At 35.7% G+C, this 72,089-nt stretch overlaps 1 protein-coding gene across 1 annotated transcript; it reads right to left on the minus strand.

Moving 5' to 3' along the window:
- Nucleotides 1-38,386: 38,386 nt before the first annotated feature.
- On the minus strand, nucleotides 38,387-41,533 carry LOC126672427 (uncharacterized). Its single transcript, XM_050366377.1, has 4 exons — nucleotides 40,935-41,533; nucleotides 38,856-39,232; nucleotides 38,690-38,745; nucleotides 38,387-38,593 (listed from the first exon to the last, which is right to left on the minus strand). Exons 1-4 carry the CDS (start codon nucleotides 41,531-41,533, stop codon nucleotides 38,387-38,389), a joined length of 1,239 nt encoding a protein of 412 aa, XP_050222334.1.
- Between the last annotated feature and the right edge of the window lie 30,556 nt (nucleotides 41,534-72,089).

The following is a 72,089-nucleotide window of genomic DNA, read 5'->3' on the forward strand; positions in this document are numbered from 1 at the left end:
GCTCAATTCCCGCCTTCTCCGGTTCATACTCCGGTCCTTGAGGAAGAAGATTTTGATGACATTGATGAAGAGGATTGACCATTTGCATCTCATTCATTTCATGCATTCTCTTTTATTTGTTTTATGCTTTATTTTTCTTGCATTTTTCATTTTGTCAAAAATGCCTTGTAATTCCTACCATTATTTGGATTGCATTACTTATGTGTTTTTATTATTCCTAGCCCTTGTCTTGTCTTGTCAATTGAATAAAATTGTGTTTTGTGCTTATTTTGTTATGTATTGAACTTTTTATCTATCGCACTTAATGTTTCTATTTTTTAATTCCGCAATTAAGTTCCTATGATCTCTAGGTTTTTACTCTTTTTGTTTTTGACAAAAGGGGAGAGATACTTGCATATTTTTTCATATCTCTCTAAATTGCAAATTTTACGAAAATGACTAAGTTTTAAAAATCGCATTTATTTTATGCTTGTCTCAAATTCATTTAAATTTTGAGTGCATAAAGTGAGGGGGAGCCAAAGTTCTTTTGAACTCCCACAAACTTAGCCATTTGAGTAAATTGATTGTCAAAATCAAAAAGGGGGAGATTGTTGGACCAAGTCCCATTTGAACCCTAAAATTGAGTTTGACAATCAATTTTAAGAGGCTAATCATGTTTATTAGTGTGTAGGAACATATAGAAACCATTAAGGGTCGAATAGGAGCTTTCTAGCGAGAATCGAAAAATCGAAATTCCCACTAGTTAGCTTAAATCGCTAAAAATGTAAAACGTTACGAAACAAAACCAAACGTTTCACCTTTTTGGCGATTTAAGCCAAACGATTAAAATGTTACGAAATAAATCCAAACGTTTCACCTTTTTAGCAAAACCAATCCAAATGTTTAAAACGTTACAAAAAAATCCAAACATTTACAAACGTTACGAAACAAAACCAAACGTTTCAACTTTTTATCAATTTAAGCAAAAAGTTTATAATTGTTACGAAACAAATCCAAACGTTTAATATTTTTAGCGATATAAGCCAAACGTTTACAAATGTTACGAAACAAATCCAAACGATTCATCTTTTTAGCGATTTAAGCCAAACGTTTACAAATGTTACGAAACAAATCCAAACGTTTCACGTTTTTAGTGATTTAAGACAAAAGTTTAAAACGTTACAAAACCGATCAAAACGTTTAAAATGTTACGAAACTAATCCAAATGTTTAAAAAGTTGCGATTAAAGCCAAACGTTTTAAACGTTAAGAAATAAAGCCAAACGTTTACAAACATTACGAAACCAATCCATACGTTTCACCTTTTTAGCAATTTCAGCCAAACATTTATAAACTTTACGAAATAAATCCAAACGTTTCACCTTTTTAGTGATTTAAGACAAACGTTTACAAACGTTACGAAGAAAATCCTAAGGTTTCACCTTTTTAACGATTTAAGACAAACGTTTAAAACGTTACAAAACCAATAAAAAAAATTAAAATGTTACTAAACAAATCTTAACGTTTCACCTTTTTAGCGATTTAAGCCAAATGTTTAAAACTTTCTGAAACCAATACAAATCTTACATAACAAAACCAAACGTTTCACCTTTTTAGCAATTTAAACCTAACGTTTAAAACGTTACGAAACGAATCCAAACATTTACAAACGTTACGAAACCAATCCAAACGTTTCTCCTTTTTAACAATTTAAGCCAAACGTTTACAAAAGTTATGAAACAAATCCAAACCTTTCACCTTTTTAGCGATTTAAGCTAAACGTTTAGAAACGTTACGAAACAAATCCAAATGTTTCCCCTTTTTAGCGATTTAAGCCAAACATTTACAAATGTTACGAAACAAATCCAAACGTTTCAGCTTTTTAGCAATTTAATACAAAAATTTAAAACGTTACGAAACAAAACCAAACGTTTTACATTTTTAGCGATTTAAGCCAAACGTTTACAAACATACAAAACAAAACCAAATGTTTCACCTTTTTAGCGATTTAAGCCAAACGATTACAAATGTTACGAAACAAAACCAAACGTTTCACCTTTTTAGCAATTTAGGCCAAACGTTTACAAAAGATACGAAACAAATCCAAACGTTATGAAGCAAATCCAAACATTATGAAGCAAAGCCAAAAATTTCACATTTTTAGCGATTTAAACAAAACGTTTACAAACGTTATGAAGAAAATCCAAACGTTTCACTTTTTTATTGGTTTAAACCAAACGTTTACAAATGTTACAAAACAAATCCAAACGTTTCACCTTTTTATCGATTTAAGCCAAACGTTAACAAATTTTACGAAACAAATCCAAACGTTTCACCTTTTTAAAAAGCAATTTAAGTGAAACGTTTACAAACGTTACGAAACAAATCCAAACGTTTCACCTTTTTAAAAAGCAATTTAAGTGAAACGTTTACAAACGTTACGAAACAAATCCAAACGTTTCGAACGTTACAAAAAAAATCCAAACGTTTGACCTTTTTAGCAATTTAAGCCAAACGTTTAAAACTTTACAAAACCAATCCAAACGTTTAAAACGTTATGAAATAAATCCAAACATTTCCCCTTTTTAGCGATTTAAGCCAAACATTTAAAACGTTACGAAAAAAATCCTAACGATTCACCTTTATAGCGATTCTAGCCAACATTGAAAACGTTATGAAACAAATCCAAACGTTTCACCTTTTTAGCGATTTAAGCCAAACGTTTACAAACGTTACCAAAAAAATCCTAACGTTTTACATTTTTAACGATTTAAGCCAAACATTTAAGACTTTATAAAACAAATCCAAACGTTTAAGACGTTACGAAAAAAATCCAAACGTTTCACCTTTTTAGCAATTTAAGCCAAACATTTAAAACGTTATGAAACCAATCCAAACGTTTAAAACATTACGAAACAAATCCAAATGTTTCACTTTTTTAGCGATTTAAGCCAAACATTTAAAACGAAATAAAACAAATCCAAACATTTCACATTTTTTGCAATTTAAGCCAAGCGTTTACAAACGTTATGAAACGTTTCCCCGTTTGTGCAATTTAAGCCAAATGTTTACAAACGTTACGAAACAAAACCAAATGTTTCCCCTTTTTTGTGATTTAAACCAAACGTTTACAAACGTTACGACAAATCCAAACGTTTTACATTTTTAAGCCAAACGTTACAAACAAATCCAAACGTTTGTAAACGTTTTACTTAAATTACTAAAAAGGGGAAACGTTTCGATTTTTTTCGTAATGTTTGTAAACGTTTGGCTTACATCACTAAAAAGGTGTAACGTTTGGATTTTTTTGTAACGTTATAAATATTTGGATTGGTTTTGTAACGTTTGAAGCGTTTGGCTTAAATCGCTAAAAAGGGGAAACGTTCGGATTTGTTCGTAACGTTTGTTAACGTTTGGCTTAAATCGCTAAAAATATGAAACGTTTAGATTTGTTTTCTAACGTTTTAAAAGTTTCGCTTAAATCGCTAAAAAGGTGAAATGGTTGGATTTGTTTTGTAACGTTTAGTTTAAATCGCTAAAAAGGTGAAACATTTGGATTTATTTCGTAACGTTTTAAACGTTTGGATTTGTTTCGTAACGTTTTAAATGTTTGAATTAGTTTTTTAAGGTTTTAAACTTTTGGCTTAAATAGCTATAAAGGTGAAACATTTAGATTTTTTTCGTAACGTTTGTAAATATTTTAGCTTAACTCGCTAAAAATGTGAAACGTTTGGATTTCTTTTGTAACGTTTGTAAATGTATTGCTTAAATCGTTAAAAATAAGAAACGTTTGGATTTATTTCGTAACGTTTGTAAACGTTTGGCTCAAATCACTACAAAGGTGAAACATTTGGATTGGTTTCGTAACTTTTGAAATGTTTGGCTTAAATCGCTAAAAAGTTGAAAAGTTTGGTTTTGTTTCGTAATATTTTAAACATTTGGATTTGTTTTGTAACGTTTTAAGCGTTTGTCTTGAATCACTAAAAAGGTGAAACGTTTGGATTTATTTTGTAACATTTGTAACGTTTTAAACATTTGGCTTAAATCGCTAAAAAGGTGAAACGCTAAAATGGTGAAACGTTTGGTTTTATTTCGTAATGTTTCTAAACGTTTGGCATAAATCGCTAAAAAGGTGAAACATTAGGATTTCTATCGTAAAGTTTTAAATGTTTGGATTTGTTTTGTAATGTTTTAAACTTTTGGCTTAAACTGCTAAAAAGGTAAAACATTTGGTTTTGTTTCGTAAAGTTTGTAAACGTTTGGAAAATAAATCCAATTGTTTTAGACGTTATGAAATAAATCCAAACGGTTAAAATGTTACGAAACAAATACATTTGGCTTAAATTGCTAAAAAGGTGAAATGTTTGGATCTGCATCGTAACGTTTTAAACGTTTGAATTTGTTTCGTAACATTTTAAACGTTAGGATTTGTATCATAACATTTTAAACGTTTGGATTAAAACGCTAAAAAGGTAAAACGTTAGGATTTTTTTCGTAACGTTTTAAACGTTTGGATTGGTTTCGCAACGTTTTAAATGTTTGGCTTAAATCGCTAAAAAGGGGAAACGTTTTGATTTCTTTCGTAACGTTTGTAAACGTTTGGCTTAAATCGTTAAAAGGGGGAAATGTTTGGATTTGTTTCGTAACGTTTGTAAACGTTTGGCTTAAATCGCTAACAATGTGAAACATTTGGATTTGTTTCGTAAAGTTTGTAAACGTTTACCTTAAATCGCTAAAAAGTGAAACGTTTGGATTTGTTTCGTAATGTTTGTAAAAGTTTGGATTGGTTTCGTAACATTTCAAACGTTTGGCTTTAATCGCTAAGAATGTGAAACGTTTGGATTTGTTTCGTAACGTTTAGCTTAAATCGCTAAAAAGGTAAAACGTTTGGATTTGTTTCGTAACATTTTAAACGTTTGTATTGGCTTTGTAACGTAATAAACTTTTGGCTTAAATCGCTAAAAAGGTGAAACGTTTGGATTTATTTCGTAACATTTGTAAACGTTTGGCTTAAATTGCTAAAAAGGTGAAACGCTTGGATTTGTTTCGTAACGTTTGTAAACGTTTAGCTTAAATTACTAAAAAGATGAAACGTTTGGATTTGTTTCGTAACGTTTGTAAACGTTTGGCTTAACTCGCTAAATATTTGAAACGTTTTCATTTGATTCGTAATGTTTTAAAGTTTGGATTGGTTTTGTAACGTTATAAACGTTTGACTTAAATCGCTAAAAATGTGAAACGTTGTGTTTTGTTTCGTAACGTTTTAAACGTTTGGATTGGCTTTGTAACATTTTAAACTTTTGTCTTAAATCGCTAAAATGGTGAAACGTTTAAATTTGTTTCGTAATGTTTGTAAAAGTTTGGCTTATATCGCTAAAAAGGTGAAACGTGAAACGTTTGGATTTATTTCATAATGTTTTAAATGTTTGGATTGGTTTCGTAACGTTTTAAATGTTTGGCTTAAATCGCTAAAAAGGTGACACGTTTAGGTTTGTTTCGTAATGTTCTAAACGTTCGGATTGGTTTCGTAACGTTTTAAACGTTTGGATTTGTTTCGTAACATTTGTAAACGTTTGGCTTAAATCGCTAAATAGGTGAAACGTTTTGTTTCGTTTCTTAACATTTGTATACGTTTGGGTTATTTCGCTAAAAAGGTAAAACGTTTGGTTTTGTTTCGTAATATTTTCAACGTTTGTCTTAAATTGCTAAAAAGGTGAAACGTTTGATTTGTTTCGTAACGTTTTAAATGTTTGGCTTAAATCGCTAACAATGTGAATAGTTTGTATTTGTTTTTTAACATTTTAAACGTTAGGATTTGTTTCGCAACGTTTGTAAACGTTTGGCTTAAATTGCTAAAAAGGTGAAACGGTTGGATTTGTTTCGTAATGTTTGTAAACGTTTTGCTTAAATCGCCGTTTAGAAATGTTACGAAACACATCCAAATGTTTCACCTCTTTAGCGATTTAGTCCCAACATTTAAAACGTTACGAAACTACTCCAAACGTTTAAAACGTAGCGATTTAAGCTAAACACAAATAACGTTACGAAACAAATCCAAACGTTTAAAAGTTACGAAACAAAATAAAATGTTTCGTAACGTTTGTAAACGTTTGGCTTAAAGTGCTAAAAAGGTGAAACGTCTAGTTTTGTTTCGTAACGTTTGAAACGTTTGGATTGGTTTCGTAACGTTTTAAACGTTGATTTGTTTCGTAACGTTTTAAACATTTGGCTTAAATCGCTAAAAAGGTGAAATGTTAGGATTTTTTTTTTAACATTTTAAACATTTGGATTCCTTTCGTAACGTTTGTAAACATTTGGTTTAAATTGCTAAAAAGGGGAAACATGTGGCTTTTTTTCGTAGCGTTTGTAAACCTTTGGCTTAAATCGCTAAAAGGTGAAACGTTTGGATTTGTTTCGTATCCTTTACAAACGTTTGGATTGGTTTCTTTATGTTTTAAACGTTGATTTCTTTCGTAACATTTTAAACGTTTGGCTTAAATTGCTGAAAAGGTGAAACGTTACAAATTGTTTTTTTAACATTTGAAACGTTTGGATTTGTTTTGTACCGTTTGAAAATGTTTGGCTTAAATTGCTAAAAAGGTGAAATGCTTGGATTTGTTTGTTAAAATTTATACGTTTGGATTCGTTTCTTTGTAAAGGTTTGGCTTAAATAGCTAAAAGGGTGAAACGTTTGGATTTGTTTCATAATGTTTTAAACTTTTGGATTTGTTTCATAATGTTTTAAATGTTTGGATGTGTTTCGTAGCGTTTAAACGCTAGGATTGATTTCTAACGTTTTAAACGTTTGGATTTGTTTCATAACATTTATAAATGTTTGGCTTAAAAGGTGTAACGTTTAGTTTTGTTTTGTAACATTTATAAACCTTTGGATTTATTTTGTAACGTTTGTAATGTTTTCTTAAATGGTAAAAAAGGTGAGATGTCTGAATTTGTATCGTAACGTTTGTAAACTTTTGGATTGGTTTCGTAACGTTTTAAATGTCTGGCTTAAATTGCTAAAAAGGTGAAACGCTTGGATTTGTTTCGTAACGTTTAGTTTTATTTCGTAATGTTTGTAAACCTTTGGCTTAAATCGCTAAAAAGTTTTAAACGTTTGGCTTAAACGTTATGTTTCGTAACATTTGTAAACGTTTGGATTGGTTTCATAACATTTGTAAATGTTTGGATTTGTTTCGTAATGTTTTAAACGTTTGGATTGGTTTCGAAACGTTTTAAACATTTGGATTTGTTTTGTAACGCTTTAAACGTTTGGATTAAATCGCTAAAAAGGTGAAACGTTTCGATTTGTTTTGTAACTTTTGTAAACGTTTGGCTTAAATCGCTATAAATGTCAAATGTTTTAATTTGTTTCATAACGTTTTAAACGTTTGGATTGGTTTCATAACGTTTTAAACGTTTGGATTGGTTTCATAAAGTTTTAAACGTTTGGATTGGTTTCGTAACGTTTAAACGTTTGCCTTAAATAGCTAAAAAGGTGAAACGTTTGGATTTGTTTCATAACGTTTTAAACGTTTGGCTTAAATGGCTAAAAAGGTGAAACGTTTGGATTTGTTTTGTAATGTTTGTAAACGTTTGGCTTAAATCGCTAAAAAGGGGAAACGTTTGGATTTGTTTCGTAATGTTTTAAACGTTTGGATTGGTTTTGTAACTTTTGTAAACGTTTGGCTTAAATTGCTAAAAAGGTGAAACATTTAGATTTTTCCGTAACGTTTAAACGTTCCAAACGTATACAAGCATTTAAAACGTTACAAAACCAATCCAAACGTTTACAAACGTTACGAAACAAATCCAAATGTTTCACATTTGTTGGGATTTAAGAAAAACGTTTACAAACGTAACAAAACAAATCCAAACATTTCACATTTTTAGCGATTTAAGCCAAACAAACGTTACGAAACAAATCCAAACGTTTCACCTTATAGCGTTTAAGCCAAACCTTTGGCTTAATTTGCTTCGTAACATTTACAAACGTCACAAAAAAAAATTAAACGTTCCACCTTTTTAGCGATTTAAGCCAAATGTTTACAAACGTTACAAAACAAAACCATTTTTAGAGATTTAAGCCAAACGTTTAAAACGTTACGAAACCAATGCAAACGTTAAAAACGATACAAAAAAAATCCTAACGTTTCACCTTTTAGCTATTTAAGCCAAACGTTTAAAACGTTTTGAAACCAATCTAAACGTTTAAAAAATTACGAAACAAATCCAAATGTTTCACATTTTTAGCAATTGAAGCCAAACGTTTACAAACGTTACGAAACTAAGCCAAACGTTTAAAACGTCACGAAAAAAACCAAACGTTTCACCTTTTTAGCGATTTAAGCCAAACATTTACATACATTACAAAACAAATCCAAACGTTACGAAACCCAAAACGTTACGAAACAAAACCAAACGTTTAAAACGTTATGAAACAAATCCAAACGTTTCACCTTTTTAGCGATTTAACCAGACGTTTCACCTTTTCACCTTTTTAGTGATCTATCCAAACGTTTCACCTTTTTTAACAAAGCCAAAAGTGTTACGAAACAAATCCAAACATTTCACCTTTTTAACGATTTAAGTCAAAAGTTTAAAACGTTACAAAATCTATCAAAAAATTTAAAATGTTACGAAACAAATCCAAATGTTTAAAATATTACGAAACAAATCCAAATGTTTCACCTTTTTAGCAATTTAAGCCAGACGTTTACAAACGTTACAAAATAAATCCAAACGTTTTCCCTTTTTAGCGGTTTAGGCCAAACGTTTAATACGTTACGAAACCAATCCAAACGTTTAAAGTGTTACGAAACAAATCGTAACGTTTCACTTTTTTTGCTATTTAAGCCAAACATTTACAAATGTTACGAAATCAATCGAAATGTTTAAAACTTTACGAAATAAATCCAGACGTGTAATACCTCGTATTGTTCTCTTTATTATTTGTATTTTAATTTTAATTTTATTTGAGTCGTTCGTTGATTCGATCATGTTTCGATTCGTGTTTGGTTTGTGTTATTAATATTTTTTTTAAAAGGAAAAAGGAAAAAGAAAAGGAAGAAAGTGAACATATTAGCCATGCATGCACTTATTCATTCATTCCCACGTAAAAGCCCATTTTTGAAACAGAAGCAAAAAGTGAAGTTGGTTATAGTAGCAGCGCAACCACTGTTACGTTTGTTTTCCTTATTTATTTCACGTTCTAAAACCTAATTTGTCTTCCACTCAATTCCTTCTAACCCTAGCCATCATTAATAGCTTAAAACCTCTGGAGATCATCGTCCATATCATCCTCAAAGTTCTTGTGAAATTGGTAAGAAACTATCATTCATATTTTTTAGTTTGCTTATAAATCGATACCTTCGTTCCTAAGCTCGTTCTCATTCGTTTTAGCGTCGTTTGGAGATCCGTTATCTCAGCGATAGTGGACTCAACCGTCTTCGAGTCCGAGCTTCATTTTCGTAAAACGATACGTTATTCATTCCGTTATAGCCGCCGCCGTTTTACCGCGTTGGAGTTTTTTTAGTTTATAGTTTATAATCGATACCTTCGTTTTTCAATTCGTTCTCCGTCGTTTTAGGATCAAATTTGGATCCGTCTCGTCCACATGAAAGTAGACTCATTCCTCTACGTTTCTACTTTTTGTTTTCCGTCAAACGCTACGTAAACTAATCTGCTATATCCGCCGCTGTTTCTTCGTTTTCATGCGTTCTATTCTTTTCTTTTAGCTATATTTCTTTCTCGCATATACAAGTTGATTGCTGTGTTTGATTTTTTGCCTTCAAATGATTGATTAACTTATGTTTTCTTGTTCTTGATGGTTAAACTATGATGGCTTTGTTATTAAGTTCCCAAGCTAGTTGTTCTTTTGATTATTTGATGCTTTATCACAAAAATCTATACTGTTAGTTTGAAGTTCATAATATGGCTTCTATTTGTCTTTAATTTCTTCAGTTTTGATTTGATTATTTGGCTTTGTCATTCATTAGACTTCGTTGTGTGTTTTGGTCTCTCAGTGTTGATTTTACAAATTAATTTGAGTTATGTTAAATTAGCTGTATTGAATTTGATATACAAATTAATTTGAGTTATGTTAAGTTGGTCCTCATAAAATGATTATGTTAGTGATGTGTGAGTATAGAATATGGCGGTAATTTTTGATTCAAATAGTAATATGATTTGATATCTTCTGGTTGGTTTGCAATGGTTAATGCAATTATATGATTGCTTCATTTTAATGGGTTATGGAATGATTGATATGTTGGCCTATGACTAATCATGTTTTTGCCACTAAAATTACTCATAAATGGTGTTTAAATCTTAGGTAATAAATTATTATTCTTAAATTATTTTAATTATTATAATTTAAAAACGATATTTATAATTTATAATTACTCAGGTAATTATTATATTTTTGGAAATATTGACTCGACGTGCCAATTTGATGTTTTAGATTTTGAACGTTTTCTGAACTTATTTTAGTTAAATAATTTACGATAACTATTAGTTACTTGTATTATAAGATATTGAATTCCATTTTTATTATGATTCTTTATTTTATTAAAATTATTATTCTTGGAATTATAAATTATGGTTTATATTTTATATAAAATATTTGGATCGGGTTAGACTTGGGTTACCCGACATGTGAGGTAGCTTGGTAGTTATCGGTAATTCGGCTAACCCACTATTTGGAAATTGATTTAATTTATTATTTAAATTATATTTGAATAATATTTTCCGAAGCGGATTTTAAAGCTAGAACTCAATAAACTTATATTATTTGGGCATTATAATTTATTTTAGTATTGTATTACTCTGACTTTGCTTTACATTGAATTGTCGTTTGTGCTAGTCCTATGTGGTGTCTAGTACTCTCTAGAGTTAGAGTCTGTTTACCTTGTCTAGACCCGTCGATTGTTCGTACTTCAGAGGCAAACTAGAGTTAGATTGCTTGTCAGGTTTCACGTGGAATAGCAAGCGGTGAGTTTATATCTCTATTTACCTCTTTATTAAGCAAATATTATATTTTGTATATGTATATGTATAAATAGCTTTTCGAACTGTTTTTCGGTATTGTGGATTTAATTTGGAACTTGCTACTCGATGGGCATTGCCGGGACTGCGTGCGCACCGGTAATGATTATTATGGTATTGAGGTAGGTTTGAGACACATCTCACATTAGTGAGGGCACCGGTGGAAGACACGTCTCCTGGGCTCACTATTTATTAAGTTTTCGTCGGGGATCAGTTATTGAGATACGTCACACCAACACGACAATGGATTTAGAATTGTGGTTTACTGTTTCATTGATAATCCATAATGAATAAATGATTTATTATACGTTTTAATGGTTTTTCACTTAATAAATGTAAATGGTTATATAAACTCTACTCAGTACATCTGACCCCGTTGTTTTCACAAATTTTCCAGGTTTATGATTTGAGCATTGGTCGATCTCCGTTTCTTCATTTCTCGGAGGTTCTTTAAAAGACTCGAACTATTTTAAACTCTTAGACCGCAGTAGTAGTATCAGATTGTTATGTCTTAGTCTTACATTTATGTTTTAGACTATTGTTTATTGGAATGGTCCAACTATTACTTTATTGCTTTTGGCATGATTATAGTGTTTTATGGTATTTATATATATTGCCATGCTATTGCAGTTTATTTGAATTTAAGCATACTCTGAATATATGTTACTTATATGTACTGCTAGACTAGGCTGAAGTCTCCGTTGCCCCCGACCATGTGATTTTATGCAGGTACATAGTTGTTAATGATATTTAAATGTTATCCGCAAGGCTTGCTACGGGTTTTGATACAACCATACCCATACCCTAGCGCCAGTCACTATTCATGAAAATGGGTCGTGACAAAATGTTTCAACTTTTTAGCGATTTAAGACAGACGTTTACAAACGTTACGAAAACAATCCTTTTTAGCGGATTAAGCCAAACGTTTATAAGCATTACGAAACAAATCCAAACGTTTCCCCTTTTTAGCGATTTAAGACAAACATTTAAAACGTTAAGAAACTAATCTAAACGTTTAAAACGTTACAAACATTACGAAACAAATCGAAATGTTTCACCTCTTTAGCGATTTAAGCCAAACGTTACGAAACAAATCCAAATGTTTTATATTTTTAGCGATTGAAGCCAAACGTTTACAACCGTTACGAAACAAATCCAAACGTTTCACCTTTTTTAGCGATTTAAGCCAAACGTTTACAGACGTTACAAAACAAATTCAAACATTTCACCTTTTTAGCATTCGAAGCCAAATGTTTAAAACATTACGAAATAAATCCAAATATTTCCCATTTTTAGCAATTTAAGCCAAACGTTTACACACGTTATGAAACAAAACCAAACGTTTCACCGATCTAGCGATTTAAGCCAAACGTTTACAAATGTTACGAAACAAAACCAAACGTTTCAACTTTTTAGCAATTTACGCCAAATGTTTACAAACTTTACGAAAGAAAATCAAAATGTTTCACCTTTTCAGCGATTTAAGACAAACGTTTAAAACGTCTCGAAAGAAATCCAAGCATTTCACCTTATTAGCGATTTAAACCAAACAATTAAAACGTAGGAAACAAATCCAAACATTCAAAATGTTAAGAAAAAAATTCAAACGTTTAAAACGTTATGAAAGAAATCCAAACGTTTAACATTTTTAGCGATTTAAGCCAACCGTTTACAAACGTTACGAAACAAATCCAAACGTTTGGATTTGTTTCGTAACGTTATAAAAGTTTGGATTGGCTTCATAACGCTTTAAACGTTTGGCTTAAATCCCTAAAAAGGGGAAACATTTGGATTTGTTCGTAACATTTGTAAACGTTTGGATTAAATCGCTAAAAATGTGAAACGTTTGGTTTTGCTTCGTAACATATGTAAACGTTTGGCTTAAATAGCTACAAATCCAAATGTTTGGGTTTGTTTCATAACGTTTTATACATTTGGATTAGTTTCGCTACATTTTACACATTTGTCTTAAATAGCTAAAAAGGTGAAAAGTTTGGATTTGTTTCGTAATGTTTTAAATGTTTGGCATAAATCGCTAAAAAGGGGAAACGTTTGGATTTCTTTTGTAATGTTTTAAACATTTGGATTTGTTTTGTAACATTTTTAACGTTTGGCTTAAATCGCTAAAAAGGTGAAACGTTTGGTTTTGTTTCGTAACATTTGTAAATGTTTGGCTTAAATCGCTAAAAATGTGAAACTTTTGGATTTGTTTCATAACGTGTTGAATGTTTTGCTAAAATCACTAAAAAGGTAAAACGTTTGGATTTCTTTCGTAACGTTTTAAACGTTTGGTTTGGTTTTTTAACGTTTTTATTAGTTTTGTAACATTTTTAACGTTTGGTTTAAATCGCTAGAAAGGTGAAACGTTTGAGTTTGTTTCGTAAGGTTTTAAACGTTTGGCTTCAATCGCTAAAAAGGTGACACGTTTAATCGTTTGGCTTCAATCGCTAAAAAGGTGAAATGTTTCGTTTTGTTTCGTAACATTTGTTTACAAACGTTACGAAACAAATCCAAATGTTTAAAACGTTACAAAACCAATCCAAACATTTCACCTTTTTAGTAATTTAAGCCAAATGTTTACAAATGTTATAAAACAAATCCAAACGTTTAAAATATTACAAAACCAATCCAAACGTTTCACCTTTTTAGCCATTTAAGCCAAACATTTACAAACATTACGAAACAAATCCAAATGTTTCACCTTTTTATCGATTTCAGCCAAACATTTAAAACGTTACGAAACCAATCCAAACATTTAAAACGTTACGAAACCAATCCATACGTTTATAAATGTTACGAAACAAATGCAAATGTTTGGATAGTTTTTTTAACGTTTGTAATTGTTTGGATTAAAAATGTGAAACGCTTGGATCTGTTTCGTAACGTTTGTAAATGATTGCCTTAAATCGCTAAAATGGTGAAACGTTTGGTTTTTCTTCGTTACTTTTTATACATTTGGCTTAAATTGCAAAAAAGGTGAAACATTTGGATTTGTTTTGTAACGTTTGTAAATGTTTGGATTTGTTTCGTAACGTTATAAACGTTTAGATATTTTTCCTAACGTTTGTAAACGTTTCGCTTAAATCGCTAAAAAGGTGAAATGTTTGGATTTGTTTCGTAACATTTTAAACGTTTAGATTGGTTTCGTAACGTTTTAAACGTTTGGCTTAAATCACTAAAAAGGGGAAACGTTTGGATTTGTTCCGTAACATTTGTAAACGTTTGGCTTAAATCGCTAAAATGGTGAAACGTTTGGATTGATTTCGTAATGTTTTAAATGTTTGGATTGGTTTTGTAACGATTTAAATGTTTGGCTTAAATTTCTAAAAAGGTGAAACGTTTAGATTAGTTTCTTAACGTTTTAAACATTTGGATTCGTTTCGTAACGTTTTAAACATTTTGCTTAAATTGCTAAAAAGGTGAAACGTTTGGTTTTATTTCGTAATGTTTATTAACGTTAGGCTTCAATCGCTAAAAAGGTGCAACGTTTGGTTTTGTTTCGTAACGTTTTAAACTTTTAGCTTCAATCGCCAAAAAGGAGAAACGTTTAGATTTGTTTCGTAATGTTTTAAACCTTTGGATTGGTTTCGTAACATTTTAAACGTTTGGCTTAAATCGCTAAAAAGGTGAAATGTTTGGATTTGTTTCGTAAAGTTTTCAACGTTTGGATTGGTTTTGAAACGTCTTAAACTTTTGGCTTAAATAACTAAAGAGGTGAAACAAAACGTTTGGATTTGTTTCGTAACGTTTTAAACATTTGGATTTGTTTCGTAACATTTTAAATGTTTGGATTTGTTTCGTAACGTTTTAAACGTTTGTATTTGCTTCGTAACGTTTTAAATATTTGGATTGGTTTTGTTACGTTTTAAATGGTTGGTTTAAATCGCTAAAGAGGTGAAACATTTTGATTTGTTTCGTAACTTTTGTAAACGTTTGGCTTAAATCGCTAAAAAGGTGAAAAATTTAGATTTGTTTCGCAACGTTTTATACGTTTGGATTGGTTTCGTAATGTTTTAAACATGTGGCTTAAATAGCTAAAAAAGGGGCAACGTTTGGTTTTGTTTCGTAGCGTTTGTAAACGTTTGGCTTAATCGATAAAAAGGTGTACGAAACAAATACAAACGTTTGAAAATGTTTGGCTTAAATCGCTAAAAATGGGAAATGTTTGGATGTGTTTCGTAACATTTTAAACGTTTGGCTTAAATCGCTTAAAAGGTGAAACATTTGGCTTAAATCGCTAAAAAGTTGAAACGTTTGGTTTTGTTTTGTAACGTTTGCAAACATTTGGATTAAATTTCTCAAAAGGTGAAATGTTTGGATTTGTTTCGTAACGTTTGTAAACGTTTTACATAAATCGATAAAAAGATGAAATGTTTGGATTTGTATTGTAACGTTCGTAAATGTTTGGCTTAAATCGCAAAAAAGATGAAAAGTTTTGATTGGTTCGTAACGTTTTAAACGTTTGGCTTAAATCGCTAAAAAGGTGAAACGTTTGGATTTGTTTTGTAACGTTTGTATATGTTTGGCTTAAATCGCTAAAAAGGTGAAACGTTTGGATTTGTTTCGTAACGTTTGTAAACGTTTGGCTTAAATCGCTAAAAATATGAAACGTTTGGATTAAATAGCTAAAAAGGTAAAACGTTAGGATTTGTTTTGTAATGTTTTAAACGTTTGGATAGGTTTCGTAACATTTTAATCGTTTGGTTTAAATAGATAAAAATATGAAACGTTTGGTTTTTTTCGTAACATTTTAAAAGTGTGGATTTGTTTCGTAATGTTTTGAACATTGGGCTTAAATAACTAAAAAGGTGAAACATTTGGCTTTCTTTTGTAACGTTTGTAAACGTTTAGATTTGTTTCGTAACGTTTTAAACGTTTGGATTTGTTTCACAATTTTAGCGATTTAATCCAAACGTTTGGATTTTTTCGTAACGTTTTAAACGTTTTGATTTGTTTTGTAATGTTTGTAAAGGTTAGGCTTAAATCGCTAAAAAGGTGAAACGTTTGGATTTGTTTCGTAACGTTTTAAACGTTTGGATTGGTTTCGTAGCATTTCAATTGTTTGGCTTCAATCGCTAAAAAGGTGAAACGTTTGGATTTGTTTCCAAACGTTTGTAAACATTTGACTTAAATCGCTAAGAAGGTGAAACGTTTGGTTTTGTTTCGTAATGTTTGTAAATGTTTGGCTTAAATTGCTAAGAAGGTGAAACACTTGGATTTGTTTCGTAATGTTTGTAAATGCTTGGATTTGTTCCGGAAACGTTTGGTTTTATTTCGTAACATTTGTAAACGTTTGGCTTAAATTGCTAAAAAGGTGAAAGGCTTGAATTTATTTCGTAAACATTGGCTTATATTTCTAAAAAGGTGAAACGTTTTAAACATTTTTAGCGATTTAAGCCAAATCATAACGTTTAAAACGTTATGAAACAAATCCAAACGTTTCACATTTTTAGCGATTTAAGCCAAATGTTTACAAATGTTACGAAACAAATCCAAACATTTCACATTTTTAGGGATATAAGCCAGAAGTTTAAAACGTTACGAAATAAATCTAAACGTTTTGCCTTTTTAGCGATTTAAGCCAATATGTGTACAAAGTTACGAAACAAATCCAAAAGTTTCACCTTTTTAAAGATTTAAGACAAAGATTTAAAACTTTACGAAACCAATGAATACGTTTAAAATTTAACGAAACAAATCCAAACGTTTAAAAATGTTTAAAACGAATCCATATGTTTAAAACGATCTGAAACAAATCCAAATGTTTCCCCTTTTTAGCAATTTAAGAAAAACGTTTAGAAACGTTGCGAAACAAATCCGTAAGTTTCACATTTTTAGCGATATAAGCCAAATATTTACGAACGTTACGAAACAAATCCATACGTTTCACCTTTTTAGCGATATAAGCCAAACGTTTACAACCCTTACGAAACAAATCAAACGTTTCACCTTTTTAGCGATTTAAGCCAAATGTTTACAATCATTACAAAACAAATCCAAACGTTTCACCTTTTTAGCGATTTAAGCCAAACATTTAAAATGTTATAAAACCAATACAAACGTTTCACCTTTTTAGCGATTTAAGACAAATGTTACAAAACAAAACCAAACGTTTCACCTTTTTAGCGATATAAGCCAAACGTTTGGATTTGTTCAGTAATATTTTAAACGATTGGCTTATATCGCTAAAAGGGTGAAAACGTTTGGCTTAAATTGCTAAAAAGTTAAATCGTTTGGTTTTGTTTCGTAACGTTTGTTAATGTTTGACTTAAATCGCTAAAAATGTGAAATGATTGGATTGGTTTTGTAACGTTTGGCTTAAATCGCTAAAAATGTGAAATGTTTGGATTTTTTTCATAATATTTTTAATGTTTGGATTGGTTTTGTAACGTTTTAAACTTTTGGCTTAAATTACTAAAAATGTGAAACGTTTGGATTGGTTTCGTAATATAAATGACTTAAATCGCTAAAAAGGTGAAACGTTTGGATTTGTTTCGTAACGTTTGTAAATATTTGGCTTAAATTCCCTAAAAAGGTGAAATATTTGGATTTGTTTTGTATCTTTTGTAAACGTTTGGCTTAAATCGCTAAAAATGTGAAACGTTCGGATTTGCTTCGTAAGGTTTGTTAATGTTTGGCTTAAATCTCTAAAAAGGGGAAGCGTTTGGATTTGTTACGTAACGTTTGTAAATGTTCGGCTTAAATTACTAAAAAGGTGAAACGTTTGGTTTTGTTTCGAAACGTTTGTAAACATTTGGACGTTTGGATTGCTTTCTTAACGTTCTGAACCTTTGGCTTATATCACTAAAAAGGTGAAAAACGTTTGGATTTGTTTCGCATCGTTTGTAAATGTTTGGCTTAATTCGCAAAAAAGGTGAAATGTTTGACTTAAATCGCTAAAAAGGTGAAACGTTTTGTTTTGTTTCGTTACGTTTTAAATGTTTGGATTGGTTTCGTAACGTTTGTAAACGTTTGGCTTAAATTTTTAAAAAGGTGAAACGTCCTCTTTAGCAATTGAAGCCAAACGTTTGGATTCGTTTCGTAACGTTTGTAAACGTTTGGCTAAAATAGCTAGAAGGGTGAATTATTTGGATTTGTTTCGTACGTTTAAAACGTTACGAAACAAATTTAAATGTTTCCCCTTTTTAGCTATTGAAGCCAAACGTTTACAAACATTACGAAACTAATCCAAACGTTTCACCTTTTTAGCGATTTAAGCCAAACGTTACGAAACAAAACAAAACGTTTCACCCTTTTAGCGATTTAAGCTAAACGTTTACAAATGTTACGAAACAAATCCAAACGTTTCACCATTTTAGCGATATAACCAAAACGTTTAAAATGTTACGAAACAATTCCAAACGTCCAAATGTTTACAAACGTTACGAAATAAAACCACACGTTTCACCTTTTTAGCCATTTAAGTCAAACGTTTACAAATGTTACGAAACAAATCCAAATGTTTCCCATTTTTAGCGATCGAAGCCAAACATTTAAAACATTAAAAAACCAATCCAAACGTTTAAAACGTTACGAAACAAATCCAAACGTTTCATGTTTCATCTTTTTAGCGATTTAAGCCAAACGTTTACAAACGTTATGAAACCAATCCGAACGTTTCACATTTTTAGTGATTTAAGCCAAACGTTTATAACTGTTACGAAAAAAATTCAAATGTTTCACCTTTTTAGCAATTTAAGCCACACATTTACAAACGTTACGAAACAAATCCAAAAGTTTCACCTTTTTAGCGATTTAAGCCAAACGTTTAAAACGTTATGAAACAAAACCAAACATTTCACCTTTTTAGCGATTTAAGCCAAATGTTTACAAACGTTATGAAACAAATCTAAATGTTTCACCTTTTTAGCGATTTAAGTGAAACGTTTAAAACGTTACAAAACAAAACCAAATGTTTCACCTTTTTAGCGATTTAAGCCAAACGTTTCACTCTTTTAGCAATTTAAGCACAAATTTTACTAACGTTGCAAAACCAATCCAAACGTTTAAAACTTTACGAAACAAATTCAAATGTTTCACCTTTTTAATGATTTAACCCAAGCATTTACCGTAATACCCCGTAAATTTTTATTTATTTTATCATTGGGTTTCCGGTTTTATCGGGTCCTTTTTATTTTTGTGATTTGGTCGTGGTTCGCTTAGACCCCAAAATTTATTTGTTCTTGTATGGGCCTTAATTGGCGTGACCGATGCATTATATCTTTACGGTTAATTTTGCTTTTTTTTTACATGGGCCTTGATTAGCATGGCCCATGCATTGTTTTTCTTTACAATGTTTCTTTTGGAACCTTATCAATTTGCTGCAAGTGTTTAAACGTTTGTTTTCATTCTTCATATATATAACATATTAACAAACCCTAATCCCTTTTCTCACAATCATTAAAACCTAGCCGACCTATCTAGATAAAACTCTTTGAAACATCACACTATCCATTCCTCTCATTGCTTGAAGTTTGGTAAGTTTATCACGTCCCTTTTCTTTGTTTCGTTCAATATCGTCACGTTCCGTTTCTTAGCTCGTTCTAATTGTTTATAGCATCAAATTGGGACCCGTCTCGTCTCAATTGTGCTAGACACAATCCTCTTCGATTCTAGACTTTGAAATCGTTAAACGGTACGTAAATCTTTCCGTTTTAAGCGCCGTTCGGTTCGTCGTTTTATTAAATGTGGACTGTGACTTCTTATGTTATTGTTGCCGATCCCTTAGCCATGGTTTCTGATATTGTTCAAGTGTATTGGAGATCATAATCTCAAGTGTTAGTATTGGATTACTGTTCTTTTTGTTTTGTTTGTTTAGGTTATGATTATTTCCATTGTTCACGTTGTTGGGCTCATTTTCTTCGTTTAAAACCAATGTGCAGAAATTGTTTATTTTCATAGGTATTTAATCATTCTCTTTTATTGGTTTGATATTAATGGAGATTTTCGTAAAAAAAAATGAAGGTTGAATATTGTTTATGCTTACTGTCAATTTGATGTGCACTGAGCTATTCACGTTGGTTTTGGTTCATTATTGATATGGTTGTTCATGTTTTCTCCTTTGGCCAAACCTCATGCTTGATTAAGGCTTGTAACTGTTCATCTTCTTGAATTATGGTTGAAGTTTATTCCATGATTAATAATTGGCTTTTTTTTTAGTTACTGTTGGCGTGATGAATTGCTTTTCAAAATGTGTTGGATATCTTATTATTGCATGGAATTGTATGGGTATTGGTTTCTTTATTTTCATTGGTTGTTTTATCTATATTAAAAAAAGGTTTTGATTTGATTAAATTCCAATTTAAAAACGAACCTTCGATTATCGTTGTGATTTCTGAATTACTAATTGTTCTTATTATTTTTTTAATATGAAAATTAAGTTAGTTGCGATTTTAATTTTAATTATTTTTTATAATTATAACCGGAGAACGATATTTATATTATTTTCCTATAATTATATAATTATTCAGGTAATTATTATTATTTTAAAAATATTGGCTAGATGTGCCAATTTGGCTAATTTACGTTAGCTTTTAATTATTTTCTTAATTTATTTTTGTTAAATAAATTATCTGTAACTATTGGTTACTTGTGTTTTAAGCTATTGAGTTCTATTTTAATATCGATTAATATTTTATTAAATATTAAATTATAAACTGTGGTTTATAACTCTGGTTTTATGCTTGGATCGAATTTGACTTGGGTCGCCCGACATGTGGGAATAACTTGGTAGTTTTAAGAAACTCGGCTACCCCACTATTTGAGGAAATGATTTTATTTATTAATTAAATATTATTTAATTAATATTTTCGGATAATTTTTAAATATGAACTCAATAGGCTTGATTTATTTACGGCATTATAATTTATTTGAGACTGTGTTTCTCTGTGACTTATATGCCTTATTATTTGTGCTAGTCCTACGTGGTGTCTAGTATTCTTAGAGTTAGGGGTTGGAGCAATTTTAACGTATGATTTATTTTAGACCCGTCGACTGCTCGTGCTCCGGAGTCTACGCAGGGTTAGCTGTTTGCCAAGATCACGTGGATAAGCAAGCAGTGAGTTTGTAGTGCTATTTACCGCTTTATTAAGTACCGCATCGTATTTTAATATTATAAATGTTTGTGAACTGTTTTTACGGATTATGGATCTGGATTGAAACGAGCTACTCGATAGGCTTGTATCGAGACTGTGTGCACCGGTGAGTACTCTGGGAAACGGCAGACTAAAGTTTTGCTTACGCTGGTATATATTTATGACGAGGATTTGTTCCCGTCCACTCTGGGTTTATCGGTATGCTATGTCATACTTACGCTGGGATCATTTCAATACTGTTTTCCATAATCATATTATATTAGTATAAAAAATGTTTTGATTTAAGGATTTTAAACTTAATAAATGTAAATAGTATTGCAAACTCATCTCAGTATATCTGACCCCGTTGCTTTCCCAAATTCTCCAGGTTTATGATTTGAAAGTTGGTCCACTCCGATTCTTTTGATTCCTCGGAGGTTTTTATGTTATTAAACTAGTTTCTGTTTTCGAACTCTTAGACCGCAGTAGAACTAGTTTATTTATTTCATTTGATATTACACTTCGGAATTGCCGATATATTCGATTATTTATATTTGGCATGATTACTCTGGATTACGACATTGTTATATTTAAGGCATGTAGTGAAATATTTAAGATATTTAAGTTATTTATATTAGAATTGTAATATAAATTGCTAGACCTAAGTTGGAGTCTCGGTTGCCCCCGAGCAGCTTTTTTTGCAAGTTTAAATGGTTAATTGATTTCCGTAAGGCTTGCTACGGGTTTTGGTACAACCATACCCATACCCTAGCGCCGGTCACGATTCATGAAAAAGTTGGTATCAAGCTTTAGTTTCGAACTAAGGCCAAATTTTTGCATATTACGTGTTTATTGCTTTAAGGCATGTTAAGTGTTACTGTTGTATCATAGGATCTACTGCGGAATTAGAATTCAAGTTTTGTCTTTTGAAACGACATCATTTGTTTTCAAAACTTTCTACCTTAACCTTTAGGGATGTTTGAGTCGGTCTTATGTGTTACTAATGTTTTATTTGCGAAATTTTTGCTTTACTCTGGAATGTTAGTGTTATTACTCTGGATAAATTGTTAATTTTTGAGCTATTTAAATTTACTCTGGGTGTTTCCATGTGGGCATTGTTTGAGATCTATCTATTTCATTCTTAGGAATGAATACTCGTAGGCGTGCTGCAGCTCAGGCTGAGGCTGAAGCTGATGACGCTATGTCGATTGAGGTTGACCAGCATGAACCAGAGGTTCAAGTTGGCAGGGGACGTGCAGGTGGAGTTCCGGCTGGTAGAGGCCGAGCTGGCAGAGGTCGGGGTGGCAGAAGTCAGGCTGCTGGAGGCAGAGGCAGGGGACGTGGTTGTGCAGGTGTTCAGGCACCAGGTGTACCACAAGCTCCTATTGATCCGTTTGACTTCACGACATTTCTGGCTGGGATCATTGCACTCCAAAATAATCAAGTGCAACTGCAGGCGGGACAGATCGCCATGCAGAACCAGTATGCTATGCTGGGACATATTGTGCAGCAGCAGGTACCACAGGCTGGTGGTGTTGCGGTTGGTGGTGCTGGAATCACTGACAAAGACTTGGTGTTGGCTTATTTAAGGCTGAAGCCGACTGAGTTTGCGGGCGACGGCGACGCCCTAGACTTTCTGGAGGAGGTTGAGCGGAATGCTCAGAGACTACAGGCTTCTGAGTGACAGACCATTATGTTAGTGGAGATGTCCTTGAAGGGTGCTGCAAATGACTGGTTTCGCAGGGAGATTCGAGCAGTTATGGCTACTATTACATGGGCGGACTTTGTGACACAATTCAGGGAATTTTATCTACCTTTCTCAGTGAGAGAAGGTTTCAGAGAAAGACTGCTGGTTCTGAGGAGAGGAGACAGATTGGTACATGAGTACACTACTGAGTTTGTAAGACTGAGTCGCTTTGCCCCAGATCTGCAGACTGAACAGCAGAGGGTGAACGACAGATACGTGAAGGGTCTGGGTGCTGACTTTATTAGCCTTCTGACTGAGACGACCAAGGAATTTTCTGCTGTAGTGGACAGTGCCCGTCGGATAGAGGCAAATTTACTGAACTTTGGGAAAATGAATGAGACGAAGAAGGCGAGCGGTGTTGTTCAGAGTAGTGGGCAGCAGGGTGGTAGCAGCAGCTATCAGCACAAGCCTTCCCAGTACAAGAGTCAGAAAGGGGGTGTTCGAAAAGGGTATCAGCCGTATTCTCACAGTTCTGGTTACAGTGGGAGTAGCCGTGGATCTGGTCGCGGTCACAGTGGTACTTCTAGCGTCCTGTTTTGTCAGAACTGCAGGCGCAGACATTCGGAACAGTGCACAGTAGCACCAAGTAGTTGTTATGCTTGTGGCCAGCAGAGTCACTTTGCTAGGGAGTGCCCGTCATCTGGACACCAGATGTCATCGGCTAGTGTTGCTCAGCCGTTCTTTCAGCAGCAGAGACCTGTTTTCACTCCTTCGGCAGGGTATTCACAACCTGCCGCTTCGTTTGGTGGCCAACGGGGCCGTGGTTCAGTAGGGCGTGGTTTTGGTGGCCGTGGGAACGGTGGTAGAGGCTCAGGTAGTTACAGTTCTTCTCATGCACCGCAGCAGGGACAGGGTCAGGCCAGAGTATTTTCTCTGACTCCTCAGGATGCTCGTGCATCAAACGTCGTGGTGCAAGGTACTATTCCCATTTCATTTGTAGATGCCTTGGTCTTATTTGATGCGGGTGCAACACACTCTTTTGTTTCTTCGAGTTTTGCTGCTAAGTTGGGTGTGACACCATCTAGTTTGTTAGAGCCTTTATTTGTATCTACGCCTTTGTCTGATAGTGTTGTGGTGGACGTGGTCTTTCCGTCTTGTTCTGTGGTTATACATGGTAGGGATCTTAGAGCTGATTTGATTATGCTTGACGTGTTATCTTTTGATGTCATCTTGGGGATGGATTGGCTTTCACGCCATTTTGCTTCTATCGACTGTCGAGGGAAGTCGGTATTGTTTGGGATTCCTGGTGATATGCCTTTTTCCTTCCAAGGGGAAAAGACAGAAGCACCTAAGAATCTAATTTCGGCGATCAAGGCCAAGCGTATGATGGGAAAGGGTTGCCAGGCTTTCTTAGCAGTGGTTCGTGATTTAGAGGGTGACAGTGGTCATGTGCATAGTGTTCCGATAGTGAATGAGTTCACTGATGTATTTCCAGAGGAGTTGCCTGGATTACCACCTGATCGTGACATTGAGTTCTGTATCGATGTTGCTCCGGGAACAGCTCCTATTTCGATACCTCCGTATCGGATGGCTCCTGCAGAGCTGAAAGAGCTGAAGGAACAGTTACAGGAATTGCTTGATAGTGGTTTTATCAGACCGAGTACTTCTCCGTGGGGTGCTCCTGTGTTGTTTGTCAAGAAGAAGGATGGGTCATTTCGGCTGTGTATTGACTATAGACAGCTGAACAAGGTTACGATCAAGAACCGGTATCCTCTTCCTCGTATTGATGATTTGTTCGACCAGTTGGAGGGTGCTAAGTGCTTTTCGAAGATTGACTTGAGATCCGGTTATCATCAACTACGGATTTGAGACGTCGATGTGCCTAAGACTTCTTTCAGAATGCGGTATGGGCATTTCGAGTTTCTGGTCATGTCTTTTGGGTTAACTAACGCACCAGCAGCGTTTATGGATATGATGAACCGGGTATTCAAGCCGTTTCTGGATCAGTTCGTTATTGTGTTTATTGATGACATACTGATTTATTCTCGGAGTGAGGAGGAGCATGCTTTCCACTTGAGAACGATATTGCAGACTTTGCGTGAGCATCAGCTGTATGCTAAGTTCTCGAAGTGCGAATTCTGGCTGGATCAAGTCACTTTCTTAGGACACGTGGTGTCAAAGGATGGGATCAAGGTTGATCCGACAAAGATTGAGGCGGTTATGGATTGGCAGAGGCCGAGGTCAGTTACCGAGATCAGAAGTTTTCTAGGGTTAGCTGGCTACTATCGTCAGTTTGTGCAGGATATTTCCAAAATATCTGCACCGATGACTAAACTGACACAGAAGGGTGTTAAGTTTGAGTGGACTGACAAGTGCGAGGCGAGCTTTGAGAAGCTCAAATAGATTTTGACTACAGCTCCTGTGTTGGCTTTGCCATCTGGCATCGAGGGATTCAATGTGTATTGTGATGCTTCCCGTATCGGTTTGGGTTACGTTCTGATGCAACATGGTAAGGTGATTGCCTATGCTTCTTGCCAGCTGAAGAAGCATGAGGTGAATTATCCTACTCATGATCTGGAGTTAGCAGCTGTGGTTTTTGCTCTCAAGATTTGGAGGCACTATTTGTACGGTGCGACTTGCGAGATCTTCACTGATCATAAGAGTCTGAAGTATATTTTTGATCAGCGTGAGCTGAATCTGAGGCAGCGGAGGTGGTTGGAGTTACTGAAAGACTACGATTGTACTATTCAGTACCATCCGGGTAAGGCTCATGTGATAGCCGATGCGTTGAGTCACAAGTCTTCGGGCAGTTTGGCCCATATTTCTGAGGTTGGGCGGAGGCCCATGGTTCGTGAGTGGCATAGTTTGTTAGCTTCGGGATACAGATTTCAGGTTTCGCGGAATGGTTGTTTGTTGGCACAGTTGCAGGTGCAACCGGTTTTGATGGATAGGATCAAAGCTTCACAAGCTGAGGATCCACAATTGAAACGAATTATGGATGAGATCCACCTGGATGGAAATTCTGAGTTTGTTCTGGCGGATGGAGTTCTCAGGTACGGTTCTCGACTGTGTGTTCCGGATTCGGATGGTTTGAGAGACCAGATTCTGGAGGAAGCGCACAAGTCAGCTTACAGTGTTCATCCGGGTTCTACCAAGATGTACCATGATCTCAAGGGTACGTACTGGTGGAGCGAAATGAAAAAGGATGTTGCAGAGTTTGTGTCTAAGTCTTTAACTTGCCAGCAGGTAAAGTTAGAGCATCAGAGACCGTTTGGATATTTGCAACCGCTACCTATTCCAGAGTGGAAATGGGAGCGAATCGCTATGGACTTTGTGGTTTGTTTGCCACGTACCCGACAGGGGTATGATTCGATTTGGGTGATAGTTGACCGTTTGACCAAGTCAGCTCACTTCTTACCGATCAAGGTTACTTATCAGGCTTCGAAGTTGGCACAGTTGTATATCGATCGGATTGTGAGTCTCCATGGTGTACCAGTGTCGATAGTTTCGGACAGAGGTTCAATTTTCACCTCTCGGTTTTGGAAGGCGATGCAGGAATCTTTGGGTACGAGATTGGATTTCAGTACTGCTTTTCATCCTCAGACTGATGGTCAGTCTGAGAGGACTATTCAGACTTTGGAGGACATGCTCAGGATGTGAGTTCTGGATTTTCAGGGTAGCTGGGATACTCATTTGCCTTTGATTGAGTTTTCCTACAACAACAGTTACCACGCTAGTATCGAGATGGCACCTTATGAGGCTTTGTACGGGCGCAAGTGTCGATCTCCTATCTGCTGGGAGGCGGTTGGCGAGCGCAAGCTCTCGGGAGCAGAGATTATTCAGATTACCTCAGAGAAGGTACCATTGATCAAGCGAAGACTGGAGACAGCTTTTAGTCGGCATAAGAGTTATGCTGATCCGAAGAGAAAAGACATGGAGTTTCGGGTTGGAGATTTCGTGTTTCTTCGGGTTTCGCCTATGAAGGGCGTTGTGCATTTTGGTGTTAAAGGGAAGTTAGCACCGAGGTATGTTGGTCCGTATGAGATCTTTGAGCGTATTGGGGCAGTGGCGTACAAGTTAGCGTTGCCACCAGATATGTCGTTGGTTCACCCAGTTTTTCACATTTCCATGTTGCGGAAGTGTATTTCTGATCCTTCTCACGTGATAGTACCGCAGAGTGTGGAGATTGACCATGAGTTATCTTACGAGGAGCAGCCTGTCGAGATTGTTGATACATAAGTTCATAAGTTACGGAGCAAGGAGATTCTGATGGTCAAGGTTCTTTGGCGGAACCATTCTGTTGAGGAGTTCACCTGGGAGACCGAATCGGATATGCGGAGTCACTATCCTTTTCTTTTTCCTTGAGGTACAAAAATTGATTGTTATTTAATTTTAATGGGGTTTACTTGTTTTTGTGTTAATTTTGGTGCTATGTGTTTATCGTGTTAAATTCGAGGACGAATTTTTAATAAGTTGGGGAGAATGTAATACCCCATAAATTTTTATTTATTTTATCATTGGGTTTCCGTTTTTTATCGGGTCCTTTTTATTTTTGTGATTTTGTCGTGGTTCGCTTAGACCCCAAAATTTATTTCTTCTTGTATGGGCCTTAATTGGCGTGACCCATGCATTATATCTTTACGGTTAATTTTGCTTTCTTTTTACATGGGCCTTGATTAGCATGGCCCATGCATTGTTTTTCTTTACAATGTTTCTTTTGGAACCTTATCAATTTGCTGCAAGTGTTTAAACGTTTGTTTTCATTCTTCATATATATAACATATTAACAAATCCTAATCCCTTTTCTCACAATCATTAAAACCTAGCCGACCTATCCAGATAAAACTCTTTGAAACATCACACTATCCATTCCTCTCATTGCTTGAAGTTTGGTAAGTTTATCACGTCCCTTTTCTTTGTTTCGTTCGATATCGTCATGTTCCGTTTCTTAGCTCGTTCTCATTGTTTATAGCATCAAATTAGGATCCGTCTCGTATCAGTTGGCTAAACACAGTCCTCTTCGATTCTAGACTTTGAAATCGTTAAACGGTACGTAAATCTTTCTGTTTTAAGCGCCGTTCGGTTCGTCGTTTTATTAAATGTGGACTGTGACTTCTTATGTTATTGTTGCCGATCCCTTAGCCATGGTTTCTGATATTGTTCAAGTGTATTGGAGATCATAATCTCAAGTGTTAGTATTGGATTACTGTTCTTTTTGTTTTGTTTGTTTAGGTTATGATTATTTCCATTGTTCACGTTGTTGGGCTCATTTTCTTCGTTTAAAACCAATGTGCAGAAATTGTTTATTTTCATAGGTATTTAATCATTCTCTTTTATTGGTTTGATATTAATGGAGATTTTTGTAAAAAAAAATGAAGGTTGAATATTGTTTATGCTTACTGTCAATTTGATGTGCACTGAGCTATTCACGTTGGTTTTGGTTCATTATTGATATGGTTGTTCATGTTTTCTCCTTTGGCCAAACCTCATGCTTGATTAAGGCTTGTAACTGTTCATCTTCTTGAATTATGGTTGAAGTTTATTCCATGATTAATAATTGGCTTTTTTTTTAGTTACTGTTGGCGTGATGAATTGCTTTTCAAAATGTGTTGGATATCTTATTATTGCATGGAATTGTATGGGTATTGGTTTCTTTATTTTCATTGGTTGTTTTATCTATATTAAAAAAAGGTTTTGATTTGATTAAATTCCAATTTAAAAACGAACCTTCGATTATCGTTGTGATTTATGAATTACTAATTGTTCTTATTATTTTTTTAATATGAAAATTAAGTTAGTTGCGATTTTAATTTAAATTATTTTTTATAATTATAACCGGAGAACGATATTTATATTATTTTCCTATAATTATATAATTATTCAGGTAATTATTATTATTTTAAAAATATTGGCTAGATGTGCCAATTTGGCTAATTTACGTTAGCTTTTAATTATTTTCTTAATTTATTTTTGTTAAATAAATTATCGGTAACTATTGGTTACTTGTGTTTTAAGCTATTGAGTTCTATTTTAATATCGATTAATATTTTATTAAATATTAAATTATAAACTGTGGTTTATAACTCTGGTTTTATGGTTGGATCGAGTTAGACTTGGGTCGCCCGACATGTGGGAATAGCTTGGTAGTTTTAATAAACTCGGCTACCCAACTATTTGAGGAAATGATTTTATTTATTAATTAAATATTATTTAATTAATATTTTCGGATAATTTTTAAATATGAACTCAATAGGCTTGATTTATTTATGGTATTATAATTTATTCGAGACTGTGTTTCTCTGTGACTTATATGCCTTATTATTTGTGCTAGTCCTACGTGGTGTCTAGTATTCTTAGAGTTAGGGGTTGGAGCGATTTTAACGTATGATTTATTTTAGACCCGTCGACTGCTCGTGCTTCGGAGTCTACGCAGGGTTAGCTGTTTGACAAGATCACGTGGATAAGCAAGCAGTGAGTTTGTAGTGCTATTTACCGCTTTATTAAGTACCGCATCGTATTTTAATATTATAAATGTTTGTGAACTGTTTTTACGGATTATGGATCTGGATTGAAACGAGCTACTCGATAGGCTTGTATCGAGACTGTGTGCACCGGTGAGTACTCTGGGAAACGGCAGACTAATGTTTTGCTTACGCTGGTATATATTTATGACGAGGATTTGTTCCCGTCCCCTCTGGGTTTATCGGTATGCTATGTCATACTTACGCTGGGATCATTTCAATACTGTTTTCCATAATCATATTATATTAGTATAAAAAATGTTTTGATTTAAGGATTTTAAACTTAATAAATGTAAATAGTATTGCAAACTCATCTCAGTATATCTGACCCCGTTGCTTTCCCAAATTCTCCAGGTTTATGATTTGAAAGTTGGTCCACTCCGATTCTTTTGATTCCTCAGAGGTTTTTATGTTATTAAACTAGTTTCTGTTTTCGAACTCTTAGACCGCAGTAGAACTAGTTTATTTATTTCATTTGATATTACACTTTGGAATTGCCGATATATTCGATTATTTATATTTGGCATGATTACTCTGGATTACGACATTGTTATATTTAAGGAATGCAGTGAAATATTTAAGATATTTAAGTTATTTATATTAGAATTGTAATATAAATTGCTAGACCTAAGTTGGAGTCTCGGTTGTCCCCGAGCAGCTTTTTTGCAGGTTTAAATAGTTAATTGATTTCCGTAAGGCTTGCTACGGGTTTTGGTACAACCATACCCATACCCTAGCGCCGGTCACGATTCATGAAATTGGGTCGTGACATTTACAAACGTTACGAAACAAACATTTGGCTTAAATCAATAAAAATGTGAAACGTTTGGATTTTTTTCGTAAAGTTTGTAAACATTTTGTTTAAATTGCTAAAAAGGTGAAATGTTTGGATTTGTTTCTTAACGTTTGTAAACGTTTGGCTTAAATCGCTAAAAACATAAAACGTTTCGATTTATTTCGTAACGTTCTTAACGTTTTAAACGTTTGGATTGGTTTCGTAACGTTTGTAAACGTTTATCTTAGATCGCTAAAAAGATAAAACGTTTGGATTGGTTTCGTAACATTTACAAACGTTTGTCTTAAATTGCTAAAGAGGGGAAACATTTTCATTTGTTTTGTAACGTTTGTAAACGTTTGGCTTCAATCAATGAAAAGGAAAAACGTTTAGATTTGTTTCGTAACGTTTTAAACGTTTTGATTTGTTTCCTAACGTTTTAAATGTTTGGCTTAAATCGCTAAAAAGGTGAAACGTTAGGATTTCTTTCGTGACGTTTTTAACGTTTCAATTTAATTCGTAACATTTGTAAACGTTTGGATTAAATTGCTAAAAAGTGTAAATGTTTGGTTTTGTTTCGTAAACAAACGTTACGAAATAATCAAAACGTTTAACCTTTTTAGCGTTTCATCTTTTTAGCTATTTAAGCCAAACATTTAAAACGTTACGAAACCAATCCAAACGTTTAAAACGTTATGAAACAAATCCAAACGTTTAATATTTTTAGCGATTGAAGCGAAACTTACAAACGTTACAAAACAAATCCAAACATTTAAAACATTACAAAACAATTTAAACGTTTCCCCTTTTTATAAATGTAAGCCAAACATTTAAAACTTTATGAAACCAATCCAAACATTTCAAACAAATCCAAACGTTTCACCTTTTTAGCGAATTAAGCCAAACGATTACAAACGTTACGAAATAAATCCAAACGTTTCACCTTTTTAGCAATTTTAGCCAAATGTTTACAAACATTACAAAACAAACGCTTCCCCTTTTTAGCAATTTAAGCCAAACATTTACAAACATTACGAAACAAATCCAAACATTTCACAATTTTATAGATTTAACAAATCCAGACTTTTTTTCGTAACGTTTTAAACGTATGGTTTCAATCACTAAAAAAGTTAAATGTTTGGATTTGTTTTGTAACATTTGTAAACGTTTGGCTTTAATTGCTAAAAAGGTTAAACATTTGGTTTTTATTCGTACCGGTTTGATTGGTTTCGTTACATTTTAAACGTTTCAATTGGTTTAGATTTATTTAATTAATAAAAAGGTGAAACATTTAGATTTATTTCGTAACGTTTTAAACGTTTGGATTGGTTTCGTAATGTTTTAAATTTTTGGCTTAAATCGCTTAAAATGTGAAACATTTGGATTTGTTTCGTACATTTTGTTGACATTGCTAAAAAGGGGAAACATTTGGATTAGTTTTGTAACGTTTGTAAATGTTTGGCTTAAATTGCTAAAAAACTGAAACGTTTGGATTTATTTCGTAACGTTTGTAATCGTTTGGCTTAATTCACTAAAAAGGTGAAACGTTTGGATTTATTTCGTAATGTTTGTAATCGTTTGGCTTAATTCGCTAAAAAGGTGAAACGTTTGGATTTGTTTTGTAACGTTTGGGCTGGTTTTATAACGTTTTAAATGTTTCGCTTAAATTGATAAAAAGGGGAAACGTTTGGATTGTTTCGTAACGTTTTAAATGTTTGGTTTTGTTTCGTAACATTTGTAAACGTTTGGTTTAAATTGCTAAAAAGGGGAAACGTTTGGATTTGTTTCATAACGTTTTAAACGTTTGGCCTAAATCGCTCAAAATGTGAAACGTTTGGATTTGTTTCGTAACGTTTGTAAACATTTGGCTTAAATCGCTAAAAAGGGAAAATGTTTGGTTTTGTTTCGTAACGTTTGTAAATGTTTGGCTTCAATCGCTAGGCTTAAGTCGCTAAAAAGGTGAAACATTTGGATTTGTTTCGTAGCGTTTGTAAATATTAGGATTTGTTTCATAACGTTTTAAACGTTTGAATTTGTTTTGTTACGTTTTAAACGTTTGGATTTGTTTCGTAACGCTTTAAATTTTTGGATTTGTTTCATCACGTTTTAAATGTTTAGATTTGTTTCGTAACGCTTTAAACGTTTGGATAAAAATGATAAATGTTTAAAACAAATCGAAACGTTTCACATTTTTAGCGATTGTAAACGCTTGTCTTAAATTACTAGAAAGGGGAAACGTTTGGATTTGTTTCGCAACGTTTGTAAACATTTAGCTTAAATCGTTGAAAATATGAAACGTTTGGATTTGTTTCGTAACGTTTGTTAACATTTGGCTTAAATCGCTAAAAAGGTGAAACGTTAGGATTTGTTTCGTAACATTTTAATTGTTTGGATTGGTTTTGTAAAGTTTTAAACGTTTAGCTTAAATCGCTAAAAAGGTGAAACCTGCCAAATGCTTAAAACGTTACGAAACCAATCCAAACGTTTAAAACGTTACAAAATAACATTTCACCTTTTTAGTGATTTAAATGTTTCGTAACGTTTGGTTTAAATTGCTAAAAATGTGAAACGTTTGGATTTGTTTTCTAACGTTTGTAAATGTTTTGCTTATTCGCTAAAAAGGTGAAACGTTTGTATTTGTTTCGTAATATTTTAAACCTTTGGATTGGTTTTGTAATGTTTTACATGTACGGCTTAAATCACTAAAAAGGGGAAACGTTTGGATTGGTTTCTTAACGTTTTAAACGTTTCGATTTAATCGCTAAAAAGGTGAAACATTTGGATTTGTTTCGTAACGTTTGAAAAAGTTTAGCTTAAATCGCTAAAAATGTGAAACGTTTGGATTTGTTTCGTAATATTTTAAACATTTGGATTCTTGGATTCAATCTCTAAACAGGTGAAACGTTTGGTTTTGTTTCGTAACGTTTGTAAACGTTTGGATTCAATCTCTAAACAGGTGAAACGTTTGGTTTTGTTTTGTAATATTTTAAACGTTTGGCTTAAATCGCTAAATAGGTGAAATGTTTGGAGTTGTTTCGTAACGTTTGTAAACATTGGGCTTAAATTGGTAAAAAGGTGAAACGTTTGGATTTCTTCTTAAGTTTTGGCTTAAATCGCTAAAAAGGTGAATTTTTTTGATTTGTTTTGTAACGTTTGGCTAAAATCGCTAAAAATGTTAAAAGTTTGGATTTGTTTCGTAACATTTGTAAACATTTGGCTTAAATCGCTAAAAAAGTGAAACGTTTGGATTTGTTTCGTAGCGTTTGTAAACGTTTATCTTAAATCGTTGAAAAGGTGAAACGTTTGGATTTGTTCCGTAACGTTTTTGGTTTCTTAACGTTTTTAAACGTTTGTCTTAAATCTCTAAAAAGGTGAAACGTTTGGATTGGTTTTGTAACGTTTTAGACATTTGACTTAAATTGCTAAAAAGAGAAAATGTTTGGATTTGTTTCGTAAAGTTTGTAAACGTTTGGCTTAAATTTCTAAAAAGGTGAAACGTTTGGATTGGTTTTGTAACGTTTTATATGTTTGGCTTAAATCACTAAAAAGGTGAAACGCTTGGTTTTGTTTTGTAACGTTTGTAAACGTTTGGCTTAAATTGCTAAAAAGGGGAAACGTTTGGATTTGTTTCATAACGTTTGTAAACGTTTGGCTTAAATGGCTAAAAAGGTTAAGCGTTTTGATTTGTTTCGTAACGCTTTAAACATTTGGATTGGTTTCGTGACGTTTTAAACGTTTGAATTTTTTTCGTAACATTTTAAACGTTTGGATTTTATTTTTAAAAGTTTTAAACGTTGGCATAAATTGCTAAAAAGGTGAAACGATTGGATTTGTTTCGTAATGTTTTCAACGTTTGAATTTGTTTCGTAACTGATAACTTGCGGAATGGCGGCGACTCCTTGATCCAGTGGTGGCTTCACAATCGTACCTGAAAGGCACAATACAACTGTTAGAAGGGCGCCGGAAGGGGACTCCGGCAAACCGCTCCGACAGTCAAGTCAATAGGTATTTTAGTGAGAGAAAGAATAAGAAGTGAATAAGAGTTTTTGGTTGAGAGATAAAGAGAATTAACCTATTTACCTACTTTTTCTTAGCCTTTTATACTATGTCTTTGTTCCTCTTTGTCTGCGCCGACAAGTCTGATTTCATTATCTTTGTCTGTGCAGATATTGTTTGGAATGTTAGGGTACTTTCTGACATATTTGTCTTTGTAATCAGTGAAAGGTAAACTCGGACAAAGCCGAGATGATGTTGCGATGTATGCTGCTCGGTGTATCCGAGATGGTGTTGCTATGTGTTTTACTCGTCTCACCGAGGTGGTCTTGTGGTGTGTCTTACTCGGTTGAGCTGAGATGGTGTTGTGGTGTGTCTTACTCGGTTGAGCCGAGATGGTGTTGTGGTGTGTCTTACTCGGTTTATGTTCTATTTTTTAGATTGTTCATCTGTGTTGTTATCACAAGTCCCCCCCAGTTTGTTTGGATATTTATGCCCGAGTTTTGTTTGATTTGATATTTCTTGCTTGCTCGGTTTTGATCTTGCTCCGTCATCTCTTGGGTGTCTTTTGAATTTCTTTCTTATCTGATACGTTTCGATGACACGTGTCTTTCATTCAATTCTGCATGTTGACATCTGTTATCCACTAGCACATATATTGAGGCGTCGTTTTAGTTGCCCCTCTTCGGTTTCTATAAAAACCCTCATTTTTTCCTTTGCTTAGTTTTCTTTTTCCTTTCTTTGCTCTCGTTTCTTTCTTTCCTTTGCTTTGTTGGGGTCTACTTTTCTACTTTTGAAGATTTTCATCAATAAGTTCTTCTTTTTCCTTTGTTTTGATCTTGTTTATTGTTATTTCTTCATCTTTTTTCCGTTTGTTCTTCGTGTTCTTGAGTGTTTGCTTTCTGGGTTAATATAGTTGGGTGATTTGATTCATTTAGAGTTGTTTTTTCATCTCGGTTGAATAATGTCGTATGAGGAGGATTCCCATAATGATTTTTTGGACGTTTACGATGATGGTGAGGGTGAGTCGGATGAGTGTACTTCGAGAGGGAATAAATCTGAGGCCGAGCGTTCTGACTCGGCCAAGGGAGGGTCCGTTGACGTTCCCCGGATAAATAAGGTAGAGGAAGTTGGTTTCTCAGAAGCGACCTCTTCTGTTAAGCCATGGCGAGTGAGGATGGAAACTACTTTTGCCGAGCTAAACCAGGGATATTTGGATTATCTTCTTTCTCAGATAAATTTACGTTAGGGGTATCGGTTTGCACTGTCTCCTCCCGGTCTGACAATAAACACCCCGGTTGATCCGGATTTTATAGTAATAAGCGTAGAACACCTTCATTCTGGTGTCCCCATTCGCCTTCAGGCCGACTTAGTGGCCTTTTTGAAATTTTATAACATGTCTCTTAGTCAGTTTCACCCAAATGGCATTAGGCACTTCCTTTGTCTTCGTCGGTTGTGTATCGACATAAGATTCCTTTCTCGGTTGAGTTTTTTACTAGTATTTATGGTCTTATCTTTGGCGGTGCTTATGATGTTTCTACCTTCAAAATTCTGAAGTCCGAGCCTAGGCATGTTAAAGAGAAAGTATCTACCTCGGTAAAGAGGTTTAGGGAAGATTGGTTTCGGATTCGTCACCCTACTGCCTTCGCCGACCTGCCTCGTCGGTGGTTGTGCACATCTCCCGTGACCCTTTTGAGATGGGACGCTGCTGGGAATGAGAACCATGTACTTCTCCAGGACGTTTTGAAGACGACTGGTCATATAAATACTTATACCCTTATATCGAAACTGCCTATTGCTAAGTTTGACCCGAAGCGGGAAGGTTGTTCTCGGTATTTGTTTTCTACTTGGTTTTTCCTTTGTATTACCTTGTATTGTTCTGTTTTTCTTTTTTTGTTTCGGTTTTGCAGTGTTTAATATGACTGTTTTCAACGTTGCTAGACGAAAAGGTGATGGTGTGGCTGCCAAGAACTCATCATCTGCCGAGGCTGGTGTTGGAGGGAAAACTGCTGGGGAGAAAGCTGCTTTGGGGGCACAAGTTATAACCCCTGCTAAACCATTGTCGACTGTGCCTCCTCCTTTCAAGCCTGTCAAAAGGAAGAACTTGGATAAGGGCAAAGAGCATTGCTCGGTGGCCGAGGTGAAGGGTGCCTCTACTCTTCCCTGTGGGTCTGATGTGGTTGTGGGGTTGGGAGCCTCTACATTTGTTGAGTCTGGGATGGACAAGGTTTCGTCTCCTTTCAAGAAGAAAGCCAAGATGGGTGATTAGGGAGTTAATCCGGTTGACACCGAAGATGTGAAGCTGACTCCTCGGTTTCTTGCTCGTTATTTGAAGTCTAAATCAATGGAGGACACCGTTGATTTGCTGACGACTTCAGTGTTCCTTGGGAAGACGGTGTCTCTTCCTCGGGATCGGGAAGCTCTTTATGCTACCCCTCAGAAAGGCTTTCTTGATACGAGTGTATCTCTGTCCTTCCAGGTGTGTGTTTGATTTGATTGTTTCTGTTTTCCGTTTTTGTGTTTATTTTACTAAGTTTTTTTTTATGTCGGTTTTCTTAGTTAATTAACCACCTGTTGGGAGCTCGGTCGTTCCAAGAAGACTTTTCTGCTCAGGCTTCGGATGATAGGGAGAAACTGACCACTGCCATTGCGGATCTGGAGAAGGAGCAGCTGCAGAGGGCGAATGTAGAATCGGTTCTGGCTAGCAATACAGAGAAATTCAATGCCAAGATTGAAAAGCTGAATAAGGAGATATTTGTCCTGATCAAGGAAAGGGACGAGCTCGCTCTTGCCAAGAATGCTTTGATAAGGAGAAAGAGGAGCTTCGAGTGCAGCTGACCGAGACGTTCAATAAAGAGAAAACTGATTTTCAGAAGACCATCGATGGTCATCATCAGAGTTATATGCGACTGCATGATATTCTTGATGACACTACCAAAGTGGTGGAGACTAAGCGAGATGATTTGATGGTGGAGTTTTCTCACCTTACTGAAAGAAGCATGTTGGGCCGCTTCTCCGAGCCGATGTTGATCCTTCTTTTTTGTATCTTGACATGGATGGCATGTACCAAAAGCTTCAAACCGAGCGAAAACTTGCCGAGGAAAAAGTGAAGGAGTTGAATGCTGAGGAACGAGGTGTTGAGGATTTTGCCGTTCCCTCTAAGGATGAAGTTTCGACTCAGGGCACTGATGTCGCTGTGACCGAGAAGGTTGATGTTGCTGGGACCGAAGTAGCTTGTGTTGTTATACAGAAAAAAGCTGATGTTGTTGCTACTTCGTCTCCAACTTTTTTATTGGAGGTTCGGCATGATGAGGAGGCCGATTTGAATGAAAATTGTGGTACTTCTTATGGGACTGGTTTGTCAGTTCACGAGCACGTCAGTAATATTGTACTAGAGTAGGCTTGTACTGTATCTTGTAAACAATCTTTGGTTAATATATTGGTGTTGAGGGTGTTTGATTATTGTGTCTTCCTCGCCATTTGATCTTTGATATGATTTATGTTTTATGCTTTTGATATGTATTCGTCTGTGATTCTTTTATTTTTTGCATTTTGATTAAGTTACTTGTTTTAATTTTTCTCCAAGTTATGACGTTGCTCGGTTAAAGTTACTTGTTTTGACCTGTTTTAAGCTATGGCTTAACTCGGTTACAGCGATTGCTTTGACCTGCTTTAAGCACTAGCTTAACTCGCTTAAAGTGATTGCTTTGACTCGGTTAAAGCGATTACTTCGTCTTGGTTTAAGCTATGGCTTAACTCGGTTAAAGTGATTGCTTCGACTTGTTTTAAGCTATGGCTTAACTTGGTTAAAGCGATTGCTTCATCTTGGTTTAAGCTATGGCTTAACTCGGTTAAAGCGATTGCTTCAACTCGGTTAAAGCGATTGCTTCGTCTTGGTTTAAGCTATGTCTTAACTCGGTTAAAGCGATTGCTTTGACTTGTTTTAAGCTATGGCTTAACTCGGTTAAAGCGATTGTTTTTTTCTTGGTTTAAGCTATGGCTTAACTTGGTTAAAGCGATTACTTCGACTTGTTTTATGCTATGGCTTAACTCGGTTAAAGCGATTGCTTTATCTTGGTTTAAGCTATGGCTTAACTCGGTTAAAGCGATTGCTTCGACTTGTTTTAAGCTATGGCTTAACTCGGTTAATAGGCCCCTCCTTTCCCTACTTTGTTTACTTGGTAGGGTCCTTCCCAGTTTGCTCCGAGCTTGGATACCCCTGCATTACCTCTTGCTATGTCGGCTCTTAGTAGTACTAGATCTCCTACCTCAAACGTTAGGGGTTTAACCCTTTTGTTATGATATGTTGTCATCCTCTACTTGTATGCTTCGATGTGCATCAGTGCCTGTTCTCTTCGTTCTTTTAGCAAATCAAGGCAAAGTCTGGTGTTTTCTTCGTTTTGTTGCTCATCGAAGTATTGTACTCTGATGGTAGGCATGCCTATTTCTACGGGTACCATTGCTTCACACCCATAGGTTAGGCTGTATGGGGTTCTTCCTATGCCGGCTTTCGGCGTGGTTCTCTATGACCATAAAACACTGTGTAGCTCGTCGGCCCATCAACCTTTTGCCTCGTCCAGGCGCTTTTTCAATCCGTTAACATTGGTTCTGTTGGTTACCTCGGTCATCCCATTGGTCTGGGGTGGGTGACCAAGGTGAACCTTAGATCGATTCCCTTCTCAGTGCAGAAGTCTCTGAAATTTTTTTTGTCGAATTGTTTACCGTTGTCGGTTATGATGATTCTTGGAATTCTGAAACAACAAATGATTTCTCTTCGGACAAAACTTCGCACTCGTGCTTCTGTTATGGTGGAGACAGCTTCAGCTTCCACCCATTTGGAGAAATGATCGACAGCTACTATGAAGAATCTCCTTTGCCCACTTGCTGTCGGGAAGGGGCCAACGATGTCAATACCCCATGTACTGAATGGCGAGGGACTTATTATCGGACTTTGCTCGGTTATGGGTTGATGATGCACATTCTGGTGATATTGACATTTCTCGCATTTTTGTACCAAGCTTGCTGCATCTTGTGCCATTGTCGGCCAGTCGTAACCTTGTAATACCGCTTTTCGACAGAGTGCTAAATGGGAGATGTGGCTTCCACACATGTCTTCGTGCATTTCGGCTAAGACATATTCTCCTTCTTCAACCGTGAGGCATCTGGACCATGGATGTGAGAATGACTTTCTGTATAGGGTGCCATCTCGGTATGAGAAGTGTGGTGCTCGGCGCTTCACCTTCCTTGCCTCTTTTTTATCCTCGGGTATGTTGGGTTTTTTAGGTTCATAACGCAGCGGAATTTCAAATATTTATCTAAAAACCCAAACCAAGATCCATGTAATTCGAATTAACAGAATAAGTACTTACTTGTATGTCGAATTCAACAGCAATGTAGGAAGGAAGGAGGTGGTTCACTTTGGTGATACCTGGCCTCGGATCAGAAACGCCTCCAAAAGAACGCGTCCTCTACGAGTATCCACACGAACACACCTTAGCCAAAACTAGTGCTTGTGTGCTAGCACTATTGCTTCACAAGCAATTTCGAATTTTAGTGATTTAGTGAATAGTGAATTTCGTGATCCTCAAACCAATTGCTTAATGTGTATTTATAGTGATAAACAACACTAGGGTTTGAGACAAATTCGAATTTCAATCTCATTACAATTCTACAAGTTTATGTTTATCAAAAACTCCTTTTTGATAATCATCCATATATATTAATTACTATATTTATTATCTTCCAAAAATAATAAATTAAGGAAAACACTTATCCTTAAATTTCGAATTAATATATATATTTATTAATATATATATATTACGAATTATATATATATATATATATATATATATATAATCAATCACTTAATCACATTGGGCTTGTACAACCCATAACTGTTTTGGGCCTGTTCTTAGTGTGCGACCCTGTAGGTTCATATAACGTTGGCAGTAGGCTCGAAATCCCTATTTCAGCCCACAAGTCATAAGTGGCCTCTAGCAAGACATTATGACTACCCAAGTTATACGAATATCGATAATCCGATTTAACCATTTACAATAATATTTTAATCCCTTTGTCACTCGATATCCAGATTGAATATAAGGCATAGTCCTGTCATCCTTATAATATTCAATCATTAGTTTCTTGACTCTAAGTAGACTGAAAATGATAACTCCTTATTAATTAGCATGGCCATGCATTTCCTTCAGTCTATCTTCTTCAAGGGGCCCATAGATATCTTACTCAAATAAATGAGGGACAAATTCCTTCTCAGTCACTCACATTTCTCACATAGTTACTTTCATATCCAATGACAATCTATTCCATTATCCTGTTAAAGATAATGTAAGACTGTATCAAAACATGAAATAGCTATGTAGAAATCCATGATGATTTCAAGGTCAAAGGATTATACTAATAGAACTGTTATGAGAATTACTTATGACAGTGATCTATGTAGTATTCTCACAGTGGGTCATCCAGTGCCTTATTTCTCAAATAGCACCTATGATTTGACTTAATATCTCATATACATGATTAGTAAAACATAATCATCAGTCAACATACTAGTCTCAATGTTCTATTAAGACTAGGGATAGATGGTATATTATTCTTTTACTAAACCTATGGGTTCTACTATCAAGTCACATACTTGATGACCTTAGAAAGAATTAACCATTCAAGTATTTTAATCATTAATATAAAATGATAAAAACTGCCAATCAATAAATAACAAAATGATAAAGTCAAAACATGGTCAAACATGATTGACCTAGTGCATATCACTAACACCACAAATCCATGTATGATATGATGTGTATGATATGATGTGATGATATGATGTGTTCCATCCATTGATCTAACAGGTTGATGAGGAATGTTGCCTCGGGATTTTGGATACTGCTGAAGTTTTGGATCGAGCATGGTATGACTGGTACTGTTTCTTTGGCTGCTCCAGCCTTTGCCAATGTGTCTGCCTCTGTGTTCTCTTCTCTGGGTATTTGCTCTAATTCCCATTTTCCACCTTCTTCAGTAATTTTTGCGAGCAGCTCTTTAACTCGATCTACATATTTTTTCATTTCTGGATCTTTGACCTCAAATAATTCGAGTACTTGGTTAACCACCAGTTGAGAGTCACTCTGAATTTTGATGAACTCGGCCTTGACTACTGTCGCCATTGTCAATCCTCCTATTAGGGCTTCGTATTCTACTGAATTGTTGGTTGCCGGAAAATTCAGGTGGATTGAGTTTTGCATTTTTATCTTATGTGGTCCTCTTAATATCATGCCTGCCCCTGCTCCGGCCATGTTTGGTGCTCCGTCTACTTGTAATATCCAGCTGACCAAGCCCTTGTCTACCTCGGTGGGTTGATCGTGTGTTGTTGTTTTGGCCACGTAATCTACTAGGATCCGAGCTTTCATTGCTGTTCTTGGTTCGTATTTGATATCGTATGATCCTACCATGACCGACTAGTTGATTAGTCGTCCAGAGGTTTCTGGTCTTCCAAGCGTTTTTTTCAGGGGTTGGTTTGTTCGGACTACCACTGTGTGAGCCTGAAAATACCTTTTGAGTTTTTCTACCGTTAATACCAGCGCAAATGCAAATTTTTTGATGTTGCTATATCTGAGCTCGGGCCCTTTAAACACTTTACTCGTGTAGTACACCGGTTTCTGCTCGGTTTCTTCTTCTTTTACAAGCACATATGCTACTGTTTTGTTGGTGACACTTATATATAAGTATAACACTTCTCCTGCTTCGGGTCGCCCGAGTAGTGGTGAACTTAGAAATTTTTTGTGCTCCTCAAAAGATTGTTGGCACTCTTCGGTCCACTTGAAGCTTTCCACATTTCTTAGTGTTTTGAAGAATGGGAGACATCTCTTGGCCGTCTTCGGGGATTTCATGTCTATGATTGCTTTTGTTTTTTCCGGGTTTACCTTAATGCCTTTTTGAGAGATGAGGTAACCGAGGAATTTCCCTGCCGGGACTCCGAAGGCACACTTGTCCGGGTTTAACTTGAGCTTGTATTTCTTTAGCTTGGTGAAAACGTCTTCTAGGTCTTTCGCGTGGTCTTCTACTTTTTTGGATTTGACGATGATTTCATCAACGTACACCTCTATGTTTCGACCGGTCTGGTCCTTGAATACAAAGTTCATCAGTCGCTGATAAGTTGCCCCGTCATTTTTTAATCTGAAAGGCATTTGTTTGTAGCAGTATGTGCCGCTGTCAGCTACGAAGCTTGTTTTCTCTTCGTCGGCCTTGTGCATTGGTATCTGGTGGTATCCTTGGGCAGCGTCTATGAACGAGTAGACTTCGTAACCACTCGTTGAGTCGACTAGCTGATCAATGTTTAGCAGAGGATAGCTATCCTTGGGGCATGCTCGATTTAGGTCTGTGAAGTCTATGCATAGTCTCCATTTTCCATTCGGCTTTTTAATGAGCACGACGTTTGACAGCCACTCCGGGTAATACACTCTTCTGATGAAACCTGCTGCAAATAGTTTGTCTACTTTGGCCCTGATGGCAATTTGTCTGTCTACTGCGAAGGCTCTTTTCTTATGTTTGACTGGTTTATGTTTTGGATCTACATTCAGCTTATGTGAGATGATTGTCGGGTCTACCCCTTCTATCTCGCTTGAGGTGTTGACAAATTCTACTTCGTTTCTGATTAACATGTCTGTTATCTCTTGTTTTACTGGTTCGGGCAGTGCAACACCTATTTGGACCGATCTTGGTGTTACTCTTGATAGGTTAACCCTTTCTAGTTTTCCATAAGGTTTGAGATTGCCTTCATCTGAGTCTGGTATCTCCATTGTTTCGATAGCCAGGGTTTCTGATACATCTCTCATTGATACGAAGTAGCACTGTTTGGCTATGTCTTGCCTTCCTTTGACTGTCACCACTCCCTCTTTGGTGGGTATTTTCATTGACAAGTATTTGATGCACGTAACTGCCTCGGTGTTGTATAGCATTGGTCTGCCAAGTATTACATTGTAGGCGAGTTGCATATCAACAACCATAAAAAAGTGTTTTGAATTTCTTTGTGATGCCAATTAAACCTCCTTTTGGTGCACCATTTTCTTTTCCTAGCTCCACTGTTAATTCCGCTACTCCTTCTGCTCGTACTGGTGCTCCTCCTAGACCGACTAGAGGAGTTTTGATTGGTTTATGATTTAGGACCGAGCATCCTATACCGAGGTAAGCCTGCTTTGTGATGAGGTTAACTTAGCTTCCTTCATCCACCAACTGTCTCATTACCCAGAAATTTTCTATTAATCTCGAGATTACCAAGGGGTCTTGGTGAGGAAAGTCTATTCCTTCGCCATCGACTGGGCCGAAGCAGACCTCGGGTAAAGGCTTGGCCACCGATATGTTCATTACCATTTTTTGTCTTTTGCGCCTTCCTCGCTTGTACTCTGGATCAGCCATTCCGCCGGCTATGGTGTTAATTACTCCGGATACATTTTGCCTTATTGGTGGTGGTGCCTCCTCTCTCTAACCACTATGTTATCCTCGGTTGCCTCCTCCTGAGTTATACTATATTGGCGGTGGCCGACTTGCACTAATCGATCTATTTCTTTCTTTATACTTCCACACTCATTAGTGACGTGGCCGTGACCATCGTAAAATTGGCAATATTTCTTTCTGTCCCCCTCATACTGCAACTTTGGTGGGTATCTTACTAGTTCATTATTGATTTGAATCCACATTAGGATGTGTGATCTCGGGGTGTTAAGTGGAATAAAGGCTTGGTCTTCTACCTTTACTGGTCGGTGTAGTTCCATTCGCGGTGGAACGGGTTGCCGTTGATCTCTTGGCCTGAATCTGTCTTGCCTGACCGTCTGACTGAAATTTGGTATATGCGTTTGAAACTGTGCTGTTGTCTGTGTGGCTTTCCTTCGTTGCTCTTCATCCAAATTGATGTAATTCCAGGCTCGGTCCATGAGCCGAGAGTAAGTTTGCACTGGATTTTTTATCAGGTTGTCTCAGAATACCATCATCGTTGTGTTATCCTTCATTACGTCTATTACGGTATCATCATTCAGGTTTCCTACTTCGACAACCTCCGCGTTAAATCTGCCGATATAACTCTGCAAGCTTTCTCCGGGTTTCTGATAGCAAAGTTTGAGATCACTGGACTTCTTCTTTCGTTTTATGCTCTGTGTGAAATGAGTTCGGATAGCTCTTGCTAGCTCGTCGAAACTTTGGATAGAGCCTTCTTTCAGACTTTGGTACCAGATTGTTGCTGGCCCCTTAAGGGTTGTCGGGAAAAGTTTGCAGACGGCAGCTTCAAACAAACTTTGTACCATCATAACCACCTGAAAACAGCTCAAGTGTGTGATCAGATCCCCTGTTCCATTGTAATCATCTAGTTGTGGTGTTTTATAGTTTAACGGGAAAGGTTCATCTCGTATCTCGGTCGACAATGGGTTTCCAATGTACAGGAAGCTTGTGCTCTTCGGCTCTCTCCTTCTGAGTTTTTCCATTTTGGTTCTCACCCTTTCAGTGATTTCCTGCTCTAGGTTCTTTTTCTTTACCCAGTCTGCGCCTGAGCTATGCACACTTTCTTTGATTTCTAGTCGTTTCGGGGTCTTTTTCGGTCCGTCAGGCGTTTGTGCCCGGTTTGTTTCCCCTGCCTTTCCCTTGGGTTTTGTTGTGTTTGTGGATTTTTCTCGGGGTTTGCTTCTTCGGGCATTGTTTGGCCTTGGTAAAATTCTGGTGGGTGAGGTGGTGGGGCTGGTATGTATGGTGGGTGGTAATATTGCCTTGAGATATGGTGGGAGCGGTTGGCCGAGCGTGGCCTTGTTGCACTTGTTGAAGGAAAGCTAACTGTTGAGCATGGAACTCAATATATTCTTGTATCTGTGCTGGTGTGGGGTTTTGATTTTCAGCAATTGGGGCTAGCATGGGCGTGGGGGTGGTACTCGGTGTGAATGTGAGATTGATCGGGGTTACACCCGGCCTTAAGGAAAAAATTTGAGTGGTTTATTGCATAGGTGTGAAGTATGAGGCTGGCGGGATGTTCCCCGACAATGGCATTCCCCACGGGTATTGAGTGATAATTCCAGATGTGGTGCCCAAGTGTGTCCCTCCCCAGGATGTCGTTGCCGGGCAGAACGACCTATCTCCGGTAGCTCTTCTCGGTGGTGCATTGAGTCCATCTCCTGTCGTATTATCGTGTGTGTCATGTTCTCTAGTTGGGGGATCGTCTCCCTCTACCCTGCTCATCCCATTGCCCTCCGGTGAGATAGAAAGGGGGAAACTTTCTTACTTTCTTTCCCACAGACGGCGCCAAATGATAACTTGCAGAATGGCGGCGACTCCTTGATCCGGTGGTGGCTTCACAATTGTACTTGAAAGGCACAATACAACCGTTAGAAGGGCGCCGGAAGGGGATTCTGGTAAACCGCTCCGACAGTCAAGTCAATAGGTGTTTTAGTGAGAGAAAGAATAAGAAGTGAATAAGAGTTTTTAGTTGAGAGAAAAAGAGAATTAAACTTTTTACCTTCTTTTTCTTAGCCTTTTATACTATGTCTTTGTTCCTCTTTGTCTGGGCCGACAAGTCTGATTTCATTCTCTTTGTCTGTGCAGATATTGTCTGGAATATCAGGGTACTTTCTGACAGATTTGTCTTTGTAATCAGTGAGAGGTAAACTCGGACAAAGCTGAGATGATGTTGCAATGTATGCTGCTCGGTGTATCCGAGATGGTGTTGCTATGTGTATTACTCGGCTAACCGAGGTGGTCTTGTGGTGTGTCTTACTCGGTTGAGCCGAGATGGTGTTGTGGTGTGTCTTACGTTTCACATTTTTAGCGATTTAAGACAAACGTTTACAAACGTTACAAAACAAATCCAAACGTATACCCTTGTTAGCGATTTAAGCCAAATGTTTACAAACGTTACAAAACAAATCCAAACATTTCATATTTTTGGCGATTTAAGCCAAACATTTAAAACGTTACAAAACCAATACAAACGTTCAAAACATTACGAAACAAATCCTAACGTTTCACCTTTTTAGCAATATAAGCCAAACATTTACAAGCGTTACAAAAAAAAAACCAAACGTTTAAACCGTTACCAAACAAATACAAACATTATAAGCCAAACGTTTAATACGTTACGAAACCAATCCAAACGTTTAAAACGTCACAAAACAAATCCAAAAATTTCACATTTTTAGTGAATTAAATGTTTTATAACGTTTCGTTTAAATCGCTTAAAATGTGAAACGTATGGATTTGTTTCGCAACGCTTGTAAATTTTTGGCTTAAATCGCTAAAAAGGTGAAACGTTTGGATTTGTTTCGTAACGTTATAAATGTTTGGATTTGTTTTGTAACGTTATACATGTTTGGCTTAAATCGCTAAAAAGGGGGAACGTTTGGATTGGTTTCGTAACATTTTAAACGTTTTGCTTAAATTGCTAAAAAGGTGAAACGCTTGGATTTGTTTCGCTACGTTTTAAACATTCAGATTGGTTTCGAAACGTTATAAACGTTTAACTTTAATCGCTAAAAAGGTGAAACTTTTGGATTTGTTTCGTAACGTTTGGCTTAAATCGCTAAAAATGTGAAACGTTTGAATTTGTTTCGTAACATTTTAAACGTTTTTATTTTTTCCGTAGCGTTTGTAAATTCTTGGATTCAATCGCTAAAAAGGTGAAACGTTTTAAACGTTTGGCTTAAATAGCTAAAAAGGTGAAACATTTGGATTTGTTTCGTACCGTTTGTAAACGTTTGGCTTAAATCGCTAAAAAGGTGAAGCGTGTTGATTTGTTTTGTAATTTTTGTTAACTTTTGGCTTAAATCGCTAAAAAGGTTAAACATTTGGATTTGTATCCTAACGTTTGTAAACGTTTGGCTTAAATTGCTAAAAAGATGGAACGTTTGGATTTATTTCGAAATGTTTTAAACGTTTGGCTTAAATCGCTAAAAAGGGGAAATGTTTGGATTTTTTTCATAACGTTTGTCTTAAATCGCTAAAAAGGTGAAACGTTTGGATTGGTTTCGTAAAGTTTTAAACGTTTGGCTTAAATCGCTAGAAAGGTGTAACGTTTGGTTTTGTTTTGTAACGTTTGTTAACATTTGGATTAAATTGCCAAAAAGGTGAAACATTTGGATTTTTTTTGTAAGGTTTGTAAATGTTCTGCTTAAATCGCTAAAAAGGTGAAACGTTTGGATTTGTTTCTTAACGTTTTAAACGTTTGGATTTGTTTCGTAACGTTTAAACATTAGAATTTGTTTCGTAACGTTTTATACGTTTGGATTTGTTTCGTAACGTTTTAAACGTTTGACTTAAATTCCTAAAAAGGTGAAACAATTGGTTTTATTTCAGAACGTTTTTAAATGTTTACAAACGTTTCACCTTTTTAGCGATTAATGCCAAACGTTTACAAACGTTACGACATAAATCCAAGCGTTTCACCTTTGTAGAGATTTAAGCCGAACATTTACAAACGTTACGAAACAAATCCAAACGTTTTCCCATTTGAGCGATTTAAACTAAACGTTTACAAACGTTACGAAACAAATCCAAACGTTTCACATTTTTATCTATTTAAGCCAAACATTTACAAACGTTACGAAACCAAACCAAACGTTTAAAACGTTACGAAACAAATCCAAATGTTTCAGATTTTTAGCGATTTAAGCCAAACGTTTACAAAAGTTACAGAACAAAACCAAACGTTTCGCATTTTTAGCAATTTAAGCCAAACTTTTTCAAACGTTACGAAATAAATCCAAACGTTTGTAAACGTTTGGCTTAAATCTCTAAAAATGGGAAAGGTTTGGCACTACTAGAATTATCGGGGTTAGTGACGGATTATTTTGTCCTAACACCACAAAATCCTTCGGTAATTAGCATTACCGACGGATTGTCCGTCGGTACAAATGTCGTCGCCATTCTTTAGAGACACAAAAACAACCGTCGGAAAAGTTTCCCGACGGAAAACTTCTGTTGGCACCCACTAGATTCTGTCGGCAAGCTAGACCAGCTTGCCGACGAAGTCCCGACATATTGCCGACATAATATCCGTCGGTAGGCTTTGCCGACAGATATTCCGTCGGCAAACGTTTTATATGCCGACAAATATTCCGTCAGAAATGTGGCCTTCGGTCGCAAATTAGAAAGTATTTAGCGACGGATAATCTGTCGCTAAATCAGATAATCCGTCGGCAAAATTTACAGATTTCTGGCAGTTTTTTCCATTTTCCGTCAATTTTTTTGGTTTTTCCAGTCAAACCAAACGTGTTACATACATGCTATTAATACATCTAAACACTCTTAATATGATTCAATAACAAGTATTATATAATATATAAAACAAACGTTTCCAAAATTATTCGGTAACATAATACTGAATCTAAAAACCTACAATCTATTGATGTCCTCGTTATCCGGGCCTCGTGGGGGTTGCAGGGGGAAAAAACCAGGCGGTAGAGAATTCATCATCTTTGCCAGCTCCGAACGGACTCTATCAGCAATCTGATCGTCCACGGTAGCCTCTATGTCCCTCTGAACCTGCCCTCGCACCCGCTCCTCCATCCCATGCACCCGTGCCTCGACCTCTGTCCGAATCCTCTACCCTATTTCCTCGGACGTCTGAGTCTGCTGGGACGATGATGAACCTCCACGGGAACGGCTGGCCTGTGACAATGCGATGTATGAAGCCGCAGCTGAACCAACTCCGTAAACCCGCTGCTTCTTCACCCCCTCGAGCGACAAGAACAACTGGATCTCGTCGATGGTATGTGGAGTCGACGACTGCCCTCACCCGGCGAGGACTGGGTCGCTGCAGCACGCTCAGCAACGAAACGGTCCTGAGGAGATAAACGAGTAACTTAAAGTTAGTACAATTTCAATAAAGTACAACAATTAAATATAAATATAATTCATAACTAAAATTCTGCAGCATTTCCTCTATAATACGAGCATCACCCATTTTCAGGGACTTCCTGCAAACACATATGCACTATATACAATTCACAATTCACATTTCGCAATTCACAAATCACAGTTTCTAATTAAAATCAAGCTCAAACAATTCAATTTAAAGTTATAACGGACTTACATGCTTATCCTTAGACCTCTTGTCCACAAACTTGGTCTGATCCTTCTGCGTCGAGTGCATACGAACATGCAACTTACCGTAGGTCGGTATACGACCGAGCTCCTGACCCTGAAAAACAAAAACATATATTATATTTACTTATAAGAACATAATTAATCAACAAACACTATAATTACTTAAATAAAGAATAGAAAGAAGACTTACCAGAACAGTCATATGCTTTACGCCTGAGCAAGATGCTGCAGTGTGGCGCACCGGTCCTGTCCCTGGCCCTGTCGGCTCACTCATCCGGTTAGCCCGGGAGATGTCCGACTTCTTCTTTGCCTCCACCGTAGCCCACTCTGCCTGCCAGGCATCCCAAACAGTATCGTTGACGCTGTCATCCCTCTTTCGCTTCAGCGTATGCAGAGTGTCCTTGTAGCGATTTGCAGCATGCCTCGTAAACACATCTCCTATCAATTGCTCGGGGTAGATCGAGTCCCAAAAAAACTTCTTCTGCACATTTTTAACAAATAAGTTCATAATTAGTAAATTTGCAAAACACTAAACTTAATATTGATTAAATATGCATTTTATTACCTTGAACTCCTCCCAATAGAACGTTTTCTGGTCCGCCTTTAATTTTTTCCAAGTTGAACCCTCCGCGAACCACAAGAATCGGAAGATGTCAAGCAAGCCTCTAGAGACCATGCCACTATCATGTAGTCTCTCCCTGTCAGTTGAAAACTTAAAGTTAGTTTAAAATAGTTTTTTTGAAATAATATATATAATAAGGATAACAGTGATAACTTATAGCGTCAGGTGCTACTCGTACTCGACTTGCTGCTGTGTCGGTGGCGGCGCATCTGGTGGCGCCGCCTCCAGCGGGGGATCGCCCCCCTGAGGTAGAGCGTCTATGGGGGGGTGTTTGTCGGATCCCCCTGTCCACGGCCCTATTCCAGCCTACGGCCACCTAGACCTCACATGTCTGCAAAAAAGTAGGGATAAACATATGTACAATAATTTTTTACCTCAATAAACAAACATCTACAATTAATTAATTAATCAAACCCTCAATAATCATATAAGTCAATAAACAAAAATATCAGTCAAAAAGGCACGTAAAATTGAAGTCATAATTAAGAATTCTATTACATTAATTAGCCATATACTACAACTCATCGGAGTCCTCATCCGCTTCCCCGTTCGGATCCACAAAATCTGTCAGATCATCAGTTATTTCCACATTCAAGGGATGTTCTGGATTGTCATCCTGGAAAGCTGGAACAACAGACTCTCGCATGTCAAGCTCAGATCGGGCCTTAATCCTGCAAACCGCCCACCAATCCGTTTTATCCCGTCTTTTGCTTGGGTATGACATGTAGTGTACTTGACCGGATTGTTTCGTCAAAATGAAAGGTTCGTACTTGTTATACCTTCTTCTGTGATTAACCTCCACCATGTTGTATAGACGATGCACTAACATACCGACATTTGGAGTTGGATCGAACCAATCACATTTAAATAGGACAGTCATTTTAGTTGGTAGCGCTGGATACTCTATCTCAATAATGTAAATCAGCACTCCATAGAAGTCGCATACGGCTGGGCCGAAGAGATACCCTTTCACACAAACCCCACTATTCATTATAACTCGATCCGCGCCATAATCCTGAGTATTGAATTTGAACCCGTTTATACGATATCCCTTATATGTTCTGACGGATCTAAGCGGTCCTTTAGAGAGACTTAAAATATAGGGATTCGTACATATAGCTGGATCATTCACCTACAGGACAATTCACAATCACATGGGTTAGCAATTAATTACGAATGACAAATACAGGAAGAATCGTCTATACTTACATGACGTTCAAACCAGGAGGCAAATTCCTTTTCTAACTTCCCTTCAACTTCAGTCGGCGTTATTGCAGGGTTGATTGCATGCAATTCGTCTTTGAACTCACTTTCACAAGAATACAAATGATCAATTTGTGAGCTACCACATTTTACAATAATATAAGGAAAGCTTACTCTCTATACGGTTCGATTTATGCACATTTCAATAGGACATAACTCCTAGCGGCGACAAATTCAGATTCGTCTAGATATCTTTTCCGGCAGCGCCTACGGGTTCCCCATTCGGTATGAAAATGGAAAGTCGGTCAACATCATTGTCCATCTCAGTATCGAATACCTCATTTCTTTGCATCCGACAGGGTAGCGTAGGATCGCCATCCGTAAAATAAAAAGATGCAAATTTAGCCGTTTCCTCCATTAGATATCCGCTGCTAATGCTGTCTTCTACCCGACCCTTATTGGTTACCTTCTTTTTCAATTTCCTCAGATATCTGTTCAATTAAGAATTGATTTCTACAATTAATAATCACTTTATACATTTACTGATCAATGTAGAAGAAAAATAGATCGACATTACCTTTCGAAGGGATACATCCACCGATACTGTACTGGTCCAGCCATTTTAGCTTTGTAAGGCAGGTGTACAGGGAGATGTTCCATTGAATCAAAAAAGCTGGGCGGAAATATGTGTTCCAACTTGCAAAGTATCTTCGGGATTTCTTCTTCCATACGTTCTAAATCTTCCCCCTTAAGCAATGCGGCAGTTAACTCCTTGAAGAAGATACTCAGCTCTGTAATAGTCTCCCATATCTCTTTCGGAAGAAGCTCTCGTAGAGCAATTGGTAGGAGACGTTGCATAAACACATGATAGTCGTGACTTTTCATGCCCATCATTTTTTGTTTGGTGGAATCAACACACCGGGACAAGTTTGACACGTAGCCATCCGGGAACATTATTTGTTGAACCCATTCAAGCAATAATTTTTTTGATTCCTTTTCCAAAGCATACAAAGCCTTCGGATACCTACCAGTGTTGGGGTCTTGTGCTAGTTGTAGACGATCACAAATATCATTTAACTCTGTCCTAGATTTGGCATGGTTTTTAGTTTTACCGGGGACATTCATCACGGTGTTGAAGACGTTCTCGAAAATATTTTTCTCAATATGCATGACATCCAGATTATGCCGGATCACATTTGTCTTCCAATACGGTAAATCCCAAAATATACGTTTTCTATTCCAACCACAATTTTTTGATAGTTCCGAATTAATAGCTTCAGCATCGGGCTCGTATGCCCTCCTAAACCCTAGGTGCTCTACCTCTGCCAATAGTTCTTCTCTGGTTTTGACTCCGCTAAACTGCGTTTTTACTTGCTTGCCTTTTCGAAAACCAGTGACATTTCGATGGAAACGGTGGCCTGGAGGTAAGAACGTTCTATGGAAATCAAACCACGATTGTTTTCCACTCTTGTTAAGCATGAATGCATCAGTATCTTCCATGAAATGCGGACATGCCAGTCTGCTTGATGTGCTCCAACCGGACAGCATTGAATAAGCGGGAAAATCATTTATCGTCCACATAAGCGCCGCTTTCATCTGAAAGTTCTGACGCTTGTGAATATCATAGGTACGGATTCCAGATTCCCACAATTGGTTCAACTCTGCTATCAACGGCTGCAGAAAAATGTCCATTGTGTTTTTTGGATTTCGGGGACATGGGACAAGTATCGTCAGAAACATGAACTCATCCTTCATGCACATACCCGGAGGCAGATTGTACGGCGTCACAATTACTGCCCATGAAGAATAAGGTGACCCAAAACTGCCAAACGGTTGAAACCCATCAGTGCATAATCCGAGTCTAATATTACGAGTTACGTCAGCAAAATCTTTATGCAGCTCACTAAACCGTTTCCAATCTGGAGAATAAGACAGATGACACATCTTCCCGTCTTCCATTTCATGTTCTGCGTGCCATGTCATATGCCCTGCCGTGGCTTTCGAAGCATACAACCTCTTTAGCCTTGGAGTAATTGGAAAGTAAAACATCATCTTGTACGGCACTTTGGCCTTTCGTATTCTGGTGGAATTGCTTCTGTTAATAGGTTTCCATCATTCGTGACCACAGAATTTGCAGGACGCTAGAGCCTCGTCCTCCCCCCAATAAAGCATACAGTTAAAGAAACAACATTCAATAACCTCTACCAGCAACCCCAAATCTTTCCCCAGTTTCTAAAGTTTAGCAAAATTTGTTCGCATCTTGTTCTCCCCCGAAAGCAATTCTTGCATGAATCTGCAGATGTCGTCAATCAAAGAAACTGAACCCTGGTGGCGACACTTAATGTCTAACAGTGCAGTTGATTTGGATAAAGGAGAGTGTCTACTATTCTCGGACCATATTTCTTCTTCCGCTGAACGCATCATATCATAAAACTTATGGGCTTCTTTATTCGGAGGCTCTTCGGTAAACATATTCGGACCAACTGCATCGATAACAATTCTTTGAATAGCATCAAAATCATCTCCCTCATTTCCATAGTCAAACTTATCATAACTAGCAGGTGGGTGTGCCCAGGCAGGAGGATCCAATACACTCCCCTCACCGTGGTGAACTCAAACTTGGTAATCTTGAACAAACCCAGACTCTAACACATGTAATTTCACATCTTCGGGATCTCAGTAATTTGTGTTTTTGCATTTTCTCCTAGAGCACGGACACTTGATCTTCACCCCACTCAGGCACTCAGGATGTATTAGAGCAAATTCGACAAACTCCTCAACCTTATCAAAAAATCCTTCCGGTAGCAAGCCATTCCTATGTCTATTATATATCCAATTGCGGTCCTGATTCATGTTTGCTGCACTAACAATTAGGTGGTGTACAGGTTCGACAGTAGCAAAGTCAATGTAATTTAATGCTAAAAAGGTATGGACCTATCCCATTCGCAAAACTGGCGCCCCGTAACCCGACCACGATATATGCGTAAAAACGGAGAATAATATTCGGCAGCCTTCCGGCGCCGTTCTCCTTAAGTGAGCTATCTAATATATGCCGAGTAATGCTGATTACATATTCCGTGAGGAACAAGCATTACAAAGCATATATCAATAGCCACCCGGAGAACAAACGTTAGAAACCACCAAATATTTTTCTACCGTAATTACGCATATATGTTTTTCGTGATCGGATTACGGAAGCACGAGCTTTGCGAACTGTGCAATCCCGTGTCGTTCAAAGAATTGAACACACGGGACGGGAAATCTCTGGCTAGGAATACAATTTTATTCAGTGGGAATAAAATCGAGGTTACTTTATGTGAAGTGCATGTTTGAAATCTAACTATGTACAACAATGAATTACAGAAAGTGATAAAACATACTTGTTGTAGAGCAGAACCGCACGCGAATGCTGAATCTGGATACGCACGTCGGAATAAACAGCTACTGCTCTGACCGGTTATCAGGAACCAAGAACTAATAAAAGTCCAAAATAAAAACTTCATTAGTTTTCAATTGCTGCAAATTATGTAATTGAAACAATATAAATTCAATCGAATCGTTCTTATTTTTTTAACGAAAATCGGGCAGCACTTCCCCTAAAAATGAGCATCACCCATTTTCAGGGAAAGCCTGCAAACAAATACCACATTTTATAAAATATCCAACACACCAACTAATCCCATTTTTTCAAATAAATAATAATATTAATTAATTCCAATTAATATTGATTAATTTAATTACAATTAACACAATTTAACAATTCTAATTTAAGTGAACATTTACTAATTCATTAATATATTAAGCTTATACTTATAATTTACTACGAAAATTAACCTACAATTTACTAACTAAATTCAATTAACTAATTACTTAAAATAATCATAAAAATGAGCATTTCTCCTATATATTATTATAAATAATCCTTAATCAATTAACAATTAATATATTCACATAAACTAAATAATCTAACTAATATATAGAAATCCATATAGAAAATTAACTAACTATTATAAATTATACTACAATTCCGCATAAACTATTCTAAATTAATTAATCCATAATACAATTTATAAACATAAATAACTACATAAATTGACTAAAATGAAAAAGTAACTAACTGTCAGAGGCAAAGGCACGGGCAGCGGATGCAATGGCAGCGAATGCGGGTGCGAAATACGATGCAGCGGGTGCGGAATACGAGGCAGCGGACGCGCAAAAACAAGGGCAGCGGGTGCGAAATACGAGGCAGCGAACGCGCGAAAACCGGGGCAGCGGGTGCAAAAACCGACCTAATCTACAACCCTAAAATGCAAATATATTCAATTAACTTTACACCTAATTTAATCTAATCTAACCCTAAACTAATTTAACAAAATTTAAACAAACTAAATATATTACTAATTAACTAAATTAATTAAAAATAACATAAATTAATGCTTACATGACTGCTGGACACCGGAGGCGGAGGTGAACGACCGAAGGCGGAGAAGGGGGCGGCGGCAGAATGGAGAAGAAGGGGGTGAAGGTGAAACATTTTTGGATTTGTTTCGTACCGTTTGTAAACATTTGGCTTAAATCGCTAATGAGGTGAAATGTTTGGATTTGTTTCATAACATTTTGGCTTAAATCGCTAAAAAGGTGAAGCGTTTTGATTTGTTTTGTAATTTGTGTTAACGTTTGGCTAAAATTGCTAAAAATGTGAAACGTTTGGATTTGTTTCGTAACCTTTATAAACGTTTGGCTTAAATCGCTAAAAAGGTGAAAAATTTGGATTTGTTTCGTATTACTTGTAAACGTTTGGCTTAAATCGCTAAAAATGTGGAACGTTTGAATTTATTTCGTAACATTTTAAACGTTTGGATTGGTTTTGTAACGTCTTAAACGATTGGTTTAAATTGCTAAAAGGGGGAATGTTTGGATTTATTTCGTAATGTTTGTAAACGTTTGGCTTAAATCGCTAAAAAAGTGAAACGTTTGGATTGGTTTTGTAACGTTTTAAACGTTTTGCTTAAATCGCAAGAAAGCTGAAACGTTTTGTTTTGTTTTGCAATGTTTGTAAACATTTGGCTTAAATTGCTAAAAAGGTAAAACGTTTGGTTTTTTTCATAACGTTTATAAGCGTTTTGTTTAAATCTCTAAAAAGGTGAAACGTTTGGATTTGTTTCATAACGTTTGTAAACGTTTGGCTTAACTCGCTAAAAAGATAAAACGTTTGGATTTGTTTCGTAACGTTTGTAAACGTTTGGCTTAAATCGCTAAAAATCTGAAACGTTTGGATTTGTTTCGTAAGGTTTGTAAACGTTTGGCTTAAATCGCTAAAAATGTGAAACGTTTGGATTTGTTTCGTAATGTTTTAAACGTTTGGATTTGTTTCGTAACGTTTTAAACGTTTAGTTTTGTTCGTAACGTTTATAAAAGTTTTTCTTAAATCGATAAAAATATGAAACGTTTGTATTTGTTTCGTAACGTTTTAATCGTTCATTTTTCTTTCGTAATGATAATAAACGTTTGGCTTAAATAGCTAAAAACGGGAAATGTTTGGATTTTTTCCGTAACGTTTGTACACGTTTGGCTTATATCGCTAAAAAGGTGAAACACTTGGATTTGTTTCATAACGTTTGTAAATGTTTGGCGTAAATTGCTAAAAAGGGGAAACGTTTGGATTTATTTCATAACGGTTGTAAACATTTAGCTTAAATTGCTAAAAAGGTGAAATACTTGGATTTGTTTCGAAATGTTTTTATACGTTTGGCTTAAATCGCTGAAAAGGTGAAAAGTTTGGATCTGTTTCTTAACGTTTGTAAACGTTTTGCTTAAATTGCTAAAATGGGGGAACGTTTTGACTTGTTTCGTAACGTTTGAAAACGTTTGGCTTAAATTGCTAAAAAGGTGAAACGCTTGGATTTGTTTCGTAAAAATTGTACATGTTTGGCCTAAATAGCTCAAATGTTTGGATTTGTTTTATGTTGTTTGTAAACGTTTGGCTTTAATCGCTAAAAATGTTAAACGTTTGGATTTGTTTCGTAGCGTTTGTAAACTTTCTGTTTAAATCGGTAAAAAGATGAAACGTTTGGATTTATTTCGAAATGTTTGTAAATGTTCGGCTTAAATCGCTAAAAAGGTGAAACGTTTGGATTTGTTTCGTAACATTTGTAAAAATTCGGCTTAAATCGATAAAAATGTGAAACGTTTGGATTTGTTTCGCAACGTTCGAAACGTTTAAAAACTCTTGGATTTGTTTCGTAACGTTTTAAGAGTTTGGTTTTGTTCGTAACGTTTGTAAACGTTTGGCTTAAATCGCTAAAAAGGTGAAACGTTTGGATTTGTTTCTTAATATTTTTAAACGTTTGGGTCAAATATCTAAACAACGTGAAACGCTTAGATTTGTTTCGTAATATTTGTAAAAGTTTGGCTTCAATCCCAAAAAAGGTGAACCGTTTGGTTTTGTTTCGTAACGTTTGTAAAAGTTCAGCTTAAATCGCTTAAAAGGTGAAACATTTGGATTTGTTTCGTAACTTTTGTAAACGTTTGGCTCAAATCGCTAGAAAGGTAAAACGTTTGTAAACATTTGGCTTAAATCGCTAAAAAGGTGAAACATTTGGTTTGTTTCGTAACGTTTGTAAACGTTCGGCTTAAATCGCTGAAAATGTGAAACGTATGGATTTGTTTCGAATCGTTTGAAACGTTTGGATTTGTTTCGTAACATTTGAAACTGTTTGGCTTAAATTGCTAAAAAGGTGAAACGCATGGATTTGTTTCGTAACTTTTGTAAACGTTTGGCTTGAATCGCTAATAAGGCTAAACGTTTGTATTTGTTTCGTATCATTTGTAAACATTCAGATTCAATCGCTAAAAAGGTGAAATGTTTGGATTTGTTTCATAACGTTTGTAAAAAAATTTGGCTTAAATTGCTTAAAAGGTGAAACGCTTAGATTTGTTTCGTAACGTTTGTAAAGGTTTGATTTTGTTTTGTAAAGTTTGTAATAGCTAAAATGTTGAAAAGATTTGATTTGTTTCGTAACATTTGTAAACAAACATATACAACCGTTACGAAACCAATCCAAACGTTTAAAATGTTACGAAACAAATCCAAACGTTTCACATTTTTAACGATTTAAGCCAAACGTATACAAACGTTATGAAATAAATCCTAACGTTTCCCCATTTTAGCAATTTAAGCCAAACGTTTATAACGTTACGAAAAAAATCCAAACGTTTCATGACGTTTGCAAAGGTTATGAAACAAAACCAAACGTTTGGATTCAATCGCTAAAAAGGTAAAATCTTTGGATTTGTTTCATAAAGTTTGTAAACGTTTGGCTTAAATTGCTAAAAAGGTGAAACGCATGGATTTGTTTCATAACCTTCGTAAATGTTTGGCTTTGTTTCATAACGTTTGTAAATGAATGGCTTAAATCGCTAAAAGGAGAAACGTTTGGTTTTGGTTCCTAACGTTTGTAAACGTTTGGCTTAAATCGCTAAAAATGTGAAACGTTTGGTTTTGTTTCGTAATGTTTTAAACTTTTTGTTTGGTTTCGTAACTTTTGTAAATGTTTGGCTTAAATCGATAATAAGGTGAAACGTATAGTTTTGATTCATAACCTTTTTAAACGTTTGGCTTAAATCGCTAAAAAGGTGAAACGTTTGAATTTGTTTCGTCATGTTTGTAGATGTTTCGCTTGAATCGCGAAAAGATGAAACGTTTGGATTTGTTTCGTAAAGTTTTAAACGTTTGGTTTTGTTTCGTAACGTTTGTAAACGTTTGGCTAAAATCGTTAAAAATGTGAAACGCTTGGTTTTGGTTCGTAAAGTTTGTAAACGTTTGGCTTAAATTGCTAAAAAGGTGAAACATTTGGATTTTTTTTGTTACGTTTGTAAACGTTTTCCTTATATTACTAAAAAGGTGAAATGTTTAGATTTGTTTCGTAACGTTTGTAAACAAATGGGAAACGTTTGGATTTGTTTCGTGACGATTGTAAACGTTTGGTTTTGTTTTGTAACGTTTGAAAACGTTTGGATTAAATCGCTAAAAAGGTGAAACGTTTGGATTTGTTTCGTAACGTTTATAAACGTTCGGCTTATATCGCTAAGAAGGTGAAACGTTTGGATTTGTTTCGTAACGTTTTAAACGTTTGGCTTATATTGCTAAAATGGGAAAACGTTTGGTTTTGTTTCGTAACGTTTTTAAACGTTTGGCTTCAATCGCTAAAAAGGTGAAACGTTTGGATTTGTTTCTAAACGTTTGTAAACGTTACAAAACAAAACCAAACGTTTAAAATGTTACGAAACAAATCCAAACGTTTCACATTTTTAGCGATTTATGCCAAACGTTTACAAACGTTGCGGAACAAAACCAAATGTTTTACATTTTTAGCGATTTAAGCCAAACATTTACAAACATTACGAAACAAAACCAAACGATTACAAACGTTGAGAAACAAATCGAAGAGTTTCACCTTTTTAGTGATTTAAGCCAAATGTTTACAAACTTTACAAAACAAATCCAAGCGTTTAACATTTTTAGCGATTTAAACAAAACGTTTAAAACGTTACGAAACAAATCCAAACGTTTTCTCTTTTTAGCTATTTAAGCCTAACGTTACGAAACAAATCCAAACGTTTGGTTTTATTTCGTAATATTTATAAAGGTGAAACGTTTGGTTTTATTTCGTAAAGTTTGTAAACGTTTAACTTAAATCGCTAAAAAGGTGAAACGTTTGGATTTGTTTTGTGACGTTTGTAAGTGTTTGGCTTAAACCGTTAAAAAGGTGAATTTTTTTGATTTGTTTCGTAGCGTTTGTAAATGTTCGGCTTAAATCGCTAAAAATGTGAAACGTTTAAATTTGTTTCGTAACGTTTTAAACGTTTGCCTCAAATCGCTAAAATGGGAAAACGTTTTGATTTGTTTTGTAAAGTTTATAAACATTTGGCTTAAATAGCTAAAAATGTGAAACATTTGAATTTGTTTCGTAACATTTTAAACATTTGGCTTTATTTCATAACGGTTCTAAATGTGTCATGACCCATTTTCATGAATCGCGACCGGCGCTAGGGCATGGGTAATGTAGTACCAACACCCGTAGCTAGCCTTCCTTATATCATACAATTCAATTGAACCTGCAAGAAAACCAATGCTCGGGGGCAACCGAGACTTCATCGTAGTTCTAGCAGTTCATAAAATACAACATTTATATAATAAATGCTCGATCAATTCCGAGTCTCCAACATAGCATAAATATTTAATAACCCAAGTTATTATATTAAAGCCAAAACAATTAAATCAGTAGAATAATTCTGATAACAAGTATTAGACAAATATGACTTCTACTTACTATTGCGGTCTAAGAATAAAATCAGTTTAATAAACTTTATATAATAAAGTACAACCTCCGAGGAAATAAAGAATCGGAGAGCAGCTGACTCGCTCATATCATAACCCTGGAAAAATTGGAAAAACAACGGGGTCATATATACTGAGATGAGTTCATACCACTATTTACATTTATCAAGCGGAAAACCTTTAAAACCGTTTAAAACATTTAATGACAACATTACGTTTAATAGTTGGAACCCTAATCCACAATACTAATATAGCCATAATCCATTAGGCCTGGTCCCGAGAGCTGAGCTACACCGAGTTACCACCGACCACTCTTAATTCATAACCAGAGTCCTGAGAGATGAGCTACACCGAGTTACTCTACTTGTCCCGAGAGCTATGCTCACACCGAGTTACCACCACATTTCACATACCTTATCTAGATCAATACAAGTGCGCACACAGTCCTAATGATGCCCATTAGGTAGCATGTTCCAACTAAAAGCCATAATGGAAAAACAGTTCGAAATATGCATACAGTATATATTTATATATTAAAATAACAATTTACTTAATAAAGCGGTAAATAGTAAGTACAAACTCACTGCTTGCTAATCCACGTGATAACCTGGCAAACAACTAAACCTGGTTTGCCTCAAAAGCACGAACGGTCGACGAGTCTAAGAAAACATAAATCATAATTAATATCATCCCCTAACTCTAGAGAGTACTAGACACCACATAGGACTAGTAAAACACAAAAATCAATGTTAACGCATAAGCCAAATGCAGAATAAATGCACATACTCAAACCATAGCCAAAACCATACAACAAGTTAAGCCCTATTGAGTTCCATTTTAAATAAAATCCGGAAACCTTTCCAAACCATTTGGTAAAACATTTTAAAAGCCAAAATTGTACTTAGCTGAGTCAACCAAGACTTCCAAGCTTAACCTACATGTCAGGCGATCCAAGTCTAACCCGACCCAAGTCTAACCCGACCCAATATAACCATGTTGTAAACCAATGTTTAAAATCCGGAATCAAATAATAATTCAAAACCCAAGTTTGAAAAATTAAGAACTCAATATCGCTTAACCAATAATTAACCAACACATAACAGGTGTTTAAATAAAATCCACAACAAATTAACTTTCTTGAAAAAGACAACACAAACCATATCGTTTATCTAACAATTTAACAAGTCAAGTTATGGATGCTAGAACAACACTTAGCCAAAGTAGCATTCGAAAGTAATCTTGTAATCAACATACTAAGACACTACAAGAATTAAACAAATGGCAATTGGCATAAATTATGTCTATCTTCAGATTCAAATCCTTTAGTCAAGACATGCCAATTGATCACAATAATCAACCCAATTAACCAACAATTTGATAAACACAGAGCCCACTAATCCAACTCTATTAATTTGATTTTAGTTCATCCAACACATGATAATTCCATTATTTACAGCCCTAAAATCAAGAATAACAAAACAGTTTATAGTATTCCAATTCCCTACAACATTGTAATAATTCAATCTATGGATATACAACAACCAAACATGATTTAATTAACTCGAATAACATAGATCTATTTCAAAATGATATGGGCAGCCAATGATTCAACTAAAACAATTTATACAGTTCTCACAATCTATCCTTTGAATTTATGTCACAATAACAAAGATTCAATCCATAATAATTTCAAATACAATGATGCTAGCCAAAACACTATAGATCAGCCCTAAGCATGAAGAATCAGCCATTATCTTCGTATATCAAATGTTTGTGAACTGTTTTAAGGATTATGGATCTGGATTGAAACGAGCTGCTCGATAGGCTTGTATCGAGACTGTGTGCACCGGTAAGTACTTTGGAATTGGCGGACCAATGTCTGGCCTACCTTGGGAATCGATGAGGATTAGTTCCCATCTACTTTGGGTTAAATACTCTGGGATTTCATTTCAATACTGTTTTCCATAATCAATATATATTTTATTATAAAAGGATTGTTTTTAAGGGTTTTAAACTTAATAAATGTAAATAGCATTATGAACTCATCTCAGTATATCTCCCCCGTTGTTTTCCAAACTTTCCAGGTTTATGATTTTGAGAGCGTTGGTCATCTCCGATCTTTTGATTCCTCGGATGTCTTTTTATGTTATCAGACTAGTCCACTGTTTTACTTCTTAGACCGCAGTAGAACTAGTTGTCTCTATTATTGTACTTTGGTTTGTCGTAGTGGTACGACTTTTATATTATTATACTTTGACATGTTACATCAGATTATTTATATATGAGGCATGCTTCACAGTTTCGAATTGCTATCAAGTAATTATTTTAGAATTGCTATATAAGTTGTTATACTTAGTCTGAAGTCTCGGTTGCCCCTGACATTGGTTTTCTTGCAGGTTTATATTGAACATAAGGTTTTCTTCGAGGCTTGCTACGGGTTTTGGTATGACAATACCCATACCCTAGCGCCGGCCGCGATCCATGAAATTGGGTCGTGACAAAGTTGGTATCAAAGCTTTAGTTTCGAACTAAGGCAAAAAATTAGCATGTTATGTGTTTATCGCTTTAAGGCATGTTAAATGTTGTTATTGGGTCATAGGATCTACTGCGGAATTAGGATTCAAGTCTTGTCTTTTGAAACGTCATCATTTGTTTTTAAAACTTTCTACCTTCGTCTATAGGAATGTTGAGTGTTGGTCTTATGAGTTACTGATGCTTTACTTTGGAATGATTACTGCTTATACATTGGGTGATTTGTTGGCTGTTGTGCCATATATGAGATATACTTTGAGTGATTTTTATTAGCTATTGTACCTTATATGGTGTTTACTTTGGGGAACGTTTTGGTTGGCTATTGTGCCTTATATGGTGTTTACTTCGGGTGATGCTTGGTTGGCTGTTGTGCCTTATATGATGTTTACTTTGGGTGACTAATTGTTGGCTTTTACGCTCGAATGATTTTGATTATAATTGGATTGTTTTGACCTTGTTGGTGAGCATAGCTTGGTTTTGCTGTGTTATTGGGTGCTAAATAGGTTGGCACGTACTATGATACGTTAGGCTTGCCATATGTGGTTTTTAAAGGATTTTTGTGATGAATCTTTAAGCATGGTTTGTGGCTTTATGATTGTTTGACCACACGTTGGTTTTATAATTACTATTGAGAAAATGTCTTAATTTGATTTGTGTTTTGACATAAGAGTCGGATGACTCGTATGGTCATCATACTTTAAAAATATGATTTTAATTACTTTTCAAGTAAAATAAATTTCTCGTATCTCAGAATCTTACATTTGACTTGGTGTTGACAAATAGTTGTTTTCAAAATAGTATTATTTATGAGATTTTCCCATCGTATTGAGAATTTAATATTTTGGCTGTTATTTTACCATGTTGTGGTATGTCAACGTTGAAGCGTCGTTTGGTCATATGTTTGGTAGTTATGTTTGGCTTGCTTAGGTGTTTACAGACTGATTGTTTGAGATCAAAGATTTTCTCACATAAGTTTTGAGTTGATTTTGGATACTTGGGTTTCTTGAGTTCTTATTTTGAAAGGATTGAGATTGTTTTTCTTTAATTAAAAGACTTTTACGGATTTATAAATATTTTGCATACGTTTTATAAATGATAGTTTTGGGATTGACTTAGGTCACCCAAATTTGGGAGTTGAGCTTGGTAGTTGTAATGACTCGGCTAACTCGATGGTTTTATGGATTGGGATACTTGGAAATTTAAAAGCAATTGATTTAATTGAGGAGATATTTTTGGATATTGATTTTGTTTTTAACCGTGGGGCTCAACTAAAATTTGGAACTCTTCTGGTTGACTTTAAACTTCAAAATAAATTTTGATACGTACTTTTGAAAGATGATATATTATAGGTTGATTTTATTACAAAATTTTAAAACTGGTTGTAGCATGTCTTGATTTTGTCTTTTAGGTATGTTGAGTTAATTGGCTGTATGGCATGCTTGGATAGTTTATGAATTGTAGAATTCGTAATCTCTTGGTAATAATTGTGTTGCATAAATCGCACGTTTGGGTTGAATTATATTAATTGTTTTGCTTTGCCTCTTCGTGCAGAGTAGCACGTGAGATGTATTATTTCACGCGGTCATGGTTGGCTTACCTTGTTGTATGATTTTATTTTATAAGTATGACCTTCGTTTAAACTCTATATTGCTTTAATTTTAATTTCGAGTTACGTTGGGTTCAGTGTGTTATTTTGTGGATCGAGGTTTTAGGGTTTTGAGATGAGTAAGATAAAGAAAGTGTTTCCTTGGTGGTTTTAGATTATCCTGAACAAGGATGTTGGAAATTCTTATTCGAAGAGATAGATCGATGTATTAATACACTAGTGTTTTTCATCAAGATTGGATGATGCGATGCGCGAACTGGTGGGTTATTTTGTAGAAACATATGTGATGTATTGTTTTTGTTTGAGTTATGTTTAAGCTTAGTGGGAGTTTATTGTCGCATAAGAGATTTTATAGTAGTTATCGGTTTAAATTGTTATGTTAGTATCATATCATTTGGTGGATTGCAAGTATGGAGTTTGAGAAATATTTTGAGGCTATCGAGTGCACATCTCACAGAGGGTAATGTCTAGCAAATGTTTTATCGGGAAATTGATTTCAAACGTTAATTTGTTAAACGTATTTGAAATGTTTTTATCACGTAATTGTGCCCAGACATATCATGAAGATGCATTTTTGTATGTCACGAATAGAAAATTGCATTTAGCACTGAGTATGTTCACTAAGTAAAATAGAAATAAAAAAAAATTGATACATGCATAATAGTACATGCATCACGTGCATTAAAATGGTTAGAGTTGGATGCAACTCTTTAGGGATGAGAGCTGTCATCACCCTGACGCACAATTATGTAAAATGAATTTTTGGCTATCAAGTGTTTCGAGAAAAATGTTTTGAAACGAACTCGCGAGTCACCTTGGGATAAATGTATTTATAAAGTTGATGAATTTCAAATGGTTTGAAATTTTACCGAATGGTAGCTAGACAAATACTCTGTGATGATGGTGCTGAATTGAGGACGATTACGTTATGATTGATTGGTCTGTAGTGTCATAATTTTGTGTTTCGTAGGAAGTAGTATTGGATATAAGGTTGCACTCGAGTTATTGTTGTAATATGTATGATACGATTTTGAGGTTAGATTGGAAGGCTTACGTGCTAACTTCCAAGTTATGATTTGAGAGTTGTTGGATTAGGGGATTTGGTTATGCTCCGCGTGTGTGTATATATTGTGATTTTAAAAGAAGTTTGGTTTTTACATGTTCGATTTTGTTTAAATATTTTGGTATACTCAAATAGAATATTGTGCGAGCGAGGATATTTTCAATATAAATTTATTTTCCCATTTTGACAAAGGATAAAAATTTATCAAGTTTGAACTAAAGAGAATAATAATTTTGTTAGTTGGAACTATTTTATATATGTGCAAACTTACTTAAAAGTAAGGTATAATTGCGAAATTTAAACTTGGTATGTTTTTTAAAAAATTAATGTGTTACAAAATTGAAGGTTTTTCCAACAGTAAAAGTATTTTGGTTTTAAATATAAAAGGAGTTATAAGATATTAAAGTCTTTAAAAGAGAAGTGGAAAGTTGTAATGTTTTGTGATCTGAATTATTTCCCTATATGTTTGGTTTTGAGCATAACCAATGATCCAATTACTGGTGAATGTGATTTAGGTGAACTCTTGTTAGCAAGGTTACTATAATATTTGGTGAAACAATTTTGAGAATTTCAGTTTGGCTCGGATTTATGAGTTAGCTAATTCGAGAATCGTGATGAGTAGGTTTCGATAATAAAGGTTGGTTGATCGATACTGTTGGTTGTGAATTTTTGTTGTTGAAAATTTGATATCGTTTTGTTTGGTTGTTTAACCTTTTCTGTGCGGCATAGATTTAGTTTGTGAAACAAAATTGGTATGTATGTTGTATTTAATTACTTAGGTAACTTCGGGCTGTATGCTTTATTGGTATGAGTGGAAGAATCTTTCTGAATGAGTCGGTTTATATGTAACTTGGAGATTTCGTCATCATAGATTAAAGTGATATATTCTTTGGATTGTCGGTAGGTGTGTACGTGTTTATTGATTCGTTAAGGTTGATGGTGTTGTCGAGCTTAGTCCTTGTCGTGTGTACAACTCAATTTTCATGATGCGTTAAAGTTGGCTGATTTATAGTGGCGAGAAACTTATCTAGTTAATTTTGGACTAGACTGTTCGTTTGATATAACGAGTTTATTTATATCTTTCATATGAGATAATAGGTGTAGAGATGTTAAGTAGGTGACGAGTATTGCATGATGTTATTAATGGGGATTTTGAGGTTTTCATTTAAAGTGTTATATTTTGGTATTGTAAGAATTGCGATTTGAGTTTCGGGCTTGTCCTTGCACCTTGTCAAGGTTGTCTTGATAGCTGTTTGAACTCGAATGAGTTTAGTAACCTTCCTTGTGAGAATGTTTAATATTTATAGTTGAATAATCTTGAAGGTTTATATTTTGTTTAATCAAGTAATAGTTGGAGTACTGAACTGCCGAATTTATAATTTTGCTTATACGTGGTGTGAAAATTTGGGTTGTTGTTCTATGTAGGTTGTGATTTGAGTTATCATTCGAGGTACAACTTGTCGAGTTGTGGTTATGCAAGTGCATAGGTTGATGAGTGGAAGTATGCCTATGGTTTCAGTTTTAATTCGGTTATATAGTTGGGGAGTATACTTAGGGGACGAAGTCCATTCGTATGTTATTAGCTTGACAGGAGCATCACGGTCGTGATACACCATCACGGGCGTGATTGAGACATCTTGGGCGCGACGCGGCACTGTAGGGTTCGCTGTTTTGCAATAAATAGCTCCTTAACTCGATTCTTTCAGCCCTTTTTCACCCTATCAGACCTAATTCGACCCTACACTCAGATAAACCCAATTTCTATCATTCCTTTATGATCCTTGGTGGTTTTTAACAATTGATTGGTGATTATATGTTCGTTTTGCGATTTCTACGCGATTTGCTTGTGGTGTTCTTCGTTGGTGTGATTGTGACTCTTGTTGCTTCTTGTCCAGACCCTTCCCTAGGGTTTAATACTTATTTAATCTTGTTATTATTCATTCTAAGGTAATGATTTCAATCTCTTATGTATTGGTGAATCGTTGTCATGTGTTTTGCGTTGAATGGCATGATTTAGGGTGTTTTGGAGTTTGGAACTTATTGTTCAATGGTCTGAGATTTATGATTTGAATAATATGTTTCAAATTGATTTTAATATGATTATAATCTGATGTATTATGATTGCAATTGGATTTGCATGATTTAAACAACAAATTGGCTAATTTTAGGTTTGTATGAAATTGAATCGTTTAGCGATTTGTTAAAGTGTTGAATCTGAGTTATTTGGGATATTATGTGTTGTGCTACAATGGCTAATGATCTAATTATTTAAGATCTAGAAGTAAGAATTGGGTTTGATCTATTTTGTAAAAAATCTCTACGATTTGCGAAATTGACAATTTTATGAAAGTTAAACGCTATGATTGCAAAATGGTTTTCAAATGATATATCTACTGATATAATATATTCTAAATGATGTTTTAAAGGTTTGAAATCAGTAATAACATACTTTGGTTCATCGATTGTTGGTTTTGAATCGTTTGTCTGGTTTAGGCAATTTTCGGCAAAATTGCCATGTTTGATTATTTGAGTGCTTTGGCTTAATTTGGTTAAAGGCATGTAAGGTGTTATATTGTTTGTATTGTTTTGGCTAAGCTATTTTATGTTCAAGATGAAACTTGGAAGGCGTTAAATCTTTTCATTCCATTTAAGTGGTGCATTTAAGTGTATGTACTTTGGGTGTTACTTGCCAAGTGTTGGCAAGTTATTTGGCTTAATTGCTTATCATGATTTTGGCATTAAAAAGTTAGGGAAAGAGTTCTTATTTTAAACTTGGTTTTATATAAGGATCGGATTTACTTTGTGTTGGACCAAGTCCCATTTGAACACTAATTTTGAGTTTGACAATCAATTTTAAGAGGCTAATCATGTTTATTATTGTGTAGGAACATATAGAAACCATCCCTGGTCGAATCGGAGCTTTCTAGCGAGAATCGAAAAATCGGAATTCCCACTAGTTACAGTGGCTTTTCGCGCCCGAGATGCCTCAAGCATCACGGGCGAGATCCATTGATCTCGGGCGCAACAAACCAAATCACGGGCGCGATATACTAGCTAATCCAAACACCTCTGCTCTTCAAGTGTATCGCGGTCGCGACATATGAATCACGGGCGCGATGAATATGACCATTGAAGGTCTAACGGCTAGTTCAGAGTCTTCCATCAGTTGCTTGACAAGTGGCCTTCAACCATTGGCTGAATTCCTGATATTCAAAGATCTCGGGCGCGACGCAAGGGATCTCGGGCGCAACCGACTGTTTTTCAGCCCAAACTTGAGTTTTCTTCTAGAAGATTTAAGGGTTTGTTGTTTGGCTTATAAATACCCCTTGTCTACCTCATTTATGAAGTTAGACACTCTAGCAACAACAAACATTCTCAAGCATTCAATTTATTCTCTCTAAATTTATTGTGCATCATTTATTGATTGCTCATTCTCTTTGTTGATTGATTAATCTTTGTGATTCAATCATTAGTGTTGTAGGTTTGTGTTTATCCTTAGAAAAGCACATTGTGAGTTTGAGATTATCTCTTAAAAATCTCTTTGTAAAGTTTGTGTTTATCTCTAAAACACTATCTCAATTAGTAGATTCTAAAATCTCAATCATTGATTGAGTAGTGGAGTAGGATCGATTTGTGATCCGAACCACTCTAAATTGCTTGTGTCAATTTCTCTCTTCTCAAACTCTCATTTAAATTTTAATGACCCACTAAACCTTATTCACCCCCCTCTAAGGTAGCTATTTAGGGATTTCAATTGGTATCAAAGCTAAGTTGGTCATTTCCTTACTTAATTGCGAGCTTATCGATCTATGGCTACCGAAAACTTCGTTCATACACTTCGTCCTTTCTTTGATGGTACGGATTTTCCTAATTGGAAGCTTCGTATGGAAAACTATCTTGACATGGATGGTGTTAATCTTTGGAATATTGTGCTAAGTGGCTACAAGGCTCCAACAAAGGAACAAGATGGTATAGAAGTGCCTTGGCCAAGAAATGAATGGACAAGAGAGCAAACTCTACTAAATGGCTTCAACAGGAAGGCTATTTGTGTGATCATATCTTCTTTGTGCAAGGAGGAGCAATATAGAGTTCAACATTGCACAACCGCTAAGGAGATGTGGAAGATTCTTGGAAAATATCATGAAGGTACAATTCAAGTTCAAAACAAGAAGGTGGAGCTTCTCATTAGTGAATATGAGAGTTTCAAGAACAAGCCTAATGAGACTATTACCGAGATTACCAACCGTCTTCTCTCCATCACTACCAATCTCAAGAAACTCTGTAAGCACTATACTCTTGGTGAGATCAATGGCAAAATTCTTCGTTCATAGGATATCCTAGATTGGCAACCGAAGATAACTGCTATTGAGGAGTCAAGTAATATTAAAACTTGAGAACCGATGAGCTCGTCGGAAACTTGCTTCTTCATGAGATGACTTACATAAAGGAAATCAATAATCTCAAGAAGGCTCAAGATGAGAAGAACAAGGGAATTGCTTTGAAAGCTAAGGCAATTGAAAGCAAGGTTGAGAAGGAGCTCAACATGAGTGATGATGAAGATGATGAAGATATGGTTTTGATGGCAAAGAGAGTGAGGGGGTGGAAGCTAAGAAAGAAAGGCCAATTCCAAAGATATGAGCAAAAAGGTGATTCTTCTAACTTCAAGAAGCCTTTCACTCCTAAGAATGAGTCTTCTAATCCCTCTCCTAGAAGAGATGTTACTTGCTATGGATGTGGTAAACCGGGTCATACTAAACCAATTGGAGAGTGGGAGCTAAAAGAACCTTCCCAATCAAAGAAAAGAAGGGTCTAGCGGCTACTTGGGATGATGAAGTGGAGGATTCCGATAATGAATGTCAAGAAGAAGATAGAGCAAATCTTTGCTTCATGGCATTTGAGGAGGAATCTACTCCTAAGGTGCCAAAGAAGACCGTCTCTCATAAAACCTTATGGTATGTTGATAGCGGTTGCTCTAGGCACATGACGTGCCAAATCTCCAATTTTGCTAACTTGAAGAGCATAGATGGAGGAAGCGTCACTTTTGGAGATGATGCTAAAGGCCAAGTTGTGGGGATAGGCAAGATAGGTAACTCTAATTCTCCCGGTATAGGAAATGTGTGGCTTGTTAATGGTCTAAAGCATAATCTTTTAAGTGTGAGTCAATTATGTGATAAAGGTTATAGAGTATCTTTTAACTCTAGAGCTTGCTATGTTATTCAACCAATGAATAATGAAGTAGTCTTTAAGGGATATCGAAAGGAGAATATCTATCTAATTGACTTAGAAATGCTTGAAAACCAAGATGGCAAGTGTTTACTATCACTTAGCGATGAATCTTGGTTATGGCACCGGAGACTAGGACATGCTAGCTTGGACCTCTTGAATGAGGTTAGTAAGGATGAACTAGTCAAAGGATTGCCTAACCTAAAATTTTCCAAAGACAAAGTGTGTGGACCTTGTCAAAAGGGAAAGCAACACAAGTCTTCTTTCAAGTCTAAAAATGTTGTTTCAACTACAAGACCATTACAATTGCTACACATGGACTTGTTTGAACCTACTAGATTTGCTAGCTTGCGTGGCATGCACTATGCATATGTGATTGTTGATGACTACTCTAGATTCACTTGGGTTATGTTCCTAACTCATAAGAATGAAGCTTTTAAAAAAATTTCTAGTCTTGCAAAACATATTCTAAAAGAAAAAGATTTGCAAATTTCTAGTATTAGAAGTGATCATGGAACCGAATTTCAAAATGAGTCTTTCAAAGTGTTTTGTGAAGAAAATGGTATTGATCATAATTTTTCTTCTCCTAGAACACCTCAACAAAATGGGGTTGTTGAAAGGAAAAACCGCACTTTGGTGGAAATGGCCCGCTCTATGCTTCATGAGTATGATTTACCTCAATACTTGTGGGCGGAGGCCATTAGCACCGCTTGCTATGTTGCAAACCGAGTCTTTATAAGGCCCATTTTGAATAAAACTTCTTATGAGTTATGGATAGGAAGAAAGCCCGTGATTTCTTACTTTAGAGTATTTGGATGCAAGTGCTTCATATTAAACACCAAGGATGACCTTGGAAAATTTGACTCCAAAACCGATGAAGGCGTGTTTATGGGTTATGCCTCTACTAGCAAGTCTTATAGAGTGTTTAACAAGCGTACTTTAGTTGTTGAGGAGTCTATGCATGTGGTTTTTGATGAGTCCTCCAAGGACTTTCCGGAAAAGGACTCGTTTGTTAATGATTTTGTAGGTACATGTGAGGATCTAACACTTGTTGAAAATCAAGTCAATACCTTGGGAAAAGTGGAAGCCCCTCAACCAACTCAAGGTGGTAACAAGGTGGAAGCCGAATCACCTCCTCCGGCTCAACACCAAGTGGTGAACTATGATCTCCCAAAGGAGTGGGCTTTTAATAAAAGCCATCCTCAAGAGTTGATTATTGGTGATACCTCTAAAGGTGTAAGTACTCGCTCTCATTTCCGCACTATAGCTAATTTTGCTTTCCTTTCACAACTAGAGCCCACTAAAGTTAGTGAAGCTTTAGTTGACGAACATTGGGTGATTGC

This window comes from Mercurialis annua, linkage group LG3, assembly GCF_937616625.2.
Source record: "Mercurialis annua linkage group LG3, ddMerAnnu1.2, whole genome shotgun sequence".
Taxonomy (NCBI): domain Eukaryota; kingdom Viridiplantae; phylum Streptophyta; class Magnoliopsida; order Malpighiales; family Euphorbiaceae; genus Mercurialis; species Mercurialis annua.

Bases quoted from the DNA above. Each gene is read 5' to 3' on its own strand.
- LOC126672427 (XM_050366377.1), bottom strand. From the start codon at position 41,533: ATGGTAGGATCATACGATATCAAATACGAACCAAGAACAGCAATGAAA. The intron at 38,746-38,855 runs GTTTTGTCCGAA...TGCACTGAGAAG, and splicing joins AACAGAAGCACGAGTGCGAA to GGAATCGATCTAAGGTTCAC. The intron at 38,594-38,689 runs GTAACCAACAGA...TTATGGTCATAG, and splicing joins AGACCAATGGGATGACCGAG to AGAACCACGCCGAAAGCCGG.